The following is a 72,089-nucleotide window of genomic DNA, read 5'->3' as shown; positions in this document are numbered from 1 at the left end:
CGGTCCTCCCGGTCGAATTTCAATGATCCGCGATCTGTTATCGGCAGTTGCGTGCAACCTTGAGTCGTGTCCCGTATTCTAGAGTCGGCTCAACCCGAGACTTGTACCCTAGCGACCGCGCCGTTGCCGCAGTTCCGATGCCACGTATTACGCACCGAGGCGATACCCAGGCCAAGAGATGTGGGCCTATGTTCATGTTCGAGGAAAATACCCCAGGTCGCAATCCCCAAGAGAATCTCTACCCTAAACATCACATCAATCCATCAATGAAAGTCAAGTACACAACCTTACCTATCCATCCCTTTTTCACCAACAAGGAATGACACCCATTCCTCTTTCCATCCAAAAGTCAACAAAAACCATCACCTATCACTCTCTCACCCATCCCTCTCTCTCTCTCTCTACATCACATCTCTCATTTATCTCTCATTTTCCTCCTAAGCTCCATGAGAGCAACCCACGTCCAAGTTCCATGGGAGAGAGAGCTAGTGTGGCCCACCTTTCTACCACCCGATCCCACCATCCTAAGCCCATCTTAACCGTTGAAATTGTCTCTTTGGGATTTTATCATGCATTGGCGAAAGAAGGAAGAAGAAATCTCGAGGTGGGTGATTTTTATTTGGATTTAATGAATTGAGGGCCCATTTATGATGGGACCCATTTTGATGTATGTGTATGATCAAGGAGGGGCCCACAGTGACGGGGTCTCTCCGCTAAATCTCTCTCTCTATCTCCCCCTAGAATGAAGTGGGCCCCACCTATTTGTGTTAAACCTACTCCATCCATCAGACGGTGTGGCCCACCACATTTCAGGCGAGATCCACCGTCCATTGTTGGGACGGTGGGAGCTCCCACTTGCTGGACTAAATATCATATAATATATTGATATTTTATTAATATATATATATACATGGTGGGCCACGTTCATGTGGGACTCACCTTGATGAAATGTGGTCCACTTCTGTGTGGGACCCACCACAATGCCCGTGTTTACCCATGCCGTCCAGCTAGCTAACAAGGAGTGCGTGTACAAACATGGGTGTGTACTAATAGCTAACAAAATGTGTATATATATATAGCCTTTTAAAGTTTTGGGGTGGGCCACTCATGCAAGCCCCACTTTGATGTATAGAACTAATCCACACCGTCCATCCCATTCCTTAGCCCATTTTAGGCGTTGAGCCGAAAAATGATACTAATCTGAATCTCTGATGAGCCACATCATGAAAAGAAGCGGTTTTGGTGATATAAACTATTGGGGGCCGCTGTGATGTTTATATGCATCAAATACACTTAAGATTAAGCTTGTTAGGCCTGTCTCGAGCCTGGGAACCCAACTGATGGGGTGGATTCTACTAATGTGGGCCCCACTTATGATAACCTGCAAAAAAGGGGTGGTTAACGCTGCTGTTGTTAGCGTCCAGAGGACGCTACAGCAAGCAGCGTCCTTTGCTTGGAACGATAGGGTAGGCCCCACCACTGGTCCCACATTGATGTATGTGGAACATCTACACCGTGCATTTGATGGGTCCCCTTAAAAAATGGGATGTACCCAAAGGTCAGCCATACATGGAACTCAGGTGGCCCACATTGTCCAAAATCATGCCTAAAACATATATATACACTTGTTGGGGCCCATATGAAATTTGGATGCTTCTGAAATTTGGTCTGACCCCTTAACTAGGTGGACACACTTATTGAATGGGTTGGATTTGTGAACCACGGCTTGCTGGGCCCTACCCTGATGATGTATTGTATCCACCGTCCATTGCTTGGATGGTGGGTCACTTTACAGATGCATTTCAGTCAATCGTCCATTCCTCTAGACGTTGGATGTTGAGTTTAAAATAATAATAATAATCATAATAATATATGTATATATATATATATATATTTATACCATATGTATATATATATATATGGTGGGCCCCACGTGAGACCCACCTGCTTGCAACGGATTGGCTGGTGCGTTTCACACCAGCTATGTATAGTTACTGTATTTACGTTAGCTAGTGTGGGTCCCACTTGGGATATGTGTTATACCCCAACTGTGCATATGTGGGATCCCCTTCGCGATATATACATACATACATATATATATGTGTGTGTGTGTGTGTGTGTGTGTGTGTGTGTGTGTGTGTTTTATCCCTGCCGTTCAGATGGGTTAAACGGTGGGGCCCACCAGATATATGTATAATATATCTACACCGTCCATCTATCAAGTGGACCACACTGCATAAACAGTGGGAGATTGAACATCTATCATTGAACTCATTTGGGTTTTCAGAAGTTCAGGATCACTATGAAATTGGTTTTTTTCTAATTCAGGTCTATGTAACCTTATGATCAGATTGGACGAAAAATAACATAATGGTGGCCCTGTAGATTTTAAACGGTGAAAATCATTATCTCCACTGTTATTTATGGTATGGTCCATATGATTTTCCAATCATCATCTCCACCGCTATTTGGGGTGTGATCTAGCTGATCTTTTGATATGATTCATTTTTGGGTAATATTCTAAAATGATCTCTTAAAATAGATGAATGACGTAGATGGCGTGGCCCACTTGATGTTTAAGAGGCCAATTGGCGTGACCCGTTGATGCAGACCACTCGATGTTTGAGAGGCCAATTGGCGCGACCCGTTGATGCGACCCACTTGACGTTTATGAGGGCCATTGGTGTGACCCATTGGTGCGGCCCACTTGTTGTATATGAGGCCCAATGGTGCTGCCCAATGACGCAACTCACCGTGATGTGTATGTTATCTAGGTTGTTCTTTGGCTGGGTCGCTAGTGGGACCAGCTGTGATGAGTAGGCCCACTTGCTGCTTATACAGGGCCCACTTGTGTTGTGTCTGTAGCCCTTGTATGAGGCCCATTGTGATGTATTCGAGGCCTATAGGCAACACCCATTGTGATGTATTCGTGGCCTAAGGGCAAGACCCATCGTGATATGTATTAGGCCCATGGTAATGTATTTGGAACCCGTGAGCAGAGCCCACCTCATATGTTCCACCCTAACTATCCAGGTCATATAGGGCCAGCCTTGATGTATGTTTTACTCACACCGTCTGTGGGATGTGTGACCCACTAGATGTATGCATTCTATATCCACACTAACCATCTGGTGGGGCCCATTTGCTGCATGTGTAGGGCCTACCTATTGTGCATTTGTGTGGCCCATTGATGCAACCCACTTGATGTGCATGAGCCCCATTAGTGCGGCTCATTGATGCAAGGCTCGTTATGATATGTTAGAGGCCTATGGTTGATGCCCATTAGGATGTGTTTATGGCCCATTTGGTAAGGCCGACAGAGATGTATTTTCGGCCCATGGGTCGAGGCCCATTGTGACGTATTTTCAGCCCGTATGTCGTGTCCTATTATGACATGTTTCTAGCCCGATTATTGAGGCGCAACTTGATGTGTATAAGGCCCATTAGTGTGGCTCATTGATGCGGCCCACTTGTTGGATTGATGCCCATTGATGCGGCCCAATAATGCGACCCAACGTGATGTGCATATTAGGCTAATGGTGCGGCCCAATGTATCGACCCACCGTGATGTGTAGGTCCACGTGGTGCATGTGTAATGCCCACCTGTGATGACTATTTGAGGCCACCTGTTGGATATTTGGGCCCACCTTATGTTTGACTCTACATGTGCCACTACTTGGGAGCAATGTTCGTTGAATATCTACATTGATGGGCAATGACGGTTAGATGTCCTCATTATAACCTTCCCTTAGGCCTTGTTAGGCTCATTCTCTTCGTGGATTAACTCAAATAAGTGAGCCCCATTCACCATAGACAGATGGCTTCGTGTTATCGGATTGATATAACCACGGCCGAGAGCCAATCTTTACATTATTGTTGATTAGTTGTCCATCTATGGACCCCGCCTTGTTTATACATGTTGATTATCGGTACCGATTATCGAGGCCGATCCTGAGTGTCAATTTCGAGTATTGAGGCCGAATATCGAGGCCGATTGTTGAGGCCCAATGTGATGTATATGCGGCCCGTATTTGAGGACCGTTGTCATGTGCATTTAGGCCGTGTTAAGGCCTAATATGATGTATATGAGGCCTATACGATGAGGCCCATTGGGATGCATTTGAGGACCAGGCTATGGAGCCCATTATGATGTATGTTAGGCCCATGAGAAAGGCTTATTGTGATGTATTCATGGCCCATGATGCATGGCCCATTTGATGTATTCGAGACCCATGTGTAGGGTCGACATGTCATGTATTTGAGGCCCATGAGCAGGGCCCGCCTGTTGTGTATATGTGTCCCTTGAGTAAGGCCCACTGTGTTGTATATCAGGCCTTTGTGTGAGGCCATCGACCCATTATATGTTTGGCTTTATGTGGGTCATTCCTTGGGAGCAAAGTTGGTTAAACGTCCACATTGTCGAGGTCGATTTTCGATGCCTGTTGTTGATACCAATTATGAGTATGTGACAACATAGCATCATGATACATGCCCATACGCATCATCTGCATGTTTGTCATGAGATGTGGTTGATCATTGTATATGTCATTGAGCATGTTGTTATGAGACTCCCTGATAAGCAGAGGTTTTCTCACATGAGCACTCGGTATGCGTAGGATTGATGCATGACTGGATTGTATGACTCATGCACCTCGCATTATGATTACTATACGCTCTAGAAAAACCAAGGCCGTAGCCTCCACATGCATATCGTAGATGGCTAAATGGGACACCAAAAATGTTTAGTTCTAGCATATGGGCGCCATAAATGCCCTGGGTGAAAATCTCTAAACCTCTGTTGCCAGGAGACACCCCAACGTCGAGACCGAGTGGATACATGAGCGCCCGAGTGCCGAATACTAGGAGGTCGCGTCTCCCACTGTGTCATGGTCGGTTGGGAGGGAGTGTGGCCTTACCTGCTCAAGGGTAGGAGGCAATACTAGGCTGAGTTTGACTAGCTCGTGAATGGGTCCACTATCGACGTGCCGAATAGGTATTAACAGACTATTAGCCAAGCGGATAGTGAGGTTTCTTACGCTCACTTGGACTGTGCGGCTAGGAGAGCGGCAATGCCATTTGGAGTGTATTAAACCCCAGTGATGATCCCAGAGACGAACTGTACTGATATGTGGATTTAGTGAGCAGGAGTTGTATACTCATTCATGTATTCATTCATTCACTATCCACTCGGGTTGGTGGTGCGCACCTATTTGTTACGTGTGCCTTCGCAATGGCCATGATTTCGGTTGGGGCGCGTGACTAACCTGAGATCAGGAGTTTACTACATTGAGTCTGACTATCCAAATTTAGGTATGGGACTGGTTCAGATAGAAGTCCCTTGTGATAGATTCCAAAGCCTGTGATACTACGTACTATCATCCTGACTTCACACTCCAGCATGATCATTCCATTCGCACCGCATATTGCATTACATCCACGGCATATGACATTTTAGGTTACTGTGTTTTTACATTTATATGGTCTAGATGCGACTGACGCTATTCGTGAACTCATCAGGAATTGCATATTGAATCGTACCCTCGACATCTGATATTTGGCTCTTTATGACTCCTCATTTGCATAGCTGTTTTATATTGCGTATTTTGATATTGATTGACTCGTGGACTTGTCCGTATTTCTGCTTACTCTGTTAGCGTATGATTTATGATCTTGTCAGTATTTCTGCTTACTTTGATAATTCATGATCTTGTCAGCATTTCTACTTATTCCGATATTGTACGATTTATGAAATTACCAGTGTTTCCAGTATTGTATAATGATAGCATTGTATTGAATACTTGGCACTTACCTTGTGCACACACTTACACCACCCTCTAAGCTTTCTATAAGCTTATGCATGATAGATGCATGCAGGTGATGTTTAGGTTGCTGTAGTGTTGAGCTTGGAGCGTGCAGCGATCTTCCGGAGCTTGATTTTCAATTTATATATTTCCCTTTCAGCATTGTACTCAAATGATTATATTAGTGGATATGTGTTGATGATGTTGCCCTTGTGAATTGGGTAATCTTGTGGTTATGCTTATTACGAGTTAAATGTATATTAAAAAAAAGTCCTCCTTGTAGGATCATAGGATCGAAATCTGACATATGAATTCTAAGTGCCGAGAATGGGTACTACGGAGGCTGTCGGCACCGGATTCGGCGATCGAAATTCCCGTGAATCTGATTTCCTGGTTTGGGGCATGACAGAAGTTGGTATCAGAGCATAACTTGGGAATACCTGAAGATAACATCACATATCTGTTGATAGTTACCCTTCACTGTATGATTGTTGAGAACTTAGTATGGTTAGATCCCCAAGTTCAAATAACTTAGAGATTTTCTGACATAGCCACCTTTCGTTGAGATTGCAGGACTGCATAATCCGAAGATTAGTAAGGTCACCATAGGGTCGATGATGCATCTTAGGGGTGCGAGGTTGAGATTAGAGACCGCAATCTTTATCCCTTTGTAGATTGATTATGCCTTCACATATATACTTGATGATGTTTCCTCTTTCCTTGTCTTTTCTATAAATTTCGAGGATAAAATTTTTATTTGGTGGGGAGAGCTGTAAGACCCGTATCTTAACCCATACTGTTCCATAGGCTTCTGCGGTCCTCCCGGTCGAATTCCAACGACCCTCGATCTATTATCGGCAGTTGCATGCAACCTTAAGTCGTGTCTCGTATTCCAGAGTCAGCTCAACCCGAGACTTGTACCTTAGCGACCGCGCTGTCGCTACGGTTCCGATGCCACATATTACGTGTCGAGGCGATACCCAGGCCAAGAGATGTGAGCCTGCGTTCAGTTCGAGGAAAACACCGCACGTCGCAATCCCCAAGAGAATCTCTACCCTAAACATCACATCAATCCATCAATGAAAGTCAAGTACATAACCTTACTTATCCATCCCTTTTTCACCAACAAGGAATAACACCCATTCCTCTTTCCACCCAAAAGTCAACAAAAACCATCACCTATCACTCTCTCACTCATCCCTCTCTCTCTCTCTCTCTTTACATCACATCTCTCATTTATCTCTCATTTTCCTCCTAAGCTCCATGAGAGCAACCCACGTCCAAGCTCCATGGGAGAGAGAGCTAGTGTGGCCCACCTTTTACCACCCGATCCCACCATCCTAAGCCCATCTTAACCGTTGAAATTGTCTCTTTGGGATTTTATCATGCATTGACGGAAGAAGGAAGAAGAAATCTCGAGGTGGGTGATTTTTATTTGGATTTGATGAATTGAGGGCCCATTTATGAAGGGACCCATTTTGATGTATGTTATGATCAAGGAGGGGCCCATAGTGGTGGGGTCCCTCTGCTACATCTCTCTCTCTCTCTATCCTCCCCCTAGAATGAAGTGGGCCCCACCTATTTGTGTTAAACCTACTCCATCCATCAGACGGTGTGGCCCACCGCATTTCAAGCGAGATTCGCCGTCCATTGTTGGGACGGTGGGAGCTCCCACTTGCTGGACTAAATATCATATAATATATTGATATTATATTAATATATATATACATGGTGGGCCACGTTCATGTGGGACTCACCTTGATGAAATGTGGTCCACTTCCGTGTGGGACCCACCACAATTCCTGTGTTTACCCATGCCGTCCAGCGTCCAGGGACGTTGGACGTGTTGATAGCTAACATGGAGTGCGTGTACTGACATGGGCGTGTACTAACAACTAACAAAATGTGTATAAATATATATATATATAGCCTTTTAAAGTTTTGCGGTGGGCCACTCATGCAAGCCCCACCTTGATGTAGAGAACTAATCCACACCGTTCATCCCATTCCTTAGCTCATTTTAGGCGTTGAGCCGAAAAATGATGCTAATCCGAATCTCTGATGAGCCACATCATGAAAAGAAGCGGTTTTGGTGATATAAACTATTGGGGGCCGCTGTGATGTTTATATGCATCAAATACTTGAGCCTGGGAACCCAACCGACGGGGTGGATTCTACTAATGTGGGCCCCACTTATGATAACCTGCAAAAAAAAAGGGTGGTTAACGCTGTTGCTGTCAGCGTCCAGAGGACGCTACAGCAAGCAGCGTCTTTGCTTGGAACGACAGGGTAGGACCCACCACTGGTCCCACATTGATGTATGTGGAACATCTACACTGTCCAAAATCATGTGGAAACATGCCTAAAACATATATATACACTTGCTGGGGCCCATCTAAAATTTGGATGCTTCTGAAATTCGGTCTGACCCCTTAACTAGGTGGGACACACTTATTGAATGGGCTGGATTTGTGAACCACGGCTTGGTGGGCCCTACCCTGATGATGTGTTGTATTCACCGTCCATTGCTTGGACGGTGGGTCACTTTACAAATGCATTTCAGCCAATCGTCCATTCCTCTGGACGTTGGATGTTGAGTTTAAAATAATAATAATAATCATAATAATAATATATATATATATTTATACCATATGTATATATATGGTGGGCCCCACGTGAGACCCACCTGCTTGCAACGGATTGGCCGATGCGTTTCACACCAGCTATGTATAGCTGCTGCATTTACGTTAGCTAGTGTGGGTCCCACTTGGGATGTGTTATACCCCAACTGTGCATATGTGGGGTCCCCTTCGTGATATATATATATATATATATATATATATATATATATATATATATAGATATAGATCTATATCTATATATATATATACGTTTTATCCTTGCTGTTCAGATGGGCTGAACGGTGGGGGCCCACCAGATATATGTATTATATATCTACACTGTCCATCTATCAAGTGGACCACACTGCATAAACAGTGGGAGATTGAACGTCTATCATTGAACTCGTTTGGGTTTTCAGAAGTTCAGGATCAATATGAAATTGTTTTTTTTTTTCCAATTCAGGTCTATGTAACCTTATGATCAAATTGGATGGAAAACAACATAATGGTGGCACCGTAGATTTTAAACGGTGAAAATCATTATCTCCACTGTTATTTGTGGTATGGTCCATATGATTTTTCAATCATCATCTCCACCCCTATTTGGGGTGCGATCCAACTGATCTTTTGATATGATTCATTTTTGGGTAATATTCTAAAATGATCTCTTAAAATAGATGAATGACGTAGATGGCGTGGCCTACTCAATGTTTAAGAGGCCAATTGGCGCGACCCGTTGATGCGGCCCACTTAATGTTTAAGAGGCCAATTGGTGTGACCCGTTGATGCGACCCACTTGACGTTTATGAGGGTCAATGGTGTGACCCGTTGGTGCGGCCCACTTGTTGTATATGAGGCCCAATGGTGCAGCCCAATGACGCAACTCACCGTTATGTGTATGTTATCCAAGTTGTTCTTTGCCTGGGCGGCTGGTGGGACTAGCTGTGATGAGTAGGCCCACTTGCTGCTTATGCAAGGCCCACCTGTGTTGTGTCTATAGCCCTTGTATGAGGCCCATTGTGATGTATTCGAGGCCTATAGGCAACACCCATTGTGATGTATTCGTGGCCTAAGGGCAAGACCCATCGTGATATGTATTAGGCCCAAGGTAATGTATTTGGAACCCGTGAGCAGAGCCCACCTCATATGTTCCACCCTAACCGTCCAGGTCATATAGGGCCAACCTTGATGTATGTTTTACTCACACCATCTGTGGGATGTGTGACCCACTAGATGTATGCATTCTATATCCACACTAACCATCTGGTGGGGCCCATCTGCTACATGTGCAGGGCCTACCTATTGTGTATTTGTGCGGCCCATTGATGCAACCCACTTGATGTGCTTGAGCCGCATTAGTGCGGCTCATTGATGCAAGGCTCGTTATAATATGTTAGAGGCCCATGGTTGAGGCCCATTAGGATGTGTTTATGGCCCATTTGGTAAGGCCCACAAAGATGTATTTTCGGCCCATGGGTCGAGGCCCATTGCGACATATTTTCGGCCCGTCTGTCGTATCCCATTATGACATATTTTCAGCCCAATTATCGAGGCCCGACTTGATGTGTATAAGGCCCATTAGTGCAGCTTATTGATGCGGCCCACTTGTTGGATTGATGCCATTGATTGGGCCCAATGATGCGACTCACCGTGATGTGCATATTAGGTTAATGGTGCGGCCCAATGTATCGACCCACCGTGATGTGTAGGTCCACGTGCTGCATGTGTAAGGCCTACTTGTGATGACTATTTGAGGCCACCTGTTGGATATTTGGGCCCACCTTATGTTTGACTCCACATGGGCTACTACTTGGGAGCAATGTTGGTTAAATATCCACATTGATGGGCAATGACGGTTAGATGTCCTCATTGTAACATTCCCTTAGGCCTTGTTAGGCCCATTCTCTTCGTGGGTTAACCCAAATAAGTGGGCCCCATTCGCCATAGACAGATGGCTCCGTGTTATCGGATTGATATAACCACGGCCGAGAGGTGATCTTTACATTATTGTTGATTAGTTATCCATCTATAGACCCCGCCTTATTTATACATGTTCCTTATCGGTACCGATTATCGAGGCCAATCCTGAGTGTCGATTCCGAGTATTGAGGCCGAATATCGAGGCTGATTGTTGAGGCCCAATGCGATGTATATGCGGCCCATATTTGAGGACCGTTGTGATATGCATTTAGGCCGTGTTAAGGCCTAATATGATGTATATGAGGCCTATGTGATGAGGCTCATTGGGATGCATTTGAGGACCAGGCTATGGAGCCCATTATGATGTATGTTAGGCCCATGAGAAAGGCCCGTTATGATGTATTCATGGCCCATGATGCATGGCCCATTCGATGTATTCGAGACTCATGTGTAGGGCCCACATGTCATGTATTTGAGGCCCATGAGCAAGGCCCGCCTGTTGTGTATATGTGTCCCTTGAGTAAGGCCCACTGTGTTGTATATCAGGCCTTTGTGTGAGGTCGTGGGCCCATTATATGTTTGGCTCTATGTAGGCCATTCTTTGGGGGCAATGCTGGTTAAATGTCCACATTGTCAAGGTCAATTGTCGATGCCGGTTGTTGATACCGGTTATGAGTATGTGACAGCATATCACCATGATACATACCTATATGCATCATCTGCATGTTTGTTATGAGATGTGGTTGATCATTGCATATGTCATTGAGCATGTTGTTATGAGATTCCCTGATAGGCAGAGGTTATCTCACATGAGCACGCGGTATGCGAAGGATTGATGTATGAATGGATTGTATGACTCATGCATCTCGCATTATGATTACTGTACGCCCTAGCGACACTAGGGCTGTAGCCTCCACAGGCATATCGTGGATGTCAAATGGGACATCGAAAATGTTTGGTTCTAGCATACGGGTGCCATAGATGTCTCTGTGTGAAAATTCTTAAACCTTCGTGGCCAGGAGACGCCCCAACGTCAAGACCGAGTGGATACATGAGCGCCCGAGTGCCGAATACTAGGAGGCCGCGTCTCCCACTGTGTCGTGGTCAGTTGGGAGGGGGTGTGGCATTACCCGCCCAAGGGTAGGGGACAATACTAGGCTGAGTTTGACTAGCTCGTGAATGGGTCCGTTATCGACGTGCCGGATAGGTATTGGCAAACTATTGGCCAAGCAGATAGTGAGGTTTCTTACGCTCACTTGGACTGTGCGGCTAGGAGAGCGAAAATGCCATTTGGAGTGTACTAAACCCTAGTGATGATCCCAGAGATGAACTGTACTGATATGTGGATTTAGTGAGCAGGAGTTGCATACTCATTCATGCATTCATTCATTCACTATCCACTCGGGTTAGTGGTGCGCACCTATTTGTTACGTGTGCCTTCGCAATGGCCATGATTTTGGTTGGGGCGTGTGACGAACCTGAGATCAGGAGTTTACCAAATTGAGTCTAACTATCTAAATTTAGGAATGGGACTGGTTTGGATAGAAGTCCCTTGTGATGGATTCCATAGCCTGCGATACTACGTACTATCATCCCGACTTCACACTCCAGCATGATCATTCCATTCGCACCGCATATTGCATTACATCCGCGGCATATGACATTTTGGGTTACTGTGTTTCTGCATTTATATGGTCTAGATGCGACTGACGCTATTCGTGAACTCATCAGGAATTGCATATTGCATCGCATCCTCGGCAGCTGGTATTTGGCTCTTTATGACTCCTCATTTGCATAGCTGTTCTATATTGCGTATTCTGATATTGATTGACTCGTGGACTTGTCCGTATTTCCACTTACTCTGTTAGCATATGATTTATGATCTTGTCAGTATTTCTGCTTACTCTGATAATTCATGATCTTGTCAGCATTTCTACTTATTCCGATATTGTACGATTTATGGAATTACCAGTGTTTCCAGTATTGTATAATGATGGCATTGTATTGAATACTTGGCACTTACCTTGTGCACACACTTACACCACCCTCTAAGCTTTCTATAAGCTTATGCACGATAGATGCGTGCAGGTGATGTTTAGATTGCAGCAGTGTTGAGCTTGGAGTGTGCAGCGGTCTTCCGGAGCTTGATTTTCAATTTATGTATTTCCCTTTCAGCATTGTACTCAAATGATTATATTAGTGGATATGTGCTGATGATGTTGCCCTTGTGAATTGGGTAATCTTGTGGTTATGCTTATTACAAGTTAAATGTATATAAAAAAAAATCTTCCTTGTAGGATCCCAGGATCGGAATCTGACATATGAATGCTAAGAGCCGAGAATGGGGTACTACGGAGGCTGTCGGCACCGAATTCGGCGATCAGGATTCCTGTGAATCCGATTTTCGGGTTTAGAGCGTAACATTGTATATTGTTTTTAAGGTGAATTTTGATGTCGCTTTGTGCCATGATTTTTTCTTGTGAGGGTTTTCCACATAAAATTCATGTGTACTTGTGAGTGCTTTATTGCGTTTGTCTTTCACGTGTTTGATTAAATTCAAGTTTGCTTCCACGATATTCCCAACAAGTGGTATCAAAGCTAATGTTGGATTTTGATTCCAAATCTAAAACATGTCGTCTAAGTGATCAAATGTGATATATGAAATGGAGAAATTCACCGATAGAAATAACTTTGAATTATGGAATGTGAAGATAAGAGGTCTTCTACTTCAACAAGGATTGCAACACTCTCTCCTTGGCAAGGTGAAGTATCTTGCGTCTATGAGCAATAAAGAGTGGAATGAACTTAATAAGAGGGTTACTACCTCGATCCAATTGTGTTTAACGGACAATGTTCTCGATAATGTCCTAGATTAAAAGACCACCGCAGGGATATGGACGAAACTTAATAGTTTATACATGAAGAAATCCATGGGCAATTGTCTATCTCTTAAGAAACAGTTCCACAATCTTAAGATGACAGAATGATCTGATATTAATGAACACATCAGCACATTCAGTGAATTGCTTTATAAAATAACGAATACTGAGGTGAAGACCGAAGACGAAGATCAAGTCCTAATTCTGCTGACTTATCGTCCACTATCTTATGAAAATCTCATAGACACTATATATGTCATAACAGAGAGACTATAAACGTTGACATTATCATTTTAGTCCTTCATGTGAAGTAATTGAGAAAGAAGGACAGTGGTGAATGGTCTTTTATGAATATGTTGGTCACTGGGGGAATGAATTCTGATCGTGAAAATGGTAACGCTCGATCGAGGTCTAAGTCGAAAAGAAAAGACAAGATGAAGTATTAGAATTATGGGATGGTAGGTCACATGAAGAATGATTGTCAGAATCCTAAAGCTAAAATGTAAAAGAAATCTGATAATATGATGAAGTAAGCCAACACGGTGGAATCTAGGGACGAAGTTGATTGTGGTGATGTTATGACCATATTCAAATCTAAATATCTCAGCAACGAGTGGGTTTTGGATATGGGGGCCTCATACCACATGACTTTTCAACGAGATTAGTTTACCAATTATGGCGAGTGTGATGATGAATAGGTATTTATGGGTAATGACATTACTTGTAAGGTTGTTAGTGTCAGTTTGGTGCATATCATGATGTTTGAATGGGTAGAGCGTATCCTAACAGATGTGAGAAATGTTCCTAACCTCAGGAAGAATTTGATCTCACTTGGGGCACTTGGGTACAAGTTCATTGAGTTTGAGTGTGTCCTTAAAGTATCGAAGGGGCACTTGTAGTTATAAAGGCACAACAAAGTGGTAACCTTTATAATTTGATCGAGAATACCATATCGGGTGGAGTTACAGTGTCTATAACAGTGTCAACGTCGGCACATTTATGGCATGTTCATCTAGGCCACATGAGTGAGCATGGTATGAAGGTACTTTCTTATTGTTCTCTAATTCCTATATTTAAAAGCATTGATTTTAACATTATATATATATATATATATATATATATATATATATATATATATATATATATATATATATATATATATATATATATATATATGTATGTATGTATGTATGTATTGTATATATGGTAAACAATCACGATTAACTTTTAGGACTGGAAAACATATTCGTAAGGGTGTACTTGAGTATATGCATTCAAATGTATGGGGCTCATTGCATGTTGTTTCTGTCAAGGGTCATTATTTTTTATCTCATTCATAGATGACTACTTTAAGAAAGTATGGGTTTATTTTCTAAAAAATATATCAAAGGTATTCGTCACATTCAAAGTGTCGAAGGCAGTGGTTTAGAAGTAGGTAGGGCAGAAACTAAAAGTTTTAAGGACAAACATTGGTGGTGAATTTACTTGAAAATAATTCAACTAGTCTTATAAAGATGAGAGGATTATAAGGCACACATCGGAGTAAAATGGTGTGGCAGAGTAAATGAATCGGACTCTCTTGAAGAGAGCCCAAAGTATGTTGAGTAATGCTACATTGGGCAAAGAATTATGGACTAAAGCTATTAACACGGCTTATTATATTGTCAATCGGTCCCTATCTATGATGATAGACTGTAAGATTTCATAAGAAGTGTGGAGTGGTCATGATGTAGACTTCTCATAATTGTGTGTTTTTGGTCGTGATGCGTGCCTACTCTCCTATACCGTCAATTGAGAGATATAAGCTAGACCAAATAGCAAAAAAATGTACTTTTTTAGACTATGGTGATGGTGTGAAGGGATCTAGGATGTATGGCCGGGTCATACAGACGATCACAATTATTCGTGATGTCATGTTTGATGAAAATTTCTTATTTTGGAAGGATGAACAAAAGGAACTAGAAAAATCAGCGGTCATTAATGTCGAGATTAAAAACGTTGATATATAGGCAGAGCCTGAGCCGTAGACAAAGATATAAGAGTAGGTGGAACAGCCGCCTCTCTGAAAAAATTCGCTGAGAGATCGCAAATTACTGGTTAGATACAAAGATAACTCGAATATTGCGTTGGCCCTCATTACGGATGATGATCCATCTACTTTTCAAGAAGCACTAGACGATCTAGATGCTGAGAAGTGGATGGCCGGTTATGCATGACGATTTAAATTTTTATATAAAAATGAGACTTGAGAGTTGGCGGAGCTTCTCGTTAGGTGCTAAGCGATTGGATCCAAGTGGATTTATAGGAAAAAACATGATAAGTACAAGGCAAGATTAGTTGCAAAGGGATATGGTTAGAAAAAAGGTGTCGACTTTAATGAGATATTTGCACCGGTTGTCAAGCAACTATGTATCAAGTTTGTGTTGATGTTGGTTACCTAATACAACCATGAATTAGAACCAATGGATGTGAAGATTGGTTTCCTACATGGGGAGCTGGAAGAGCATATTTATATGAAGCAACTAGAAGAATTCGAAGAAAATGTGTTAGATAATAAGGTTTGTAAGTTGAGGAGGTCATTATACATCTCAAAATTGTCGCCTAGGCATTGGTATAATAGGTTTGATACTTTCATGATCGGTTAACAATTTACCAGAAGTGAATATGATCATTGTGTCTATTTCAGGATTCCGATTGATGGACAATTCACTGTCCTGGTGTTGTATGTTGATGACATGCTTATTGCCAATTATAGCATATCTAAGATCGTTACATTGAGACTCAGTTATCAGGGACTTTTGAAATGAAAGATCTAGGATTGTAAAGAGGATTCTCAGCATTGATATACACATATATAGGGAGAGGATTTTGCTACAATTATCTAAGGTAGAGTATCTTGAGAAGGTATTGGTGAAGTTTGGGATGTAAAAAACTAAGTCAATTAGCACACCACATGCTGCTCACTTTAAGCTTTTCTTATAGTAATGTCTTATTACATATGAAGAAAAGCAAGTTATGTCTCATGTGCCCTATTCAAGTGCAGTTGGAAGTTTAATGTATGACATGGTCTCTATAAGATTGGAAATTTTACATGCAGCCGGTGTTGTGAGCAGATACATGACAAACCCTAGCAAGTAACATTATGAGGTAATGAAATAGCTACTTCATTATCTATGAGATATAATAGACTATATTTTAATATTTAAGAAATCAAAAGAGAAATTGGTAGGATATGAGGATTCAAACTATGCAGGGAATGTAGATAATAGAAAGTCTACTTTCGGTTACTCATTTGTAGTAGAGGATGGAGCAATCAGTTGGATGTCGAAGCTTCAATCTGTGCTTGTTCTTTCTACAACGGAAGTTGACAGTGATATATGCTTTCAAGAAAGATGTTTGGTTGAGAGGAATCATAAATCAACCTTGGCTTTAAAAGGAGTTCGTGCCCATTAATTGTGACAACGAAAGTGTGATTAATTTGGCAAAGAACTCGTTTTACTACTCTCATACTAAACATATTGATGTTCATCATCAATTTATCCAATAGCAACTTGAGGAAGGCAGTGATACTTTTGACAAGATCCACACAAGTGTGAACCCGGTCGACATGCTTATGAACGTGGTTCCCACTGCGAAGTTCAGATTTTGTTTGAGTTCTCTAAGTCTGGCAAAAGGTTGATGAAGACAAAGTGTGTACGAAAAACGACAGTAATTGTGAATATATGATGGAGGTGATTAGAGATGGTGATGGCAGTGTGAAGATGCATCTCATGATAATTAAAGCGATGGTGGAGATTGTTATGAGATGTCTTAAATTTATATATGGAATAGGGGTTTGATCGATCGACCACCATGGTGGATCAATCGATTGAACTCCAAATTATACAGATTGGTCTCTAGACAATTTTGGACAACCTTGATTGATTAAACCATCCAGTCAATTGATGACAGAATTTGAAAAATCCCAATTAACTCTTTGGACAATTTTGCACATGTTCGATTGATCGAAGACGCTGGCTCGATCGATCGATGATGACTTAATCGATGCTGATAGATCGATGGTCCGATCAATAGAGTACGCAATTTTTGCATAATTGTACAATTTGTTTTCTATTTTAATTTTTTAACACTATATATATCAGGTGTAATCGGGATTAGGGCATAGGAGGGTATTATTAAGGGTTCTAGAGAGGAAAAGCTTTGGTTTTGGGGAGATTCGAAGGGGTTTTCATCAGTGTAAGAGCATCTATTTATTGTATATCACTTTAATAATGGATTTTCTTGTCACTTTATGCCGTGATTTTTTCCCCGCGAGGGTTTTCCATGTAAAATTCATGTGTACTTATGCGTACTTCATTGTGTTTGTCTTTTGCGTGTTTAATTGAATTCAGGTTTCTTAATTTTCGCATTATCCATAACAGGCCACAATGAAAAGGATCAGATATATGGCTTCATCAATCAGTCCCACTCAGATACCAAGCTAAATGGTTACATTGTATCGATCTTAAAGGTCTATGAGGTGCAGCATGTAGAGAATACACCATCAAAGATTCTGTACAGCACAGCAAATCAGTCCAACACTACAAATCAGTCCAGCTAGCAACAAATCTCTTCCATGCTTATCTATAACTATATTTAGTTAGGATAATATTTGATTGATTCTGTAAAATCTCTTCCATGCTTATCTGTAACTATATTTAGTTAGGATAATATTTGATTGATTCTGGAAAATCTGTAAACATGTGTGTATAAATATATCACAAAGAGTAATGAAATAATTCATTTAGCCAAACAATATTTTGTCTTTTTTATGGTATCGTAGCCTTCATCTCCAACAAGAAACCTTGATCCTTCATCAATGGCTGCACAAGAATCAATCACCACAACTCTCATGGTTATATCCACTGTAGTTTCCTTTGATTCAAATGCATTGTTAATCGCCATTGTTAATGCACAACTCCCTCTCAAACTCACGCCCTTAAACTATCCAACATGGCGTGCCCAATTTGATTCTCTCTTGATTGGTTATGACCTAATAGGCTACATAGATGGCTCAAAACCATGTCCTTCTGACAACTCAATCACATCAATTCTTTGGAAGCGCCAAGATCAACTTCTGTTACATGTTATCCGTATCTCAGTCTCTGACTCAATTGTGACCCTCATTGCATCTAGCAAATCCTCCAAAGAAGCGTGAAGGCCTCTATGCGAATCGCTCTCGCTTATGTGTTATGAGTCTCAAGGAACGACTCACTCGACCCCGTGATGGTAAGTCTATTACTAAATACCTGCAAACTCTCAAGGTCATCTTTGATGAGTTAGCTCTCATTGATATTCCTCTACTTGATGATGATCTTGTTATGCACATCCTCAATAGAGTTGGTAATGAATTCAAAGAAATCACTGCCGGCATTCGTGCTCGGGAAAATCCCATCTCCTTTAAAGATTTACATGATAAACTTGTTGATTATGAAGCCTATCTCAAACAACAAGAAGCCTGCATGAATCCCCAATGCTTTCCCCCAATGCAACTAACCGTACAAGCAACAATTCTCCTCGCCATTTTCCTGCCAATCGTGGTGGTACTCGTGGTCGATCCCAACAATTTCAATTCTCTGCTAATTAAGGCTCTCCATACAACTCCAATCGTTCCAATCACTTCTCGAATCATACGAATCAAGGGAACTCATACAATCCAAATTAGCGGACCAACCTCTCTCAAGGCCGTGGCTACAAAGGGTTCTATCAACTATGTGATCAACAAGGCCACACTGCCAAACGATGCCCTCAGGCTTGTCATTTCTCCCATTCGGAACCAACAGCCAACTACACAGCTACCGGATTTTCTGCTTCTCAACCTTGGCTTGTCGACTCTACTGCAACAAACCATGTCACCTCTCACTTGCAAAATTTATCCCTTCACTCCCCCTATGATGGACCCGACAATATTGTTATTGGTGATGGCTCAGGTTTACGTATTACTCACTCTGGATCTACATCTTTCTCTAGTCCTTCCAAATCCTTTACTTTATCCAATACCTTATGTGTTCCTTCCATGCAAAAAATAAAAAATAAAAAATCTTATCTTTGTCTCTCAATTTTATAAAACTAATCTTACATCTATTGAATTTTTTCCCTCTCATTTTTTTGTCAAGGACCTGTGCATGGGGGAGATTCTCATCCGTGGCCTAAATTGATAAAAACGATGTGTATGAATGGCCTATGAGTGTTCACATTTTTGCTGTTTAGCCCTTCGCCATGATTGGTGTCAAGGCTCCCATGCAAGACTGGCACAAACGACTTGGTCATCCGTCATCTCGCACCCTTCAATATCTTATCAAGCAGTTTTCTTTATCCTTGTCATCTTCGTCTACTATCTCTACCTTGTGTTCCCCTTGTCAATGTTCTAAGAACCATAAACTTCCATTTCATGCATCTTCTCTTAAAAGTCGTGGTCCACTTGATCTCATTTACACTGATGTATGGGGACCGACTCCGGTTGAATCAATAGATAATTTTAAATATTATATTATTTTTGTTGATCATTTTACCAAATATGTGTGGCTGTATCCTCTCAAGAATAAATCGGATGTTTATTCTCTTTTTTCCAACATTTAAAGATATAGTTGAAAATTATTTTAACACTAAAATTGTCTCCATTTACTCGGATGGAGGGGGCAAGTATAAAAAACTTGGCTCTCTTCTCTCTAGTTATGGCATCATGCACTTAACTACTCCACCCCATACCCCTCAACACAATGGCCCTGCTGAGCGTCGACACCGCCATCTTGTTGAAACCAGCCTCTCCCTACTTCATCATTCCTCCCTACTACTATCATTTTAGTCTTATGCTTTTCAAGCTACAGCCTACCTAATAAATTGCCTTCCCACACCTATTCTTGATAATAACTCCCCCTTCACTGCTCTCTTTGGTGACACCCCCAATTATTGCAAGTTGCCTGTGTTTGGTTGTCTATGTTATCCATGGCTCCACCCCTACTCTCGCCATAAACTTGACCCTCGTTCTCGCCCATGTGTGTTCCTTGGGTATTCTCTCACTCAAAGTGCATATAAATGTTTTGATCCTTCCACCAACCGCCTATTTATCTCACGTCATGTCATCTTTGATGAATCTATTTTTTCATATCCTTCATTTTCTTCCTCTGATCCATCTTCATCAACTCATCCACTACTTGGTTTCCTCATCACGATACGACATCAACGCCTATTATCCATGTACCAGTCTTGCATGGTTCCTCAACTCATGGGCCGCCTATCCCTAATACATCTATGCCTTCATACCCCACATCTCCACTTATTAGTGCTGCGGACTTATCTCCTCCATGTGTTGCTCCTACATCTCCCTCAATGCCTCTTGCTTCACCTAACCCAACCCCTCTCAACCACCCTAAATCTGAGTCTACCCTATTTCGACCCATATCTCAATCCGTGGTTGAGCCTTATCTCTCCCCACCTCGCACTCATTCCATGACCACTCGTGCCCAACACAATATTTTCAAACCCAATCCCAAGTTTTTTAATGTCACCACCAAGCATAGCCTGCCAGATTCACTTGAGCCCACTCGCGTCACACAGGAAGGTGAGAAAGAGATGTGAAGAAGAGAGGAAGCAAAACTGGAATGCCAGGGTGTTTAAGCTCTAGCACCCTCTCCTTGTATTTATATTATTAAAATAGTAAGTAGGCCTTATGTACTATATTATATGGGCTTGGGCCCAATGAGCCTAAGTCCTTTCAACACATTACATTCATTCTCATTTAAATTTTTACTGGTTTTCTTCAAGGTGTTTCTCTCTTTTTCCAAGTTTTGTGGTAAGGCTGCGTAGTGGTTCTAGCCCGTGTACAATAGGTGCACCTTGTGACCAGGCAGCAATCGTTGTATTCTGGAGGTTGACAATACGAGAATCAGTTTATACCAGGGACATCGTCTAAGGAACACAAATTCAGTTTTAACCAGAGTAATTCCAAATCACACATCCAGTGATTTCAACAAGTTTCTCTCTCTCTCTCTCTCTCTCTCTCTCTCTCTCTCTACCAAATCGTATTGTATTCTAAATAGGTTTTCAAATTTAAAATCCAACAAATGTACGCTAACTTGAACACACGTTGCTTGCAAACTAGGGAAGCAGGAATTTCCTGGCAACCATGATGTGGCCTAATGAACACCGTACACGTCTCCCAGATGCAAAAGGCTAAAAGCATCATTTCACTCAGTAGAATATTTGCTGCAGCCCTCGGTTGAAAACGAATACGATCTTTTCCCTAGACTTAAAGCCAAGGCAAGGCATTGAATCTTTCATGCCGTGCATCCCTAACGAAAGTATACTGCCGTGTCACTAATGTCTAATGTCTATTTTAATGGCACACAAGCATGAGGTCCTGATCATTCATTAGATGGGCCTACCATGGATGGAACTTGCCACAAAAGTCAAATCGGTTGTCTGAAGGATTTTTTTGCTGATTAGAAATTGATATTTTGATTTAAAAGAATAAGAATAAAAAAAAGTCTTCGAATAATCAGTGACTAGGATTATCCTACCGATGTATTTTTGGAAGACGACCATCCATGGTAGGGCACCCCACATGAACAGTCCGCATTTGGTACTTTTACATAAGTGTAAAATGTGTTTGAACCGATCATACTGGACAAACTCAAATACGTAAGCGTTTAGCTGCGGATCATTTACCATGCAACTGATACGACATTATTTTGAGAGAAAAACTCACATATTCTGGATGTATGTGAACTTCCACATAAGTCGTTTCTTCCCCCCAACTTGTTACATGTGCAGAATACCTGACTTGTTAAAATGGTGACCCATGCCATGATGCCACCTGATCATGAAATCAATCTGACACAGGCATTGAACACAGCTAGATGTCAAAATAATTGGACAGCCAATGGTATGACTCATTGCATTGGTGTGTCCCACCCAATGCATGGATCAGATTGATTTTCATACCAAGTAATGATCATGGTCATGGCCCACCTTTTGCATCCACTGGATATTCTACATATATGAGATGTTGGAAGGAAAGAAATTGCTGTATGTGAAAGTTCAGGTACATCCCGATGTAAAAAATGATTTGTCTAGCTATCTTCAAATCTCCTGTATTCACAAAAACATAACACAAGGAAAGAACACGAGACATGAAATATTCTGTCCATTAAATCAATGTAGGATATTAATATACATAATTACATATATATACACCATCATCAAAATCCCAAGAATTTTCCTACATTTTCCGAAGAATGATTTTACCCTCGGCATCTTCATGGACAAATCTCGAAACTTCAGGTGGAGGATTGTCCCGCCAAACGTGGAGCTTATCCAGTTCATGTCCCATATTAGCAAGCTTATCAGCAGGTCTATTGCCTTCTCTGTAGATATGTGTCATCATGCATCCGTTCAATTCTGGTATCATCATGTTTATATCCTCCACTAATCTTAATATTTCTTTCGATTTGACTCGCTTCCTACTCGAAAGAATTTGGACCAATGTCATTGCGTCTCCTTCGAGCCAAACATTCCCCCAACCGTTTTCTAATACGAATTCGAGACCACGCTTGAGAGAGGTGAACTCCGCAACCAATCCTGTAGTTCTGCCGATGGGTTCTGCATAGCCTAGTAAGAACTCGGCTTTGTGATTTCGGACAAGCCCGCCGATGCTTGCATTTCCATTTTTACCTTTGGAAGATCCATCATAATTCAACTTAAGGTAGCCCAAATCGGGTCTTGGCCACGTCACTGGAATGACATTGCGGTGCAACCTCCTTAACATCAACACAACTGGGGCCCGAATAACACCTTGACCCCCTAAAATCGATGAAATATTAAAAACCATTTTGAATTGGTTTGTTTAAGGATCTCTCTCTCTCTCTCTCTCTCTCTCTCTCTCTCTCTCTCTCTCTTCCAACCTTTATATGAAGAAGAAGGCAAGAGAAACATGCAACCTTGCTTGCACTAGACGTATAAAACTCAAATGAAATGGAATTGAAAATTCATTACCCACAAAATAGAAATTACTAAAATAAATAAATAAATAAAATAAAATAAAATAAAATAAAAACACTACAGAAATGTAGAAAAGATGAACTGAATTGAGATAGAATTTAGGAGTTCTATTCTAATCCATGCGAAAGAGTGGAAGAAGTTGGCATAAATGGGGTCTCTATGAATGAATTTGTAAGGATAAAATAACCGTAATTTTCTAAACGTGCAAGTAACTACCTTATCCGCAGAAAGGTAACTAACTACCTTGGTCAAAAGTCAAACAAAGATGGACTGTTGTTTTAAAACCCAGACCAGACTGATTTCGGCTCAATCAGTGGCATATATGGACTGGGTCTCTAGAAGTACTGTTTCAGGATCTGAACCACCCGGGTCAGTTCAATTTCTGCCACCAAGAGTCAAAGGTAGGCTTATCAATGGGTCTAGCTGGCCCCTCAGGCTTCGGGCCTGACCTGCCTGGGCCGGGCTCGGGCTGTAGTATCAGGCTCGAGGGCGAGGCCCGGGCTTAAAACTCAGGTCTGTTTGTCAGTTGGCCGGGTTTGGACTGTGTACAACAGCCCATGTCTGGCCATTAGGGTTTGCAATGGCAATAATGTATCATACACAACATATAAAAATCCTAATTTACTCTACTCCGCAACTCATATTTGTTTTATAGCCTGTGATCTACATAAGAAACACTCAGGCCCAAGATAAACATTTAGGGCATGGCTCAGGCTGGATTATTGTCATGGGCCCAAGTAGGGCTCGGGCCTATGTTGAACAGGAGGTGGCGAGGAGCTAACCACCCTCAGCGGTAGTGTAATGACATGGCCAGATTTTATTGGTGGGGCTGCACTCTGTTGGAAATGGGCTTGGGCCCTTTTTTAGGTTTTTCGGCTTAGTATGTACTTGGCCTATCTCTGACAGCACACTGCCCACCAATCAAATCTCGCCATGTGCCCACACCACCGCTGGGGGCGGTTAGGGCCTCAATACCTAATCCACTTCCAGTTGAATAATGCAGGCCGAGCTTGCATAAATCATGGCCCGGCGGTAACATAATCAAAGCATTGGGGCTGGGTAGCCCACCTGACCCAGCTTTTGGCCGGGCTTACATCTAATAGCTTGGCCCACAAGCAGGGCATATATAGACCTATATGTATGGCCCAATAAATTTTTGGATCAGGCTTGGGCACAAGTAATTTTAGCTTGATACAACTTTATATGTCCATATGTTATATATCTCAAATATATCATTTCACGAAAATATATATTTCTTTGCGCATGTGTACCCCAGTCAATAGACTTGGAACATTCGAATGGGAAACAGGGATTTAACCAATTTTTGGGGCTGGGCCAGGTTAGTTCAGGGCCCATTCATATTTTGACCTAGGCTTGGGCCCATACTGGGCTCAGAACTCAGAGCTTAAGTTCTGCATTGGGCCCAGGCCTGGCAAGTCCCACCCATCCTCAGCTCATTGCCACCCCCAGGACTTTGATCAGAGCAAGTAGACTTTATTTTTCTGATATTTTACATAATTTTAATTAATTTATTATAACATCAAGTGATGTGGCACAAGGAGGGACGTGATGAGGTCGATCATCGTCTTCCTCAGGAATAACTACGCTGAATCCATGGAACTCTCTAGACTCCTCACAAAGCTTCCTCAAATCCACGAGAGATAAAAGCAAGAATAAATCTTAATAAATTCGAAATAACTTTATTGATTGATAATTTTTTTAAAAAAATAATAAAATAAAATTGAAATTACAACTCTTTAAATAATGAGCTCAACCTTAAGACGGAGTTTTAGACTTGACTCCAACTCAAACACCCTAAAAACGTGACTTACCATTTATAGACCGCCTCTATTCCTACTTAGACTTTGTGGTTTTCGTCCAAAAATATTACTCCTAACTTTTCTAAGCCCTTTTCATATTGGCCAAGACTTCTACAACTCAAAGGATCAAAAGTTGTACTTGAACTAAAACTTACTATATTAAAAACAAAATTAAACAAGACTTTTGACCGTCGATTTGATGGAATCTCGCAAATTCGGTGTGTGCAACCCAGCTGGCAGGGTTGGTTGGCTTAAGTAGGTCCTCCCGCCCAAAATCATATATAACAAGCATAGTTCAAAAACCCAAAAGGTCGACTCCACTTGGTTTCCAACTTGTTGGGTCAACTACGGTCAATTGTATATTTAATTATTAAATTAATAAGAATAATGAAGTAATAATAGCTATTTATTTATTTACGTATGAATATAGAAGTTGATCATAGATGAAGTGCATTGGTTGTTGGTAGAAGCATCCGACTATCCAGTTAAGAGAGTGGGTTCTTAACACTTCCCCATGGAGGCCCAATTCTTGGGTGGTGATGATTGGGTTATTTCAAAGAAGATGGTTAAAGGGTAAAAATTCACTGATTTAAGGAGTTTGTTTAGCAGGCGTGTGGGGCCCACCGTTATGTATAAATTGCGTAAGCGGATTGCGTGGTGTGCCACACACCATGCACGGACCTCTGTAGTGTGTTGATGTCACCAAGTTCTGTGGGCCCCACCATGATGTATGTGTTATATTCTCCCTTTCACAGACTCCATTCATTCAGACAACAAAACAAAAAGAAATAAAAACAATTAAAAAGTTCCTATTTTTCAAAAAATAAAAATAAAAGAATATTCAACAAAACTTATCTTTAGGCTCCATCATCACTAGATAATTTAAAAAATAAAAATAAAAATAAAAATAAAAATAAAAAACCTCTCTTTTTCGGCTAGAACTTCGCCGGAACTTGACCAGAGTAACGTCTCAGATTTCAGATGGAAATATGAAAAACTCCATTTTCTTTTAGTTCAAAACTTCGTCGGAGCTTGCCGAAGTTTGTCATCATCGCTGGGGAGTCGAATGTCTGATCATACAACTACTAACCATCAAAGATGCTTGGTGTGGTCCTCTTCTCTTGGTGTGGTCCTCTCTGAAAATAAGGAAGAAAGAGAGAAAACAATGCGAAATGGCCTTCTCGACATGGACCAACATATTGAACCCCACATAAGACCCTACATAGGGCCCATCAGATAGTCCTGTATCAAATCTAAGCTATCCACATGAAATGACTTTAAATTTCAAGCCATCGAACGAAGTTTGAGGGCAAAATTCATCACGAGTGGACCACAACAGTGGAAGAAGTCCGGAATTAACGCACATCGCTCATGCAGTTGTGTGCCATAAACAACTTAAATTGTTTTTTTTAAATGACCTTATTATGTGTTCATGATTGTGAGATGCAAGTGAACAGATCAAATTAGTCGAATGGTGGCCCCAATCGTTGACTTAATGGAGCCTACAACCTATTCTCAAAAGGCCTTCTCGACTTCCATAACATGCTACCACCGTACGAGGAAAAGGCTTGCAGATGAGCATTTTTATCCTTCGAAAAATGCCCAAGAGGCTAATAAATAATGACTTCAGATGCTAAGGCCAATGTTTTTATTATATCATAATTAAGGGTTATTTTAATTAATTTTCTCATATAGGGAAGAGAATTAGGTAAGACCCTGCCTCACCCAAGACTATTCAACCCTTACCATGGGGCCCGTCTTGATGTATGTATTCTATATCCATGCCTCCATCCATTTTTCAGATCATTTTAAGCTATTGTCTCAAAAATGAAGTAGATCCATTTATCAGATCGACAATATCTTAGGAAACAATGGTGATTGAATGCCCTACCATTAAAAACTTCTTAGGACACACCTTAATGTTTTCATATTGTTTATTTGCTATCCAATATGTTAATAAGATCACATAAGCCTAGATGAATGGAAAAAAACAAATGTCATCTTGATCCAAAACTTTTATTGTCCATTAATGGCTAATCACTACAATTTCATATGGTATGGTCAATCGAATAATTGGATATATTTTATTTTTTTAGATAATTCCCTAAAATGATTTGGAAAGATGGGTGAACGGCATGGATACATAATACATACATCAAGTTGGGCTCCACAGCAAGGGTCGCACCATCCTGGCTAGTACGAGATCTCACATAATCCATTTCATGAACTTTAAGTAAAGTTGTACACGAGTCGAGTTAGCTTGATCATCTCGCTCGACTCGACCCGCCTCGGCTCGAAATTGGATTCGGATCGAGTTGAGCTGGTTTTAGAGCTCGAAAAAACTTCAAGCCGAGTTCGAGCTTGCCCAAGCTTGACTCGACTCGGCACATACCTCAACTCAAATCGACTCGAATCAAATCAATTCGATGACTCGGTTATTTTATCTTGATGCTACTCGCCAAGTGTTTGATTAAATGACTCAACGAAGTGTTGTTATAGATGTGTACATTCTCCATAGAATCGGCTCATGGCAAGGAAGGAATGGATACGAAATAAATTACTATTTAAAAAAAAAAAAAAACACCTTTACACTATAGAACTGCTCTCGTATCTTATTTTTTATTCTGCTCGTTGAGTGTTTGATGAAATACCTATAAGGTGTTGTTACTGTTTCGCATTCTGTGAGTGATTGAAGATGCATTATGTATTTGAGAAAATGTCTCACAGGCTTGAACTTGGCTCGAACTGGCCCAAGATGCTGATTGAACCGAGCCAAGCTGGCCAGTCAAGCTCGAGGACCGAGCCAAGCCGAGTTGGGGCTAGGGTTAGCTGCTGGCGGAGCCGAACCAAGCTGTGCTAAGCTCAACTTGGTTTGACTTGTGTACATCTCTAGTTTTATGGGACTTCAGCTTTTCCTTATTTTTTTTTCCACGCACACACCCTGACACCAACAAACACCACAATGGATACTCGAACCCATGATGTGTATGTGAAATCCACTCCAACCATTAGATGCATAATCCCACGTTAGGCCCAAGGCCAAAAAAGTAAGTTGATATCTGAATTACAAGGGCGACAACCAAAGAAAGAGTTATGAGAGAAGTCCACTCTTGGTTTTTATAGGGACCACCATAATTATTATAAGAAATCCATTCCAACCATTAGATTCCAAAAAAATACATTTAGGGTTAGGTCATAAAAATCAGAAAAATCTTTCATTCAACTGGATCTCACCAAGGGAAAATATTTGAAGGGCGGGCATCGCCATGTACAATATATTCAATCTTATGATCCACCTGAATAACAGATGGGGTTGGATTTCGATACCTATATTCAAAATTAGGCCACTCGACTTATGATCAAATTTGATTTCTTACACAATAAATTAGAGCTCATAAAGTTTATAGTTTTTCATAAATGGCAACTCCATTCCCCACTGACTTGCCATTTATTGGAAGATCACATGCTATGAGGAATTTTCAGATAAAAGTCCCAATTTAAAAACGAAGTTTTGGGAAACTAATTAGTCTTTGAAATTATTTTTCTTGGAAATGATGTTTAAATAAGAGAGTATGTTTTCATTTCCTTAAAATGCAATTAGATGGCAATGCTGAAAAATCATTTTTATAAAAACATTTGATGAAAAGAATCATATGCAATTGATAGCTAACAAACTCAATGATCCATATTGAGCATTCTAGAAAGGTCCGTACGTTGATATGGTCTGCATGTGCATGTGGGGATCACCTTTGATTCCCAATTCATCTCAAAAGTTAACTTGGTTGGCTGATACAAGAATTCAATCAACGTTTAGGAAAACTGGATTTCTCATATTGATATTAATCTAAAAAAGCTCCAAACATTGATCTGGACCATCTATCGTATAATCAAATTTTCCTTTTAACAGTTGATCTAGCCATCTTGCTTGGAAAATGGATAATTCATGATGATTGTACTATAAAAGGTTTGACCAACAGTCTATAATTTCCATCAAAAACAATTTGGTCAGATGACAAGATAATTCAATTAATGTGCGAGAAAAAGGCAGTCATGTATAATCTACTTTCTTTTTTTCATTGATAAGGAAACCTACTAGGGATTGAACCCTGGATCACTCACACTGCACTGTCTTCACCAGCTCATTTAACACTTCGGGTGTCATGTACAATCCACCTTGCATTGTTAATCTCTCAAAATTGCTTTTGAGTAGATGATTTAGCCATCCTATCAGCAACATGGAAAATGGACAATCCATATTTGATTATTCTAGAAAAGGTTTGGTTGGTGATCTACACCGTCCATCATTCAGGGCCCACTTTTTGAACGCCCATCACTCCATCAACTCACTTTATTTGGATGATTGTAATTATTCAATTAATTGCTAGAAAAATGGATAGTCTATATTGACTTTACTATAAAGGATCCAACAAGAGAAGCGAAACTTCTATCTTGTGAGGGCCATCTTCCCCAGCATGGTAACAATCCAATGAATAGCTATCGAACTTGATGGTCCATACAGTAAATATTAGAAAAGGTCCAAGCATTGATATGGTACGCATTTGATCCCATCTCTGTCGCCCTGACAATATGATCAATGCTAGGAAAATGGACAGTTCATATTAAAAATCAATATGGTTAGAAAATCCTAGACATCGTCCCAACATTCGCTTGGGATATGGAGGTCCCCATTAATTAAACCAGAAGAGGCCGAACCATTTATCTGGATCATCCATCATATGGGGCCTACCTTTGGTGTTTCGAGACCCACACGGAGAGAGAGAGATTGTTCGCTTAAAAAACTTCAGCTTCTGGTTTAATCATGGAGCGAGCGAGCGAGAGAGAGAGAGAGAGAGAGAGAGAGAGAGAGAGAGAGAGAGAGAGAGAGAGAGAGAGAGAGAGAGATTCTCCAATCAAAGTGATGATCACGGAGGAAGAGGAAACCAAAGGTGGGCCCCACTTCATGGGTGGTTAAATAAGTAACTGGACCTTTACTATTATATAAAATATGGAACATAGATTATCCTAGTAATTGATTGGACAGTCCAGATCAATGATTGGATCTCTGTCATAATCAATATGTATCATCAACGTCCTAACTACTGTGGGATGTTTAAGATCATCTGATCAAACTTACTTTCTATGAATGACAGACAATCAAATTGGGACCCACATGGTGGACAATTCAGGTAACTGGCCGTAGTTTCTCTCATATAATAAACATAAATTGTCTGTTTTTGTAGCCATTGATCAAATAGTTCATATCATCTAACCAAAGCAAACTTTAGGAGGATTTCACAGCCAAAAGTGGGAACCACACAATGGACGATCAAGATCGTTGATAAGGCTTTCAATATTAACATAAATATGGACCATCCATAGTCATTGATCGAATGGTTATACTCGTCCTATTGAAGTGATCTTTAGAGGACAATTAAGGATGGGATGATTAAGATAATCAGATCAAATTGAAATTTCAGGAGGGCATGCCATCAAAGGTGGGATCCAGATGGTGGACGCTCCGATCACTAATTGGACCATTATTATAACAAATATGGACCAGATTTTACAAGTCATTGATCGAATGGTTAGAATCATCTGATCAAATTGATTATTTGGGAGGTATCAACAACCAAAAGCGGACCGCATATAATCAAAATATCCATACTATAACAAATATGCATCATCCATTTTCTTAGCTACTGATCTTATGGTTAGATCATCCGATCAGAATAAGCTTTTTGGGAGGGAAGAAACATATAAATTTCTATAGAAAACATTGTTAGAAAAACAAGCAGAAAATAACATCTTTCCTTCTACACATGTCCAGGAAAAGCACATTTCCATTTTCACGAGTACAACAGTTCTTTTCCTAGTTCCCAGGCATCCCTAAGATATCATTTATATGAGTGGCAAAGATGTGTGAGAGATACAAGCCATTCATCAACTGTGGCACATGATGCATGGACGAACCTGAATTTTGGGCTACACAAGCAAAACCATCAATAAATAGCCAAAGAAGTTGTCGGCCTTGATCGATGATGCTGAAACAGACCATCCATTACAGGTCCAATGTTTGATTCCCAAATCTCAAAAAAATCATTTCGATGGGATGACTCTAAACATCTGATCAATTGCCAAAAATGGATGGTCCACATTGATTATACTAGAGAAGTTGCAATCATTGATCTGGACCTATTTGTGGGGCCCACCTTTCATTAGACAATCATAACCAACTAGCCAGTGGCTATGAAAATGGACAGCCCATAATCCATAATGATTATGCTAGAAAATTTTGAACTTTGATTATGAAAATGATTATGATAATCAAAACCATGAAGGGCATTCCCTATATGAAGGTAACAATGAGCGTGCATATTTTTCTACATGTAGAAAATGAATTCTCACCAGCCTCTGCCTATGAGCCACAGCCAATCAAGTGAAACCCCAAAAAAGAGACCCCCCAAGAGGAACAATACAAGCAAGTTTCCCAAGGCATTTTGCTCAGGTCCCTGCAAAACAAAATCCCACCACTCATCCTCCATCAACCTACCCCCAATTTTTAACTCTGGCCCAACCTTAATGATGTACGGGATATCCTGGCCATGCATGGCATGGGCGTCACTGTGTTGATGACCGGGAATAAAAATCAAATCAGCCAACCCACTCATCAGGCCACAAGTTAGTGTTCAATGTTTACCTTTGGAAAAAAAAAAAATCAGCCATCTGTATTTGTACATGTGTGCCCCGCTCGCACCTGAGGAGTAGACCTGGCTAACTTTTGCTCCAGTTCATTTACAAAGTGGATCCCACCTGATGAATGGTTTGGAAGTCCTAGTCACCATAGGTAGAGCGGCATGTGGACCTAGCAAAGTTCTTAAAGAGGAACTTTGTATTATGCCCCATCCAATGTGGGGCCAATAAATTGGATGGTTTGGATTGATCTAAATACATGTCACATGTACGCTGCGAGTGCATACACATAATGGATCCATACTCTGGCAGAGAATGTTATAATCCACCATAATGAATGATTAAACACTAATCAGTATGTAATTAACTAACCTTGTAACCTTTGGGTGCTGCCATAAGAACACAAACTGTAAGATAACCGTTGGATAGTCCAAGGAATGATGTCAGGACAATCATCCAGCCCTGATCTCCATGCTGGGCCGTAAAGTAGAATGCTGGAATGAATAAGAAGCGAGAAAGAGTGGCTAACATGAGGCCGCTTCTGGACACAATTCGCAGGCTCTCTACAAGGGAGAATGTACCTTGAGATCAGGTCCCAGACATTATATGATGCAATCAAAACAAGCACATACCTGAAATACAAGCAACAAATCAGAAATAGGATGGTGGGACACACAAAATGCGACGGTGGCAAGCCTGTTAGTAGCAGATAGTTGAATATTTGTATTTGCAAATGAGCTGGAAAATCTGAGGATTGGTTTTCTGTACAAGAGTGATAGGAAGGCTCCCTGTATAGAGTAAACATACTTCCATTTGGATACAACGACAACCAATTGATCTGGACCATCCAATCACTTCGGCCCAATATTCTTGGGCAACCATGCAAAAATTACATTACACTAATTGGACAGTATCCATCTGATCGGGGTCATTTTTAAGAAAATGAGTCCAATCATTAATCTGAACCATTAAGGAGTATCCACCTTGGATTGCTTACAGTTATAAAGAATCACTGAAATGAGATGATCCTAATCACCCCATTTGTGGCTCAAAATTAAAAGCAATAAAAGATGAGGCTAACATTCAAATCGATAGGATCAACCATCTGCGTGATCTCTGCATGGTGGCCCTTGAAGAGTGGACTGGACTGAATGAATAGTCAAATTCAATAATAAAAAGTTTAATATTGCAATTCAATTCAAAAATGCAGCCAAACACAGCCTGTGAACGTGGTCGAAAAATCATCAAAAGAAACACAATGACGATCAATGTTCAGATGAAAATGGAGATCTCAGATAGACACTTGAATACCACCTTACCATGAACCCAAGCTATGTGATCCTGTATCCTCCATTAAAAACCCGGGAAAAATTGATAATGTCAGCACATATATCAGAAACATATCAGCTGCATAATCCATGTTTTGTAGTAACAACTGCTTGATGCTAAGGCGCTCAACTTCAACCTACAATGGATTCATATAGGCCTTCAAACACTAGTATAAAAGGTAGTGGATGCAACTACCAAGTACACATCTGCAAAAGCTGAACACAAGCGCCCCATGCACATGCCAGTGCAGCACACAATTGACATATCTACAGCTTTCACCAGGAAGGTCTCATGAAGAATGGGATGGAGGCCAAAAATGGCTGGCGCACTCATCAGGTGGACCAAATATGCGATTCAATGTGAACCAGTTACTATTTTGTTAAGCATCCATTTTTCATGCACATCTTGGCCAACCAATGAGTGGATCAACCTAACTTGTAGGCCATCTGATTTATCTGATGAACAGCCCGCATCTTGCATGCTTGCTTGTGAATGGAGTTTGCAGAGGGGTGATTGAAACTAACATTCATTGAAATGGTATGCCCTTTCGTTAAGTTGCATTTGGATGCCACCAGCAGCAAGGTCAGCTGAAACTGTTGCAGATCCTTCAGAAGCTGCCTTTGAACGATAATAATTCACGACCGGCAGTTTGGGGAAGACGTATGCATATAGTAGTACACATAGTAGCTCAAAAGATGCCGCTAGTGCTACGAACAGCACTGCGATATGCAATTAAATGGACCCATCAATAGGGAGACTGAGGAAGATCGTATGGCTAAAAATACAAGGTAAAACAAAGAGGATATTACTAGCTCCTTTGCGAAGACCATCTTTGGTATTTTCAAATGCGACCTTCGTAATAAACCTTAGAGAAGATGTTACAGTCCCAGAAGCAGCCACACCAGCCAAAAAGGACTGCAGTTAAACAAGAACTAGCAAATTCAAATGTTACAAAATAAGGAAAATAAGAAGGAAAAGAAATACTAGGGGTCATTTGGTTGCACTATCGATTTGAATTGCATTTATTAGCGAATGACTAGTTCTAATATTAAGATTAAATAGAAAAGAGTGGAAAAATGGAAACAAAACAGAGTTGTCATTTCATAAGTAGAAAACTGACTAGTTCCTGTATTAAGGTTTGATTCTCCATTTCACCCCAAACACAAATTAGGTTCAAAACTAGGTCACACCTGTTAGACTTCGTTTGGCCCATCAAACAGATTTTGACACATTTACATATTCATTTGTTTACATTGAGATTTTCCAATGTTTGTATGTGATCGTTTCATGATAATTTATGCACACAAATGCTCATAACGGCCATCATAATGAGATGTTACCAATATTTGTCAATTAAAGGCTTGGTCCATTTCTTGCACAACATAGACCATTGTGAAGGTATGCACAACAGGAGTAATACATATTGAGATGTATAAACATACAATATGTAACTCCGCCCTGATGTATGAGGTGATCGGGTTAATATCTCACACAGATTGGCATGATTGGCTCTGTACTCAGATTGTGTAAGCTTATATATTGCAACGAGGATGAATCATTGTTTGGTCAAATGGAACATGATAATCGCATAGACGATGAATGCTTGATCATTAAATATGTATGAATTGAGCTACACGTGTTGCCTGACCAAATACCTACAAGTGATGGATTGATTCTAGCCCATTTGTTGTGTGAGTATGCTAGTCCCATAGGTATGTCTAGTGTCCTTACTATTGTACACAACGTGGCAAAGTTGCAACAAGGGATGTTACTTTGATGTGCATTCTCAAGGACATCCACACATATTCGGCTGAGCTAGAAGCGCACTATGAAAGTAAATGAATCAACATCTAACCACACAGATGGGTTACAAGAAGATCATAAATGATCGCTTCATGGTGATGATCACCAGGAGACTTATCTAAGCAGCCGGATCAAATGGACAGTAGAATATTATTGTGAATTATTTTAGACACATTTATATATTATTATATTAATATTTTCAATGAATTTTAATTAATCATATTTAGAAGATAAAATCCGTTCTATCCAAGAAGTAGATAAGTTTGTGTTATGATATGAGCATTGGGATTTGTACGCATACACGTATGGAATTAAAGATGTCCAATTGAGCATAATTAAAGCAACAGTCTGTTGTGAGTGAACTGGCTTTAATCCCAAGCCAACAACAAACCCATATAAAATCCTATGTGTTAGAAATTTGGATCCAATACCACTATCAATCTGTGTGCTTTATAAAAGCATGATAAATGAAAATAGAACATTATAATAAAGAAGATAACCAAAATAAAAACAAACAACCATAAACACATGATATTTTACGTGGAAAAACCCTTATGGGGAAAAAACTACGGCATAAAGCGACAGAAATCCCCAATAATCAAAACCTTAGAGTTGTACAAACTCACCTTCTTTGATTACAGAATCACCCAATCTCTCCTTATGATGCACAACTCTAGGAAGCACTAGATCCCTTGAGAAAATCGCTTTCCCAAGCCCTTACAAGTGTAGAAAGCATCTCCCTTAGAAAAACCCTTTGTCCCTTGAGAGAAAACACTCATATCATCTTAGGCCTAAGCTTAAAACAAACTTAAATACCCTTCTGCTAGTCCACACAAAATCGACGGTCACGCCTTGGTCGACCAAGGGTCGATCGAGCTTTCAACAGAGAGTCTTGGTTGATTGAAAAATTCACAGCAAGGTTCGGTCGACCGAAAGATTCTTCAGCTGACCGAACTGCCCCTGTAGGCAGAATGCAAGGCATCCTACACAACAATCTCTACCTTGACTTGTATTATGCAAAGTCACCTTGAATATCTCTCGTGCAACCTCCACCTTGAGCATTGACCGCTCCCTATATCCCTCCACCTAGAACATAGCTTCATCCGCACCCTTGTGCAAGAGTGCCCAATCTCATTAATGACTAGTGAGATTGATCAAGCCCAAGCAGTACTTAACCTTGTCCATGGTCACCGACTTTTTCAACATATTTGTGGCATTCTCATCCATATGAATCTTTTGAAATTAAATCTCCCTTGAAGTAATGAGCTCTCGTATCTTGTGGAACATCACGTCGATGTGCTTACATCTCGCATGATACACCTGATTCATTGCTAGATGGATTGTACTCTAATTTTCACAATGCAACCAAATTACCTCTTAAAAGGTGGAAGGATCCCCACTTCTTATGAACAATGTAAAAGAGACCATGTCCTCAAACCCATACTGAATTGGGGCTCTAATGGTTCTTTTCTCCCTATTCCTAGTTATACTTTCCTGGGCGTACTGCTGATTATTTTGCTCAGTTTCTTGCACCCGTTGAATATCCCATTCAATAGCAGGCACAACTGTTGAGGGTCAAATATTACATATTAGACCCCAGTTATTGCCTGATTTTACGTACATGATAATGCTTAATGTCATATTTTAATTGTGTTTTTATTGCAGGATGCAATCAGGAGTGTGGACTGAAAAATAGCACTAAAAGCGTGGATTTGACACTCCAAAGTTACCAGAGCAAAGGACGCACTCCAGAGAACCAAGAATGAAGAATTTACATGCCAAGGATCCGAGGAAATCAAGCCATTCACGTTAAAGAGGTCCGAAATTGGTGAAGAATGCAAGATCACATAGTTTCCGCCATCTGATTGGCTCAAAACTTCATAGATGGCCTGAGGGCCATAAATTAACCGTACATATAAAATTTCAGCCCTCGGATCACTATGAAAGTACCCCAACTGACAGATCAGCCCATAAACCATTGATTCTGGCCCGCCTGATATCTGGATATACTCCAATTTTGGTCTCAACCCATTAAATTAGATGGAAAACCAGATGGACGATGTGGATTTACCAAAAGAAGCAAGGTGGGTCCCATTTTACGCGCGTGCGTGTGCACAGCACACGTACACTCACGGTGCATCGAACCAACTAAAGCGGGTCAGCGCCTGCTGACCCGCGTCTTCTTCCCGAAACGGCAATTGCCGTTTTGGCACAGCGTAACAGACGGACGGCGACTGTTTTACGGACGCTAGTGGGCCCCACAGATCGTACATACTGATAATCTAAACCGTCCATCTTGTAGAGGGCCATGAATTCTTCAAACCTATGCTGAACTTTTGGACCCATGCACACACACGTGCGCGATAAAGAGGTCATAAGTGGACTGCCCTGCAACGTTCAATTTGATTTTTGAATGATTTCTTCTCTGATTCTGAGTCAATGGACATTAAAAACCATCCGTTTCTGACCGAAATTTCGAGGGCAATCTAATGGATGGGGTGAATTTCCTCGAAAACACCTCTGTGGAGCCCACCGATCACATCAGCGCCGGACGTGCGAAAGGCTACGCACGTCCGCGAGATCTGATTTTCCAGGCAGTTGTGACCCACCATCTTTGATCATATGGTAGATCTGAACCGTCCATCATGTAGGCCAGCCAAAATACTTCCAAGAGACGTTGATTTTATAGAAATAATGCAAGGAACGCGAGAGTTATGAAGCCCCGAACTTGGCTGCGAAAAGGCTTTCGCTGCGCGTGCGATAGCTTCCCAAATCCGATTTCCACCAATTCAAAAGCTACAAAAAGAGTTCCAAATGTGGAGAAGAGGGTGTGCTTGAACAGGGGACGTCAGATAGAGAAAGAGAGGTGGAGAGAGAAGTGTTTGGAATTTTTATAGATTTTTTCTTTATTTTTCTTCTTTTTCCTATGAATTATGTTAAGACTTAGTCTAATTATGTCAGGCTAAACCTCTTAGCTAGGGCTAAGAGGTGAAGCTTGTGGCATGATGGGAGCTTCTACAGGTTTGATTTGAACTGAACTGATTGACTCTGGTTTTGATTTGAGAAATTCTTTTAGTCATTAATGGTTTGTTGTGATTTAAATTACAGTAGATCTGTGATGGCTTGAATAATTCCTTTCCTTTTATTTTGATGTTCGGAAACCCTGTTGTTCGCCATCGTCTCATAAACATAGTTGGATGATGGAATCCTTCCTAACACTCATACATCTTTTAGTTGGTTATGGATTGGTTTAAGTTCTATTGTTTACCTTGTCTCTTAGGTATGGATTTGTGATGGAATTATACCTAATTCTTATACCTTTCATCTCTTGAAAACTATATCGAGTAAGTTCAGTATAATATCCATGAAGCAGGTATAAGATCTCCCTGATCTCTACAAGTGGATCCTCTGAATCCCTAGTTCCCTTTCTCTGAATTCTTTAAGTTTAGATTAATATTTCACCATTATTCCTCAAATCACAATTGGTTTAGATTTCATCTTAGCCTAGTTCTAGATCTGGTTATTTTCAGATAACGTACAGGTTTCAGTCCCTGTGGATTCGACCTCGGTCTTACCGAGTTTATTACTACATCACAACCCTGCACTTGGGGTGTGAACACATCCATTAAGGAAAATGCAGGAGAAGACATTCACAATTTAACTGGTTTTAGGATTAGTTTAAGATTAGGACTTTTCTGATTTTTAGGATTTATTTTAGAATTTTCTAATTCCAGGTTTTTCTTTAATTTTTAGAAATTTTCTATTTAAATAACTTTCTATTTTTAGATAGTTTTCCTTTTTTTAGAAACTAACCTAACTTTCTTATTTTGTAGGATTCTGAGATAGGTTTCTAGATTGGTAATTTCTCTCTTCCTTACTATTTCTAGATTAGGATTCCTTTTTAGTAAGTTTCTAATTCTAACTCTTTTAGAATCTAATTTTGTTTCCTATTTTACTTTTAGAAATTTTCTATTTTAAGACTTTCTGTTTAAAAACTAACTTTCCTGTTTTGTAGGCTTATTAGAAATTTCTAATTCGGTACGCTCTTTCTAAAATTCTACTTTCTAATTTAGGAATTCTTCCTTGTTTCTTTTTATTTCTATATTTCTCTTCTTAGGAATTTTATAGGCTTGCTATTCTTAGAAACTAACTTGTTTTGTTCTATTTTGCAGGTTTCAATTTAGGGACTCCAATTTGGTAACTTCCTTCCAACCCTCTTTCTCTTTTTAGATTTTTATTTCCCTTATTAGGATTAGGTTTAGAATTTGATTAAGGGCTGCGAGTGTTTCATGCCCAAGTGGGCTCCTGACAACACTCGACGTCTCTTGACTGAAGGAGGATTAATTGAGGGGTTAACTGTCCATCGTAGGACTAGACACCGCTCGAAATCCCCTGAGTTAATTGAGGATATGGCTGGAAATCAACCTCTTCTACCCCAACCTAGGGTAGAAGATCTCCAGGATGAGAATGAGGTGCATCAAGCACCCCCGCCTCGTACCTTACGAGATTACTTACAACCGGCGGGGGTGAGTACGCCCTCATGCATGGTTTTTCCTGAGAATGCAGGACACATGGATATCAAGCCAGGGGTGAACCAACTCCTCCTTAAATTTCATGGGCTTGAGTCAGAGAATCCTTACTTACATTTAAAAGAATTTGATGAGATCATAGCTACCTTATACTTTCCTAACGTGTCTGATGACACGGTCAGGTTGAAACTCTTTCCCTTTTCTTTGAAAGAGAAAGCCAAGACGTGGTTACATTCACTACGTCCTCGATCAATTGGCAGATGGAATGACATGACAAGGGAGTTCATTAAGAAGTTTTTCCCATACCATAAGACGAACACCCTAAGAAAGTCGATCATGAACTTCGCCTAAAGGGAAGATGAAACATTCTTCCAATGTTGGGAGCGGTTCAAGGATCTTGTCAGTTCATGCCCACAACATAGTTTTGAAACATGGTGCATCACGAACTTTTTCTATGATGGACTGACATCTCTCATGCGCCAATTAGTCGAGACGATGTGTAATGTGGAGTTTATGAATAAAGGAGTCGATGAAGTGTGGGATTACTTTAATAAACTTGCTGAGAACACACAAACATGGGACATCTCCCCTAGACCTAGTACTACGTCTAGGCCGACTCATTCCAAGGAAAGGGGTGGAATGTATCTCCTAAGAGAAGACGATGATATTAATGCTAAGGTAGCTAATCTCACTAGGAAACTTGAGGCCATGGAATTTAAAAAGGATAAGGCTAAGGAAATTGTTTGTAGCATCTGTGGTTGCAACATTCATACTACTGAAAACTGTCCAACTATCTCTGCCTTTCAAGAGGTATTAAATGAGCAATCCAATGCTGTAAGCAATTACCAAAGACCTTTCAGTGGGCCCACCTTTAACACATACAATCCTGGCTGGAGAAATCATCCCAACTTCAGTTGGAGGAATGGACAAACCGCTACACCTCAAGGTTACCTAAATCAAAATCCAACTCAAGAGAAACCTCAAGAGGATTCGGTTCTGAAACATTTTCAAAAGCAAGAGCTTTTCAATCAGGGTATGCTATAGGCCTTCCAAGACCTAACAAAAGCAATACAAGGACTTAAGGCTGAAAATACGATTGGGAACAAGGGGAACTTCCCAGCTCAACCTCTTCCCAATCCTAAACCGCAATATGAAGTTAACGACCCAAGCTCTTCAAATCAGATGGAGCAAGCTAAATCCATCACCACTCTTAGGAGTGGAAAGATCATTGATAAAACCATTCCGGTTAGGGCTGAAAAGCCTAAGGACCCGGAAGTGGATAAAGAAGATGGATCTAGCCATGCCCCACCAGAGTTAGAACCGAAACCTCAAGGAAAGCCGGTTGCTCCATTTCCTCAACGGTTGGTTGCACCAAAAGCGCTCTCTAACTCTCAGGATATTCTAGAGGTGTTGAAACAAGTGAAGGTCAACATTCCACTACTTGATGCCGTGAAACAAATACCTTCATATGCCAAATTCCTGAAAGACTTATGTACGACCAAAAGACGACAAAATATTCAAAAGAAAATCTTCCTGACTGAGAAAGTGAGTGCCATCCTAAAGCAAGATGTGCCGCAAAAATTCAAAGACCCCGGTAGCCCAACCATATCCTGTGTAATTGGGGACTATCGAATTGATTACGCACTTCTTGACTTAGGAGCGAGCGTTAATCTTATCCCCTACTCGGTATATAAACAGTTAGGCTTAGGTGAATTAAAACCCACCTTAACCACACTACAACTTGCTGATCGCTCTGTTCGTATACTAAGAGGGATAATTGAGGATGTGTTGGTACAGGTTGATCGATTTTACTACCCAGTTGATTTCATCATCCTGGATACCGAACCCATCGGTAACACAAGCACTCAAATTCCCGTCATTCTTGGTCACCCATTCCTTGCCACTTCAAACGCAATTATCAATTGCAGGAATGGTGTCATGAGTATGTCTTTCGGGAATATGACATTAGAAATGAATATCTTTTTCAACACGGCCAGACGGATAGAGGAAGATGACGATATCTACGATATTAACATGATCGATACTTTCGTGGATGACAGGACACCCCTTACCTTATCCTCTGATCCTCTAGAGACGTGCCTGGCCCACTCCCATGAGTTTGATGATGACATAATTAGGGAGACGTGTGCTATGCTTGATGCGGTACTGGTACTTGAAGTTAACCGGTGGAGGCCACAATTTGAAGAGTTACCCCAAACTGATGAAGTGCCTCTACCGTCTAACCTCAAGCCACCGAAGCTTGACCTAAAACCTTTACCCTCTGATTTAAAATATGCATACTTCGGTTAAGATGAGACATACCTGGTGGTGATTTCTTCCCACCTTAAGAAAGAACAAGAGAGTATGCTCATATCTACTATCCTGGAGCATAAGGGAGCCCTTGGATGGACAATCGCGGACCTCAAGGGAATCGACCCCTCGATTTGTACTCACCGCATATATCTTGAGAATAATGCGAAGACCGCTCGGCAACCACAACGTAGACTAAATCCAAACATGAAGGAAGTGGTTAAGGCCGAGGTTCTTAAACTATTGGATGTGGGTATCATATACCCTATATCTGATAGTCAATGGGTGAGTCCAACTCAGGTGGTTCCTAAGAAGTCCGGGATCACCTAGCCAATGCCAATAATGAACTCGTGCCGACTAGAGTCACTACTAGTTGGAGGATGTGCATTGACTACAGAAAATTAAATACCTTCACGAGGAAAGACCACTTTCCTTTGCCCTTCATTGATTAGATCTTGGAAAGGTTAGCTGGTCATTCCTATTACAGTTTCCTTGACGGGTATTCGGGCCACAACCAGATAGAGATCGCCCCTGAAGATAAAGAAAAGACTACGTTTACATGTCCCTACGGCACCTTTGTTTACCAAAGGATGCCATTTGGACTATGCAATGCTCCTGCCACCTTCCAACGATGTATGATGAGCATATTTTCTGACATGGTGGGGCAATATTTAGAGGTCTTCATGGACGATTTCTCTATCTTCGGTCCATCTTTCAGCGAGTGCTTGGAAAGTCTTAAATGTGTGCTGAAAAGATGTCAAGAAAAGAACTTGGTACTTAATTGGGAGAAGTATCATTTCATGGTTCAGAAGGGAATTATCCTTAGACACATTATTTCATCCAAAGGAATCGAGGTGGATAAGGCAAAGATCGATCTTATCTCTAACCTACTTCCACCCAAAAACATAAGGGACGTGCGATCCTTCCTAGGACACGCCGGGTTTTACAGAAGATTCATAAAGGACTTTAGTCTCATCTCTCGTCATCTATGTAATCTACTTCAAAAGGATGCACCATACGAGTGGACTAAACCATGTCAGGAAGCTTTCACTAAGCTTAAGGGCATATTGACTAGTGCACCCATCATACAGCCACCTGACTGGAGCATTCCTTTGGAACTTATGTGTGACGCGTCTGATTATGCTCTTGGGGCAGTTCTAAGCCAGAGAAAAGATAAGAAACCCTACGTTATTCATTACACAAGTAAGACTCTAAATCCTGCCCAAGTGAACTACTCGACTACGGAAAAGGAACTCTTAGCCGTAGTGTTCGCCTTGGACAAATTGAGGTCCTACTTGATTGGATCCAAGATCATTATTTACACTGATCACGCAGCGCTTAAGTATCTTCTGTCTAAGAATGATGCTAAGCCCCGCCTGATACGATGGATCCTCCTACTCCAGGAATTTGACCTAGAGACAAAAGATAAAAAGGGAGTAGAGAACGTATTGGCTGACCATCTTTCTCGCCTTAATCCCTCTGATTCCCTTGAAACAACACATATCAATGACATGTTCCCCGATGAACAATTGTTCAGAGTCTCCCATTCACCTTGGTTAGTGGATATTGCTAATTATCTTGCCACAGGTTCCATACCGACACATTGGACTGCGCAAGATAAGAAGAAATTTTTCACCAAGGTAGTAACTTTTTCTGGGATGATCCGTATTTGTTTAAATATTGCCCAGACCAAATCCTGAGGAGATGTGTGCCAGACGATGAGCATCAAAGTATCATCTCCTTTTGTCACTCACAGGCCTGTGGTGGTCACTTTTCAGCTAAAAAGACCATTGCCAAGATTTTACAGTGTGGGTTTTACTGGCCCACTATGTTCAGGGACACTCACGAGTTTTGCAAAGCTTGTGAGCGTTGTCAAAAATTGTTGTCCCGTCGAAATATGATGCCTTTAAATCCCATTCTTATCATCAAGGCATTTGATTGCTGGGGCATCGATTTCATGGGACCATTTCCCCAATCTTTTGAAAATCTATATATTTTACTCACTGCAGACTATGTCACTAAGTGGGTTGAAGCGATTCCGTGTCGGAATAATGACCATCGCACGGTCATTAAATTCTTAAAAGAGAACATCCTTTCCCGATTCGGAACGCCTCGAGCTATCATTAGTGATGGGGGCTCACACTTTTGTAATAGACCATTTGAGAGTTTAATGAAGAAATATGGTATCTCTCATAAGGTGAACATCCCATACCACCCACAGACAAGCCGGCAAGTTGAGATTTCCAATAGGGAGATCAAACACATTTTGAAAAAAATGGTTAACCCTGACCGTAAGGATTGGTCAATTCGATTGACCGATGCCTTATGGGCATACCGTACTGCTTTTAAAATCCCTATTGGAATGTCTCCCTTTAGACTTGTCTATGGGAAAGCTTGCCACTTGCCTGTGGAGTTGGAACATAGAGCCTACTGGGCGATCAAAAGTTTGAATTTTAATTTGGACAACGCTGGCTCGCTACGCAAACTTCAGTTAAATGAACTCGAAGAAATCCGGAACGACGCTTATAAGAACTCGAGAATTTACAAGGACAGGATGAAGGCGTTTCATGACCAACTTATTTTACGAAAATTATTCACGCCAGGCCAGAAAGTCCTCTTGTATAACTCTCAATTACATCTCTTTCCGAATAAGCTTCGATCTCGTTGGACCGGCCCTTTAACTGTTATCACTGCTTACTCTCATGGGGCCGTCGAGATAAGAGACCCCGACAATGGTAAGGAGTTTAAAGTAAATGGACATTGCTTAAAGCCATTTGTCGAGAAATTTGATTCAGAGGACATGTCCATGCCTTTGACTAATCCTGTTTACCAGGAATGATCTCCTAGTTTGATGGAGGTATAGGTAGGTTTCCTGTTTTCATAGGAATAGGATAGTTTTCTTTATTCTGTTTTAGGATAGACGGTAAACTTAGCGCTCCTGGGAGCCAACCCAGCTTTTCTTTCTGTTTCATTTTCCTAGTTAGTTAGTTCAATGTTTGTGGGTAACATTGCTGCAAACCCTCACGAGACTACAACTCGTCCACTAGGAGCAACCTAGGGGTTTAAAGGCTTGTTGCATACACTAAATGCAATCGAGAGTACCTGTGAAAGTGGTGTAGGTAGGATTTCATTTTTGTTATTTTTATTTTACTTTTGTTGGTTTCTCTCTTGTGCTGACCCGATCTTACGTAGATATCTTTGGAAAGCCTTTTTGATTCTTTCATCCAGGTACTATCTTTCCATCACTCCTCTTATATTTTTGTTGTCCCATGTGCATTGCATGCTTATTTCTTTTACATTGAGGACAATGTAGATTTTAGGTTGGGGGTGGGAGATTAGGTTTCCTAATCAGCTTTTTCTTGGTCTTGAGCAAAAATTGTGAAATTTTTTTTAATTTTTCTGGACTTTCTTGTGAATTCGAAGGGATTTTGACGGCCATCTAGGGCACTTGGAATTTCAAGATACGTGATGTTGGTAATTTAAGACTCTTGGATTCAGTATCTGTTGGATTTCATAGTTAAGTTTGAATTGTTAATCCAAAATTAGAAGTTGTAAACATTGATTGAGTTATGATCTCACATGTCACATCTCGCCTTCACATTAAGGTTCCATTCGTTATTGAAGGATTAATTTGGCGATCACTAAGCTTAAAAGAAACCAATCTGAGAAATTGAAAGGATTGGGTGAATGGTCTACACCATAGGTTTGCTCCCTATAGGTGTAGATTTAATTTCCTATGAATGATATGTGAAAAAAATTTGGGTGTACAGTCTTCATCATAGGTTTGCTCCCTGTATGTGAGGATTTGATTCCCCTTCTTGGCGTTACTTTTAATGGAAAAATCAAAAGCTGAAGGAATGAAAAGATGATCTGTGAGGCAAGTTTTGGTTATCATGAATCTTCTTATTGGTTACCAATGATATCCTGAAATAGAGAAGTGAATTTTAATGATGATAAGCTGAGATTACACTGTACACCCATGGAACTCAATGTTTAGAATTTTTCTAATTATGGATTAATACTTTGATTTTAACTATGAAATTTACCATGCGCGTGAGGCCAGGAGAGAGTAATGCCCAGCACTCATGAATCTTAAAATTCTAGTATTTGATTTGTTTCACTCGAGTTCATATAAATTGTCCTGTAATTCTCAATTTATTTTTCGCATACTTTGCTTGGGACTAGCAAAATGTTGGTTGAGGGTTGTGTTGAGGGTCAAATATTACATATCAGACCCTAGTTATTGCCTGATTTTACGTACATGATAATGCTTAATGTCATATTTTAATTGTGTTTTTATTGCAGGATGCAATCAAGAGCGTGGACTGAAAAATAGCACTAAAAGCGTAGATTTGACACTCCAAAGTTACCAGAGCAAGGGACGCACTCCAGAGAACCAAGACTAAAGAATTTATATGCTAGGGATCCGAGGAAATCAAGTCATTCACGTTAAAGAGGCCTGAAATTGGTGAAGAATGCAAGATCACATAGTTTCCGCTATCTGATTGGCTCAAAACTTCATAGATGGCCTGAGGGCCATAAATTAACCGTACATATAAAATTTCAGCCCTCGGATCACTATGAAAGTACCCCAACTGACAGATCAGCCCATAAACCATTGATTCTGGCCCGCCTGATATCTGGATATACTCCAATTTTGGTCTTAACCCATTAAATTAGATGGGAAACCAGATGGACGATGTGGATTTACCAAAAGAAGCAAGGTGGGTCCCATTTTACGCGCGTGCGTGTGCACAGCACACGTACGCTCACGGTGCATCGAACCAAACCCGCGTCTTCTTCCCGAAACGGCAATTGCCGTTTTGGCGCAGCGTAACGGACGGACGGCGACCGTTTTACGGACGCTAGTGGGCCCCATAGATCGTACATACTGATAATCTAAGCCGTCCATCTTGTAGAGGGCCATGAATTCTTCAAACCTATGCTGAACTTTTGGACCCATGCAAGCACACGTGCGCGATACAGAGGCTATTAGTGGACTGCCCTGCAATGTTCAATTTGATTTTTAAATGATTTCTTCTCTGATTCTGAGTCAATGGACATTAAAAACCATCCGTTTCTGATCGAAATTTCGAGGGCAATCTAATGGACGGGGTGGATTTCCTCGAAAACACCTCTGTGGAGCCCACCGATCATGTCAGTGCCGGACGTGCGAAAGGCTACGCACGTCCGCGAGATCTAATTTTTCAGGCAGTTGTGGCCCACCATCTTTGATCAAATGGCAGATTTGAACCGTCCATCGTGTAGGCCAGCCAAAATACTTCCAAGAGACGTTGATTTTATAGAAATAATGCAAGGAATGCGAGAGTTATGAAGCCCCGAACTTGGCTGCGAAAAGGCTTTCGCTGCGCGTGCGATAGCTTCCCAAATCCGATTTCCACCACTCCAAAAGCTACAAAAAGAGTTCCAAACATGGAGAAGAGGGTGTGCTTGAACAGGGGACGTCAGATAGAGAAAGAGAGGTGGAGAGAGAAGTGTTTGGAATTTTTATAGATTTTTTCTTTATTTTTCTTCTTTTTCCTATGAATTATGTTGAGACTTAGTCTAATTATGTTAGGCTAAACCTCTTAGCTAGGGCTAAGAGGTGAAGCTTGTGGCATGATGGAAGCTTCTACAGGTTTGATTTGAACTGAACTGATTGACTCTGGTTTTGATTTGAGAAATTCTTTTAGTCATTAATGGTTTGTTGTAATTTAAATTACAATAGATCTGTGACGGCTTGAATAATTCCTTTACTTTTATTTTGATGTTCGGAAACCCTGTTGTTCGCCATCGTCTCATAGACATGGTTGGATGATGGAATCCTTCCTAACACTCATACATCTTTTAGTTAGTTATGGATTAGTCTAAGTTTTGTTGTTTACCTTGTCTCTTAAATATGGATTTGTGATGGAATTATACCTAATTCTTATACCTTTCATCTCTTGAAAACTATATCGAGTAAGTTCAGTATAATATCCATGAAGCAGGTATAAGATCTCCCTGATCTTTACAAGTGGATCCTCTGAATCCCTAGTTCCCTTTCTCTGAATTCTTCAAGTTTAGATTAATATTTCACCATTATTCCTCAAATCACAATTGGTTTAGATTTCATCTTAGCCTAGTTCTAGATCTAGTTATTTTCAGATAACGTACAGGTTTTAGTCCCTGTGGATTCGACCTCGGTCTTACCGAGTTTATTACTACATCACAACCCTGCACTCGGGGTGTGAACAACAACTGGCTCCAAATGCACCGACAATCTCTCGATCTCACCATGTATATCTGACTGCCCTACTGCAACATCCTTGTTGGTCTTCAGCATTGACGACTCATTGAAAATGACATCTTTGCTAATAACCATATTCTGTGAAACCGGATCCCAAAGCTTGTCACCCTTGACACCTATTTTATACCCAATAAAGATGAACTTCCTAGACTTTGGATCCAACTTTGACCTTTGTCTACTTTACGCGTGACATATGCTGGACACCTAAAGATTCTTAATCTTGAGTAATCAACGTCCTTACCTATCCAGACTTTCTCTGCAATCTTGGAGTCCAGCACTATAGATGGTGAACAATTTACTATGTAGCATGCCATATTCACCACTTCAGCCCAGAAGCTTTTAAGCAACCCTGCATGCAATTGCATACTTCTTGCTCTCTCCAATAGAGTTTTGTTCATCCTCTCTAGCACCTCATTCTATTGTGGGGTTCTTGGAGTTGAGAAGTACTTTTTGATGCCTTGATCTTTACAAATTTCCATGAATTCTACTTCTCTGTACTCCATACCATTGTCTAAGTTGAGACACTTAACTTGTCTCCCGATTTGCTTCTCCACTTTTGCCTTCCATTGCTTGAACATAACGAACACCTCAAACTTGTGCTTCATGAAGTAGACTCAAACCTTCCTCGAGTAGTCATCTATGAAGGTCATAAAGTATTATGTCCTCCCTTAGAAGGGACTGTCACTAGCCCCCAGACATCAGAATATATATAATCGAGCACCCTGCTAGTATGTGTAGTAATCTTGAACCCTACCCTACACTACTTGTTTAGGATGTAATGTTAACAAAATAACTCTCATTAACAATTTTCGTTTGTGGAGTTCCATCATGTCCCTCTTCTCATATGCCGTAATTACATATGTCATGGATTTGTATCATATATGCCAGATTATGCATGTAAGGTGGTAACAACCTCACCCATAACTTTGCTCCTGACCAACTTTTACAGATTTCCAACCTTATGTACATTCATCAACACCATTGCACATCTGGTGACCTTTAATACATAATCAGATGTGGTGAATGTATAACCATTTGTATCTAAAACCCCTAATGATATTAAGTTTTTCTTTAAATCTAGGATATGCCTGACATCACCTAAAGTCTAAATGACTCCATCAAACATCCTTACGTTAATGGTTCCTATTCTGATGGCCTTGTATGTTGCATCATTCCACAGCAGAACACTTTCATCATCATAGGACTTGTATGAATCGAACCAAGTCCTATCAGGGCACATGTGATATAAACATCTTAAGTCTAGAATCCAAGTGTCTAAGAGATCTAGTACCTAAAAAGATGGAAAAGATGTCTCCTTCTGAATTCTCTTCTGTTATACTCGTTGATTTACCTGTGTTCCATTTTCATTTGCTTTAAATTTACATGCCATCCTTCTTTTTCTGGCAGTCTCTCTTGAAGTACCATTTTCTGCCATAATAGAAGCATCCATCATTTGCCTTCTGTTTCAATCTAGAATTTTTCTTCTTGTCAAACCAAGATCGCTCAATGGATCACACCCATCCCTAACCCGTTTCGCAACTAGCCCTTCCTCCTGAGATTCCTCATCACTCGACTTCTTTCTCATCTCATTGGAAACAAGTGTCACAGTGATTTCTTCCAGCTTCACTGTATTCTTCTCATACAGCAGAGTAGTGACGAGATGGTCGTATGATGAGGGAAGCAATGCTAGAAGTAACACTACTTTGTCTTCTACCTTTACTGTCTCTCTGAGCCTTACCAACTCACTACATAGCTTTGTAAACAAGTTCATGTGCTTTAAGATATCCAATCCTTCAATTTCAGTCCAAAAAGTTATTTCTTTGCAAACAACTTATTTATGAAGGACTTCAACATATACAGGTCTTCTAGCTTTTTTCACATCTCCAGGGGAGATTCCTCATCCAAGACGTTGTATATAACCTCATCCAATAGGCATAAATGGTTGTGCTCATAGCTTTCTCCCTGAGATAACTTTAGTTGTTCACACCCCAAGTATAGGGTTGTGATGTAGTACTAATCTCGGTAAGATTGAGGTCGAATCCACAGGTACTGAACCTTGTACGTAATCGGAAAGTAACCAGAACTAAAACTAGAATAAGATGAAATCTAAATCAGGTGAATATGAGTGAATAATGGTGAAATAGTAATCTAAAACTTGTAGAATTCAAAGGTGAGAAACTAGGGATTCAGAGGATCCACTTGTAGAGATCAAGGAGATCTACGCTTGATTTATGAACTCAACTGGACTTCGATTGCCATCTTCATCCAGTTGAAAGATATATCACTAAAGATCAAATCTGAACTTCTTTTAATCTAGTTTTCAAGAAATAAGATTGATGTAAATTAGAATGGATTCCATCACAAAACCATGCCCATGAGACAAAGTAAACAATAGAATTAAACTAATCTACAACCAATCAGAGACATGTATGAATGTCAGGAAGAATTCCATCATCCAACCATGTCCAAGGGGCGATGGTAAACAACAGGGCTTCCTAACTGCATAATCACAACAATGAAAAGGAAATACTCAAAGCCATCACAGATCTATTGTAATTTCAATCACAACAAACCATTAAAAACTAGAGGCATTCCTTAAATTCAAACCAAGGTCAAGATCAGTTGAACATGAATCAAACCAGCAGAGATCCTCCCATCACGCACAAGCTTCACCTCTTAGCCCTAGCTAAGAGGGTTAGTCGACCATGATTGAGCTTGAATTCTCCAAGGTTAAGAAAAAAATAAAAAGAAGAAAAAAAATCTAAACTTCCTATCTCTCTCTTGTGCTCATGTCCCCCACCATGTCCCTTCTCTCTCTTTCTTCTCTCTTTATAGATGGAAAGGATAGTAGGAAGGTCGGTTGCAAGGAACCGACCTTGCCTACGCAGCAACACCGGTCGGCTGGAGGCATGTATAAACCTTACGCAGCCCGATTTGGAATTAAACTTGCGCACAGATGGAAGACTCGTCTTGGTCATCGGACGCGTTGATGCGGTCCGACTTCTTGGGTATGGTCAGCCCCACCTTGGGCTTCATTTTAACGGTCCAGATCGAAGATCCGACCGCGATCGTGTGCATACAATGGCTCACCATGGCCGGACTTCTCAGACAATCGCAAGCAGAGCCTGCGTAATCTTTTACACTGTGAAGCTCGGTGGGCCCATGATTGGTGTCTTTATGAAAATCCACTCCGTCCATTAGTTTTCCTTCGAAAAATTATTCAGGAAGGTAAGTTTTGGATTGGTTTCGGTGTGGCCTACTGAATCTGATACTCCACCGTCCGTCTTGCGTTTGAATCCCCATATACATGCAATGTCCGATAAATCAGGCCTCCAATCAAGGTACAGTTATTTTGGCATCCTGAGTGTAATGAACGGTTTGGATCATCAACCTGGATGATGATTGTGGCCCACCTGCACCCGACCGCAAGTCCCTACTCGCTATTACGCGGGCAGGGATTTCGGATTTCAAATAGTCGGGTCAGCGCACGCTGACTGACTTAATGTGTTTGGTGCACCGCGCGGGGTGAGGTCCAAAGTGATTTTGGTCCGTCCCTTGCCTTGGTGATTTGTGAGCATTAAATCCATGCTTTTAGTATCCTTTTCCAAGCCAAGCTCCTAAACTAACCTTGCATCACAAACACGATTAAAGCAGGGCGTTAAACGGTATCATGCTTATAAAATCAGGTAATAACTGAGGTTTAATATGAAATATTTGACCCTCAACACCAGTTATCATCTGACATCTTCTCCAGTTTTGTTTCCAACAACGCCTTGCTCAACCCTTGTGAAATTGGAATATCCTTGACCTTCCACTAGCACAAACTAATTAAATTGTTCTTCTCATCAAATTTTTGTATATCAAATTTTAATAATGACATCTTCACTGAATCTCAAACATCCAACCCGATGCTTTGATACTACTTTGTTGTGAGTGAACCGGCTCTAATCCCGAGCCAACAACAAACCTGGATCAAACCCTAGGTGTTAGAAATTCATATCTAACACCACCGTTATTCCATGCACTTTTCAGAAGCACAATAGATGAAAATAGAACAATTTAATAAATCAGATAACCAAACCAAAAACAAACAACTACAAACACACTATTTTAGATGGAAAAACCTTTATAGGAAAAAATCATGGCACAAAGCGACAGAGATCTAATATAATCAAAACCTTAGAGTTGTATAGACTAACCTTCTTCTATTAAGGAATTGCTCGATCTCCCCTTGTGATGCACACCTCTAGAAAACCCTAGATACCTTGAGAAAATCCATTTCCCAAGCCGTTATAAGTATAAAAATCCTCTCCCTTAGCAAAACCCTTACCCCTTAATTAGATAAAACACTCGTATTATCTTAGCCCTAACCTTAAAACAGACTTAAATACCCTTACTTGTGTTAATTCATGCAAAACCGACGGTCCCACCTCGATTGACCGAGGGTCAACCAAGCTTTCAATAAAGAGTCTCGGTCAACCGAACCATACCTCGGTCAACTGGGAAACTCACAGCAAGGTTCGGTCGACCGAAGGATTCTTCGGTTGACTAGGAAACTCATGGCAAGGTTCGGTCGATTGAAGGATTCCTCGGTCGACTGAACTACCCTTGCATGCATAATGCAAGGCATCTTACACACCATAGTCTACGATAAATAATTGAAGATTAGAATGAATCATTTCTAGTCACTTGTGGATTTGGTGCAATGACATCCTCTAAGAAGGATATAGTTTTAGAGGTCTCAAATTGATTTACCTGATTGGAGGGTGTAGATTGGGTTTTCGTTTTAGGAAGGAGTGTGATGATTCAATTCACCTCATTACCACCATAACATAAGAGATATTAGAGTTTTGTCTCTAATTATGATTTCTCCAAGTCCTATAAATACTCATATAAGATTTTAGTTGGAGACATTTCTCTCTCCTCTCAAATCCTAACCCTAATGTGACCCCTTCCCTCTAGTAAACCCTAGTTCATCAAATCTAGAGATATCATAGTGTGTATAGTACTATCTTCCCTCTTGTGGTTGAGAATAAAAAACTCCGGTGGGTTTTCCTTCATCTCCATGCTTGTTCCTATGTGCTAAAAGAAGACAATCATTCAAGTTAATTTCATTCCTTAAAAATAAAAAATAAAAAATAAAAAATGACATACTTTTCAGCGATTTTGCTTTCACCACCACCATCATACTAAAAAAATTTCGACTTGGAGTACTTTCTAATTCTTCCTAAGAGGATATGAAGAATCTATAAAATCAAAGACCTTACTTGCATAAGTTCAGGGCTCATGAAAGACAAATCACCAACCATTCCCCCCTGCACATGAGCATCGGCAAGTCCAAAAGCTCCACTAATGGCACACATGCCAATATATGTTCCTAGCCCTCCCTTGCCGGATGTTGCCAAATCCAACTATAGGAGAAAAAGAAACGTTGAATCAATTTAATTTTCCACAATGATGCCTAAACCAATAACGTCCTTAAATGCAAATTGTGTACACATGGGCAAAAATGCAAAGACAGCATGTTTGCAACATCCAATCCAAGCACCAGGCATGTCACTATATAGATGTCTACCTCAAAACTCTGACCGCCCAATCATCAAAGAGAAACACTACTACATTTAATGTGGAGCTTGCACAAGTTTTGGTTTTTAACTATCCATTGCTTTCATAAGCGTGTGGCCCCACCTGAACTTTGGGCCAGTTCATCTGCATAGTGGAATCTACCCGATGCATGTCTCAAATGTCGCATACATGCATATAAGAAATTGTGAGACGATGAAATAAACAATTGAAGTGAGCTTCAATGAAAATAGTACTTACAATGAGAACTAGCAGTGAGCATATGAAGAAAATTGTAAATCCTGCTAAATTTCTCCGTCTTGTATTGATCTTGGCCTCATTGTATATTAGTATTGTGAGTGTTCCAAGCGCAAAAGGTTGGTATGCAAGAGTAAGTACTCTTGTCGGGTGATATTTCTGCAAAAGGAAACAGAAAGCCTGGTCGTAAATTCACTGTGCATATCCTTCAATAGTCTATCCTAATTTAAAATGTCCATCTATCCTAATGGGATGCTTAGAATCAGTCTACAAGCTAGAAATTTTGGGTGCATCATATCCACCATGGCGCCCACCATATGAACAACTCATGTCACCAAAACATAGGCCCCACATGTACAATTTATTAGGCTGTGCAAATGCTCCATCGAGTACTATATTTACTGATCATCATACTTATCAATGGTATACATGGTCCTTGTGTATGGTTCTAACGACTGCTGATTTGGTCTGGGCAATCATATAGACTGGCCATGGTGATCAATCCAAGGTTATTGGATTTTGGCTGGCATCCAAATATTGACCAGAACAAGGAAAGATCCATAGTCAATGAGAAAATCCTAGAATGATGGGTGGGTTAGGAAACCCAATCAACTATAGTACAAGGACGATGGCACATCCACATAGCTGTGCACTTGACAAACAGTCTTGATAACCTGTTATATTTTCCCTGTACATTGCAAGGACCACACTTGATAGAACTTCTACAGAATGTGAATTATAAAAACAGCGTAATTAATATCTCAAAATCAAAACCATGAAAATGGCAACATACTGGAAACAATTTAATATAGTAATCTTGGCTCGTCAGCATGCTATTCCATGCAAAGAGACTCCCATTTCCTAAAATCCAGCATACGAACATTGTGGTATAATTTCCCTGCTAATCACATCATACAAATATCAAAATTTCTCACGAACACATTCGAATATCAGCACAACTGAGTTCATTTCATTTCCCTCTATATAACGTAACTACGACGTTCAGATTGCATACCTTAAGTTTGATGGTCGCTGTGTTTTCAACATCCAATGTCATGGCTGCTCCCCACCAATGCAAATAAAACAGAATTAGAAACTACATAGCATTACAAGAGTCTGTTTGGATGCTCAGTTGAATTGGATTGTAATAGTTCAATTAGTATGAAGAAATTATCAAAATAAAGTTCGGATCATTTTAATTCATAATGATTGAGTAACCCTTAATTTCAATTCCAAGTGTTTCATGTCGGACTGAAATCATTGGAATTCTTATTTTGGGGCTAGCCCCAATTTGGTCATCTTGACTTTTGTGTATTGAATTACCGCAATTCATTTCAATTCAACATCCAAATGTTATTGAAATCTCAACAGGCTTTGTAAACATAGGGGAATGGATGAAAACACTAACTAATGCTCGAAAAGCCATTAGTTCTGCAACAAATCTAAGCCAATAGAGATATTGTTAAGTCTATAACATGATTTCAATATCATATTAATGATTCAATCCAGTAGCCCCAAGACATAAAACTGTATTCTAAATAAAGTCTGATATATGTATGTAGCATCAACAATGTAAATTGCCAACACATTCAATAGCATCAGATCACAACATAATGTCTTTATTATGTTAAATAGATTCTATTAACCACACATCCTGTTGGTATCGATTCCCTAGTGGGGGTGGCTAACAGTGAAGTGTGAACTGACAGTGGGGTGTACTAACAAGCTAACCAAAAAGAAAAAAAAAAACAACCATACATCCTGTTATCAAATCACAACATAATGTCTTTATCATGTTAAATAGATTCTATTAAACATACAACCTCTTTTATAGGCTGCTTTATAATTCATGTTTCCATGAAAAAAGACGGATTCCAAACAAAAGCTAAGTCAATTAAACGCATCATAATCCCCATTGGCCATTTCGACAAAACATATTTCCAACAAGGAAAAGATCAAAACAAAACATATCTATAAACTTCTAGTCCTATTTCTATAAAATTTTGCCATTCAAGCAATGCCATTGTACTCATGTTCTGTTGATGTAAGAAAGACAAAAAATTCTAGGAATTATATATACCTAATCTGTCATCAATACCCATCTTTCCAACTTCCAAGACACAAACTACAATGGCGCGTTTGGATACACTAACAAATTGAATTGCAATTAACAATCCAATAAAGTGGAAACAGACAGCTTGTAATTTCCTCAGCATTTGTATGGACACTCTGCTCGAAATTGTGAAAACATTACATTCAAGTTGAATGTGAAAGAAATGCAATTGCAATTCAATTCACTTGTGCTTTAAAGTGAACTGAATATACTATCTTCCAATCAATAGACTGAGTTGAGTTGACAGAGTCAATAGCGAGTCAACTGAGTCCAGGCCGAGTTGATCGACGAGTCTTGTAGATTCCAAAGCTAAAAGACAACTTGGCCAAGACCCAGCCGAGTTGAGTTGACTAGGCCATGTTCCGAGTTGAGTTTCCCAGTTTTACAACTATGCGAGTCATGAATATTACAACCATGTATACAACTAAACTACCATGTAATATATGTATATGCATATACCTAACAGAAGCCATTCAAAAAGCAATCATCTTTCAACAACAGAGGGGGGGGGGGGGGGGGATTTTACCAGAAAATTTATCAAGATTTCTGATTTTACCAAACAATGCCTTAACTAATTTAAGGCCCCAAAACATGCACTCTGCACTCTTGAGAATGACCAAGAGAACTCGTCTATTTTCCTAAGAAGTGGAATCAAGCATTGTACGAACCACGTGGTGTGTGTATCATCCAAACGGCCCAACAGGTGCACCGGACCATGATGTTTAGGTCAACCAAGAGTCAAGCCAATCCAGTCATCATGTGGGCCACAGCATAAAAAACAATTTACACAACCCAAAGGGTTCCAAATATGTGTGTGGTCCACCTGATGACTGGATGAACTTGAACTTTGATTGGTTTAAACATCATGGTACGGTGTACTTTTTGAATGGCTTAGATGTCATACATACACCATGGTACCAGCACAACACCATGGGACCCACACAATGCGTGATTCCACTTCAATAAAAATAATTAGGCAAGGGCATTTTGATGATTTTACCCTCCGAAAAGCATGCATATTGACTTTATATTTGCCGAGGAAGTTCGGTAGATTCAGAAATCTTGGGAATTTCTGTAATAATCAGAAAACGAAAAATAAAAAATAAAAAAGGAACAGACACTTCACACTGTTACGGGGGGGCGGATTAGGTAAGACCCCGGACTCACCCAATGTTAGGAAGCGCGGAAGGTGAGCCCTCAAGATCTGACGGTCTACACGATGTTGGGAACCTTTACAAAGCAGAAGATTGACGTTCCAACGGCACGCCTATCTACTACTGGAGCAGATGAAACTATTCGCACCTCTGATCCTACGGTATATAGTGGCCCCGGATTGCGATCTATGGATCAGATCGTCCCAAGGACAAGCTAAGATGGACAGACTACCGTGCACACTATATCTCTCTGTATACTCTCGGTATTTCGTATAATTGTTTAATGCGAGAGAGAGAACGCATCCCTTTTTATAGGAAAGGAGTCAAATCCCTATCTCTTATCATATTTCAAATTCAAAGTTGAATTTGAAATCTCAACCGAATGGAAAAGAAGGCCGGAGAAAGCCTTAACATGTGGGACCCACCCACTAGTGATTGCTCACCAGTGGGCCCCACTGGCCTACGTCCAACATCTCCCACTCAATCACATTGTGGGATATGCACAAAAAAATTTGTCCATCTAACTTGCCTAATAACAATCAAAAAATCAAATATCGCAATCAAAAGAATCAAAGGCGTGGGACCAGCTGGATCACCATAATCTTCTCACAGGTGCTTAAGTACTAAGTGACCACCTGACTAGTACTCAATAACCCAAGCTTTGCAATGCCTGTCCTAGTCCGCATGACCACACCGGATAGAGTTAACTCCCGACCTGGAGTGATCGGCCAACATGCGCACTTATCCAACTTATCGAGTTATTATGAAAACTTGATTTTTCACAAACTTCGAATAAAACCAATTCAAAGCAATACTTATATATATATGCTTTTTAAGAAAAATACTGTTTGCAAAAGTCTAATAAAAACAACTCGATACTGCCGGCGGATAAGTCTTCAAGTGCGTATTTATAGTTCTAGAAACTTGGTGTAGCTGTCACGGGATCTTCCCCACGCAGATGTGTAATTTGAAATTAATCAAGCTACTTTCCTAGCGTAACTAAGTCTGGCCAATCAAGGACCTTTCGTCATAGTACACTAAAGTAGCAACACTCAATCTCATCCTCATATACACAAGAGGAGGGTAGCTAAGGACACAAAGAGTCACCTACAGGACTGGCTACTCGCACGTTGCAATGATTAGATCGAATCAAAGCAATCTATAGGTAATAGGTCCCAACACGTGGCTACAATCCACGTCGTAAAGTAGACAATACTAGGTGAATGTCGGGTCTACAATACGCAAGTCATTCTACATAAGGTACGACTCATCTCATAACCTCATAACCTGGCTTTAATTTTAGGCCATAACATTGATTGCATGTAACGGAATGGTGCGATTATATTATTCGACTTTATCAGTCTCATCTTCAATCTTTATAAGATTGTAGGCGGATACGACTCACTCATATCCTCATCCTTTATTATTCACAATAAAGGGAAGTTCATACCTCAATGTATAAACATAGCTCCAAATGTACCTCTCTTGTACATTCAAGGTTGGTCAACCCGTGCGAGTGGGTGACCGGCCTGCCGACAAAAATAGAAATCCTACATGATTTCAAGGTAAATGCTGATGATCTTCATACCTAGTTATATTAGTGTTCAATACTGAATAAAAGGAATATAATATTCATTAATGAAAGATCAAAGGTACTACAAAACAAGTACATCAGTCAAGCTTTCCTCAATCCCATCTGCCTGACGTGAACCTGAAATAGATCTCTAGCTATAGGTTTCGTCATGGGATCAGCCATCATCTCCTTAGTAGGAATGTAGCTGAGGGCGACCTTCTTATCTCTCACTTGATCACGGACGTAATGATACTTGATCTCAATGTGCTTAGATTTCTAGTGGTGTTTAGGGTCCTTTGCCAAGTCAATGGCAGAAGTATTGTCTATCTTCAGCGATATAGGCTGACGAACACTCGGTACAACACCCAGACTCATTAGAAATCTGCGAACCCATACACACTCCTGAACTGCAACACAACATGCAATGTACTCGGCCTCCATAGATGAAAGAGCTGTGGATGTCTGTTTCTTACTCGACCATGAGATAGCTCCTCCTCCGAGTAAGAATACATATCCTGAAGTAGACTTTTCCTCGTCGGCGTCATTACCCCAAGCAGCATCTGAATATCCATTGAGCTCGAGGCTTGTTCCTTCATAACATAACATTAGGTCTTTTGTTTCTCTGAGATAGCGGAATATACGTTTGACGGCTTGCCAATGAGACTGTCCCGGGTTACTCTGATAACGGCTGACTATGCCAACTGCATAGCTAATATCCGGTCTGGTGCAAAGCATAGCATACATTAAGCTCCCTACTGCACTTGCATAAGGTACTGAGGACATAGCCAATTTCTCGGCTTCAGTCTGGGGACACGATTTCCTGTCTAGCTTGGTAGCTTTATCCATAGGGGTTTCAACAGCTTTTGAATTTTCCATCCTGAACCGCTCTAAGATCTTTTGTATATAGGTTGCTTGAGACAAGCCTAAAAATTTCTTAGGGCGATCCCTGATGATTTTTACCCCAAGAATAAAGTTGGCTTCACCGAGGTCTTTCATCTCAAAGTTCGAGAATAGCCAATCTTTAGTCAATATTAACAATTACATGTCATTACCAGCTAACAGGATATCGTCTATATATAGAGATAGTATTAGAAAAGATCTTCCAGACCGTTTTATGTATACACAATGATCTTCTTCACTCATCGTGAATCCAAAAGTGGTGATGGCCAAGTGGAACCTCATGTACCACTGTCTTGAAGATTGCTTTAGCCCATAGATAGATTTTAACAACTTGCAGACTTTCTTTGGATGCTTTTTGTCCACATAACCCATGGGCTGTTGCATGTATATCTCTTCATCCAAGTCACCATTTAAGAATGCGGTCTTTACATCCATCTGATATAACTCTAAGTTTAAACTTGCGACAATGGACAAGATCATGCGGATTGAGGAGAACTTTGCAACAGGTGAAAAGGTCTCCTCGTAATCAATGCCTTCTTGCTGTGTAAAACCTTTAGCAACTAATCGTGCTTTATACTTGTCCACTGTACCATCTGCCTTTCTTTTGATCTTAAGTACCCATTTATTACCTATCGCTTTGCGATTGGAAGGCAGATCAACAAGTTCCCAGACTTTATTCTTCTCTATGAAGGCGATCTCTTCGTCCATAGCATTTACCCAATCGGCCGAATTAGAAGATAATAATGCATCCTGATATGAATCAGGTTCATCATCATCAACTGCAACGCAAGAGAATGTTTGTCCCTCAATATTGAAGTATATTCGGGGAATCAATCCTCTTTCGCTTCGACGTAACTCAGGAGCCTGCTGAGATGTCCTCCCACTGTCCTGGTGAACTATAGGAGCATCTTCATCTTGAGGAGCAGAACTCCTACTCTCCTAAGATACATCGGGTATTTCAAAAAATTCTATTGGAACCTTTTGCTTCATTCAGCTTGAATATCTATCTTCAACGAAGGTCACGTCTCGGGATTCTATCTCAATTCATCGTCCATGGTTCTCATAAATTAGAACGTATCCCTTTGAATGCATAGGGTACCTAATGAACCGCATTCAATGGTTTTACTATCAAGTTTACCTCTATGTTGAGTAGGTAGCAAAACATATGCCAATGATCCCCAAGGGCGTATGTGGGCTAAAGAAGGAGGCCTCCTAGACCACATCTCATATGGAGTCTTAGGAATGGATTTGGATGGGACTCTATTAAGGACGTAGACGGCTATTAACAGTGCGTCTTCCCAGAATATGGTAGAGAGATTGGCTTGTGCCATTATCAATCTAACCATGTCCAATAGTGTCCTATTCCTTCTCTCTGCAACACCGTTTTGTTGTGGAGTGTAAGCCATTGTGTACTGCCGAACAATTCTAACGTTTTCATAATATGATTTAAACGTTTCAGATGTATACTCGCCACCTCTATCAGATCGAAGGGTTTTAATCTTTTTCTCAAGCTGATTTTCTACCTCAGCTTTATATTTAAGAAAATAATCAAAAACCTTAGATTTGTGTGAGATGAGATACACATATCCATAGCGCGAGTAATCGTCAATGAAAGTGACAAAGTATTGACATCCGTTTCTGGCATGTACATTAAAGGGTCCACAGATATCTGAATGGATTATCTCTAGTGTGCCCTTAGACTTAGCCGCTTTGGGAAATGGTTTCTTCGATGTCTTCCCGGACACACAATGTTCACAAAATGGCAAATCAACTTTAGATAAGGAGTCTAACAGACCAAAACGTACTAGTCTTGTCATACGATCTTTTCCGATGTGACCTAACCTCGCGTGCCATTTTTGAGATTCAGATACTACATTTTTATTCGACATAGTAGATAAAGCAAGATGGGCATTATCACAATCTACGTCTAGAATAAATAAATCTGAAATTAAATTTCTCCATGCAAAGATGAGGTTATTCTGTCTCAAAGAAACTCTAGTCCCAGAAAATCGAATATCAAAACCATCAAATAATAACCTAGAAATAGAAATTAAATTCCGACGCATCCCCGGTGCAAAAAGAGTATCATGAAGGATTATTGTTTGCCCTATGCGCGTACGGAGATGGAGAACGCCAATCCCTAGTATGTCTTCAACAGCGTTATTGCCCATGTACAGCTTGTAACTTCCTTTGGCTACAGGCTGAAATTCCTCGAGTCCTCGATGACTCTGTGTCACGTGCTTTGTTGCGCCTGAATCCAAAATCCACTCGTTAGATATAGAATCAACGGAAAGGATTTCAGAACAAACGCCTACATACAAAGTATCTTATGACTAAGAAATTACCGTCTTTTTGTGGGCACACTGCCGAGCATAATGGCCGGAATTTCCACAAACAAAGCAGATTATTTTTGTCTTTTTCTGCTTCTTCTTTCCATTCCCCTTCTTGAGATTTGGAGCAGGTGTTGTGGTCTTCTGTTCTTGATTATTCTTCTTCGCCTTCTTATGAGCTTTGAACCGTTTATTATTAGCTTTTCGCTTATGGGACTCTGCTACAAAGGCCTTGGCCGAACCTGGCTAAATTGCATTCATATCAACCTCACATACCAAGTGGCCACAAAAGTCTCTGAACGTAGTAATTGAATCAGTATGGTTCAGAATTCTTTTAATTTGGGCCCAAGATTCAGGCAAGGAACGGTGCATGGCTATAATCTTCTGATTTTCAGTCAATTTGCACCCAACATTCCTAAGGGCACCTATCATTTGCTCCATCTTATGAATATGATCTTTGATGGGATAGCCGACAGGCATCCTTACTCCTGGAATTCCAATTCCATTGCCCTAACTCTCGCATCTGACTTCTGCGCATAGGCATCTGTCAGTGCTTCCCAGATTCCCTTAGCGGTTTCATGCACTTCATACGTAGGTATGAGTTCTTTGTGCATAGTGCTAAGAAGAACATTACGGGCTGAACGATTTTATTTTCGCCACTTATTATAGCGAGTCATCGCAACCCTATGTTCTTGTAAATTTCCGTTTTCAGCCAGGATGGGTTCCTCTTGAACTACATCGAGTGTGTGAGATATGTCGTCTTCGTCCAGAAGGCATCGCACTGCTCGGGATCAGTCTTCATAGTTGTTGCCGTCGAAATGTTATCATTTTAGTTGTTCAGCGATTAACGCTATGGTGGTCATCTCTACATTGCATGAGTATCACTACTTAGCTATGATCTAAGGTATTGACACTAATCATCAGCATTTCTACGTATTATATAAAATTTCAAAGTATAAAAGCAGTTAACACATCTTAATGAGATCTGAAAGTCCATATACCCGAATGGGCGGTGTAGAACAATCAAGTTCTCTAATTAAAATGAGATTTAATGCTTTTATAAGAATAAATTTATATAACGTGCAACCTTCCATTACATGGTTACATGCATCATTTGGTGTAGGAGAATAAACTCCCACTCAGGTTATGCACAACCTTTATTTGTGTATAGGGAGTACCTAAGTACTAAGTTTTTCTATATTTTCCAATGAAAAATAAGGGGGCTTTGATCTAAACACATCAAGCCGAATACTTTCATGCATATTAACATCATCATCAGAAAGGAAAAATTAAGTGCTTAGATATAAAGAGAGTACAATCTTCACCTGTGATCATGACTATTAGTGATGGATCCGATCATTACCGATAATGATCATTGTTGATGATGGATCCTTTCATCAACATTGATCATCATGGTTGATGATCGTTTCGTTCACTAATGAGCAATAGATCAACAATGAAGAAGATATTATAAAGGAAACTATATTTTTGATATGAGTCCATCATCCTTCAACAGATCTACTCATGAAGAATTAGAAAAACACAAAAAAAAAAAAAATTGCTACGAATTAGCTGATATGTGTATATGTGCTAACATGTGTACAAAAGCCATGTGTACATAAGCCAACACGTGTACATCAGTTAACACGTGTACAACACGTGTACACATGTGTATAGCAGAAGCTATTACACATGTATGCCCACATTAACTGGTATATAGTATGTGTACAGTAGCTAACTTGTATAGTGTAAGCCAACACGTGTACATCAGTTAACACGTGTACAACACGTGTACACATGTGTATAGCAGATTCTATTAGACATGTATGCAGTAGCTAACTTGTACGTGGAAGCCAACACGTAAGCCAACACGTGTAAATGCAGATTAGAACGGTTCTCATGTACAGCACGTACAGCAGCTAATGCAGATTACAACATGTGTATACATGTATACAATAGCTAATGCAGATTACAACTTGTATAGTTAACTTGTACGTGTATATTGTATACATTAGCTAATGCAGATTACAACACATGTACAGTAGCTAACACATGTATGGTAGGCAACACGTGTACACATGTACAGCAGCTAATGCACGTACCGTAGCTAACACATGTACGGTGGCTAACACATGTATGATAGCCAACACGTGTACACATGTACAGCAGCTAATGCACGTACAGCAGCTAACACATGTACAGTGGCTAACACATGTATGGTAGCCAACACGTGTACACATGTACAGCAGCTAATGCACGTACAGCAGCTAACACATGTACAGTGGCTAACACATGTATGGTAGCCAACACGTGTACACATGTACAGCAGCTAATGCACGTACAGCAGCTAACACATGTACAGTGGCTAACACATGTATGGTAGCCAACACGTGTACACATGTACAGCAGCTAATGTAGATTAGAATGGTGCTCATGTACAGCACGTGTTAACTTGTATGTGTACAACACGTGTACAACATGTATACAGTAGCTAACTTGTACAACATGTATACAGTAGCTAACTTGTATAACACGTGTACAACATATATAATTTGTTAAATAACGCGTGTACAACAGTAATTTGCTCTGATATAACATCCATATAGTAGCTAAATAACACGTGTACAACACGTGTACAACATTAGCTATTGCAGATAAGCTATTTTTTTTAATTTTTTTTTAATTTTTTTTAATAACTCATCACATCTGATGAGTCTTATAAATCTGAACGTTCCACATGAAGCAGAACCTCATGAAATCCCCTGGTACCAATTTTTACTTTGAACCAAAACTTTGGTGGGCCATTACAAATTCAAACATTTTCTTCCCTCAATTTGAATTTCTCTTTGCTATGGCCCACTAGAATCTTAGATCAGTGTGAAAATTCACCTCCTGAGGTTTCATGGGATTCCGCATCTTATTGACCATTCGGATTCGACACCAATGACACGTGAGTAAAGGTGCGTAGGTGAGCATGCCTTTAAGTGGTGTAGTTCAATACAACAACTATTAGTGGATGTATTTCTATTAAACAACTATTGGTGGATATGATGTACACGCATGGGGTACAATATGTGGACCATTCCATAAACCAATTACATGTTGTACATTAAGATGTATGGAATCATAAAGATCTACATGATCATCTTGGTCCATCATAATCGGGCTTACATGCACATGGCATATGTGTATACAAAAAACTAATCCACCGTACACATGCTGATTTGATACCATTCGTAAAACATGAATTCCAATCCAAAAAAAAAGGATGGGTTACTTACCTTTTTAGATGAATATAATCGGAGATCTACCGTTGAATTTCTCTTTGCTATGGCCTACTAGAATCTTAGATCAGTGTAAAAATTCACCTCCTGAGGTTTCATGGGATTCCGCATCTTATTGACCATTCGGATTCGACACCAATGACACGTGAGTAAAGGTGCGTAGGTGAGCATGCCTTTAAGTGGTGTAGTTCAATATAATAACTATTAGTTGATGTATTTCTATTAAACAACTATTGGTGGATATGATGTACACGCATGGGGTACAATATGTGGACTATTCCATAAACCAATTACATGTTGTACATTAAGATGTGTGGAATCATAAAAATCTACATGATCATCTTGGTCCATCATAATCGGGCTTACATGCACATGGCATATGTGTATACAAAAAACTAATCCACCGTACACATGCTGATTTGATACCATTCGTAAAACATGGATTCCAATCCAAAAAAAAGGATGGGTTACTTACCTTTTTAGATGAATATAATCGGAGATCCGCCGTTAAATATGCTTTGATACCACTGTTAGGAAGCGCGGAAGGTGAGCCCTCAAGATCTGACGGTCTACACGATGTTGGGAACCTTTATAAAGCAGAAGATTGACGTTCCAACGGCCCGCCTATCTACTACTGGAGCAGATGGAACTATTCACACCTCTGATCCTACGGTATATAGTAGTCCCGGATTGCGATCTATGGATCAAATCGTCCCAAGGACAAGCTAAGATGGACAGACTACCATGCACACTATATCTCTCTATATACTCTCGGTATTTCGTATAATTATGTAATGCGAGAGAGAGAACGCATCCCTTTTTATAGGAAATGAGGGAGAGATCGGATGAAATAGGATGAAACCATATTATCCGGTCAAATCTCTATCTCTTATCATATTTCAAATTCAAAGTTGAATTTGAAATCTCAACCGAATGAAAAAGAAAGCCGGAGAAAGCCTTAACACGTGGGACTCACCCACTAGTGATTGCTCACCAGTGGGCCCCACTGGCCTACGTCCAACACTCGAGTAGGTACGACCCTTACCATGACCCCACTTTGATGTGTGTATTCTATATGCACGTAGTCCATCCTTTATTTCAGATCATTTTACGTCGTTATCTCAAAAAATGAAGCAGATCCAATTATCAGATGCACCATGTCATATCGTACAGGGGTGATTGACCATTAATAAGCAACAAAAATTTTGTATCAAGCTGATATTTGTTTGTACTCCAGTTGTAGAGTCTCGGGAGTTTCAACACCTGGTCGAGGGTTCGAGTACCATAGGTGGTGAAATCCCACTACGGCCTGAGTGTGTAGGGGTGTGTGTGCGTGATATTTTTTTTTCCCTTCATCCACGCTTACGTGACCCTATCAACAGATTGGATGGCAAACAAACACTGCAGAAACATTAAAGGTCGTTCCCTTCATCCACGCTTACGTGACCCTGTCAACAGATTGGATGGCAAACAAACACTGCAGAAACATTAAAGGTCGCCCTAAGAAGTTTTTAACGGTAAAGCATTCAATCACCACTCTTTCCTATGGTATGGTCCACCTAACAAATGGATCTTCTTAATTTTTTGGATAAATCCATAAAATGATATGGAAAAACTAATGGACGGTGCGGATAGAGAATACATACATCAAGGTAAGCCCCACGGTAGTGGCCACACCGTCTGAGGGTGAGTCCGGGGTCTCACCCAATCCACCATTATTACCGTCCAAAGGATGCTTTTTGAAGAATGAAATGACCAAAATACCCTTCACCTTTGTTCGAGAATCATGAGAGACCCAAGTGGTGAGCATATGAAATCCAAACCGTCCAAATGAAGCACACTGCCATGGTAATCAGATGACCCAAAAAAAAATTAGGCCGACCAGCCAAATGGGAAATTCATGGCAAGGCGCGACTGTTGGACGGGTTGGATTTCATACACGCACCTTGTGGGCCCCACATTTCTCGCTCCAAATTTTTAGGAAAACAAATTTCCAAAGGGCATTTTCGTCATTTCACCATCCAAATCTATTTCTTTCTCTGATAGGAAAAAATGGAATACTTCCAAAGAAAACACCCAACAACAGAGAAACCATTTTCAGAGAAACAAAATTTAAAAAATAAAAATAAAAATAAAAAGAGAAGAAAATGAGAAATCTCTTCCCCAAACAGAAGAAACCTGAATTAAGAAAATGAGAAATCTCTTCCCCGAACAGAAGAAACCTGAATTTTCATACGGAAAGAATCATTACATAATTCATATGGGATTTGAAGATTGCAGAGAAATGAGAGCGAAAAAGAGAGAAAAAGCTCACTTGGAAGAGTGGTGGAGATTCTTCTGACTTCCAAAGCAAAAAGAAAGAAACAACCAGTTTTTTTTTTTTTTTTTTTACTTGAATTCGTTTCGCCGTTTCTGCACGTCACGACTCCGAACCAGGCGCGCGGTTTGACTAGTGACCCTGCCACTAGCCAGGTGGCTACTGAGTGGTCGGTGCTCTGTGGGCCCCACCATTATTTATTGTTATATCCACGCCGTCCATCCATTTTTAAATATCATTTTAATTCTTAATCCAAAAAATGACCCAGATCTAAATCTCAGGCGAACCACACCGTAGGAAAACAGTGGTGACTGAATGTCCACCATTAAAATCCTTATACTGCCCACTGTAATGTTTATTTCACATCTAACCTAGTGATTATGCCCACTGTAATGTTTATTTCACATCTAACCTGTTGATTAGGTCATAAAGACCAGGATGAAGGGAAAAAAAACAAAAACAAATATCAGCTTGATCCAAAACTTCTATGCCCAAAGAACCTTTTAACGGTGAGCTTTCAATCAACACGTTTTCCTGAGATGTGGTCCACTTGAGATTTCAATATACCTCATTTTTAGGTTCATACCATAAAATGATCTGGAAAAACGGTTGGACCGCATGGATGAAACATATCATGATGGGGCCCACAGAGCACCGACCACTAACCATTGGCTAGTGGCAGGGTCGGTGGTCAATCAGCGTCCCAGAATCAGCACCATGTATTATCACATGAGGCACACATGCAGATATAATTCGATATTTGGAACTGTCCATCTTGTTGGACATAACAATTGAAATCGTAAACATTGGTTTCTGAAGTTTTAAATATGAGCCATTGAAAATTTATTTTTCATCATTCTGCATTATCTACACATGGCAATGGTAGGAGTCACAAGGTCAGTGTAACTTTCATAAATCATAGCCGAGCATCAAGAAGATGGACAGCTGGATCATCAGACGATCTTACCACGTGGGCCCCACAGAGGCGACATATGGTGGACAACCGGAGTCCAATGTAGGAAAAAAAAATAAAAAATTAACTCATTATATTTTTAATGTAGCAACCATGCAAGTGTACTTGATTCGTTGAGATGAACGCTCCCTGGTTTTTTCCTTCGGTCGCCGTACAAGTGGCTGTACAATCAACGAACCAGCTTGTCCATCAAGGTGGGTCCCTATCATGTATGGGCCATTATAAATTGACGGTTATAGCCATGGATGGCCTATGATAGGAAAACTTGCCAATCGGGTAGTGCTAGGTATCGGATCTATCCATTGCAAGATTAGAAATGTTTATTGCTCCTCAGTTAAACGGAAAATCCATAGTTAGAAGTCTAAAATCCTCCAACCAATTCATTCCTTATATTGAATGGTCCGGATTCACTGATGGTACAGCCAAGTTTACAGGGAAGCGTTGCAATTAACCAGGGTCGTATGTAGGCAGCTGTTTGGGAAGAGAATCTGCAGAAATCGAAGCGATTGTTTTTAACGAGGGAAGTTATTTGATTCTCTAAGCAGATTACACGTGTCATTTATTAACTCAAGGAAAGGGGAATCTGGATCCTCTGTTTGGCACAGGGCGCGGATTAGGTACTATCCTTCGCATGTTCCTAGCTCGGGAGAGAAAGGCTGTTAGGGGCCACTGTGATGCTTGGATTTCATCCACACTGTCCATTCATTTTGTTCATATCATTTTAAATCATAATCTAAAAAATAATGAAAATACAAGACTCAAGTGGACCACATAGTGGGGATAAAATTCCTAGCGTTGAAAAACTCTTTTGGACTATAGAAGTTTTGGATCAAGATAATATTTGTTTTTCCACTTCATCGCGTTGGACAGAAAATAAACAACACAGTGGGCCTTAAGAAGGTTTCAATGGTGGATGTCCTCAGTACTCCTGCTTTATGTGGTGTGGACCTTTCGAGACTTTGATGAACTCTTTTTTTCTTTTTTTTCTGGTGGTGAACATGTAAAAATGGATGAACAATGAAGATAAAAGCTATACATAACAGTGGCCCCTCTAAGCCCCTGCTGTCCCCACCTTGAACATGGTTGTGGTACTTAATCTGCGCCTAATACTCCCGGCGTGGATTAGGTACTAACCCGCTGTCCAAGCTTGGGACAGGAGGAGACTCTGAGGGCCACTGAGGAGCCACCGTGATGTTTTATTTTTATTCACACTGTCCGTCCCTTTTTCTATATCATCATCGAGTATTAGACCAAAAATAAGACAGATCCAGTCCGTCCCTTTTTCTATATCATTATAGAGTATTAGACCAAAAATAAGACAGATCCATGGCTCAGATGGACCACACCATAGGAAGCATAGTTGCTAAGGACGCCTACCATTGAAACCTTCTTAGGACTACTATGTCATTTATTTTCCATCCAACCTGTTGACATGGTCATATACACCAGGATGAAGTGAAAAAACAAATACCATCCTGATCCAAAACTTTAGTGGTCCCTAAGAATTTTTCAATGGTAGGAATTTAATTCTGACCGTGTGTCCCATTTGAGACTTGAATCTTCTCTATTTTTGTTATAATAATCTAAAATAACATGAAAAAAATGGATGGACGGTGTGGATAAAGTTCATACATCACAGTGGCAGCTCAGTGGCCCTTGAAACCTCCATGGACCGAGCTCCAAACAGGCAGGGATAGTACCTAATCCGCTCGCATGCGCGGTGGTGCGAGACTCCGGCCCCACTCAAGACAGTGCAGGCTTGCCGTGCGACTCATGCCAATGTATTTATTTTGTATTCACATTGCTCATCTGTTTCTCTGTATGATTTTAGGTTATTATCCCAAAAATGATGCAGATCCAATTCTCAGTTGGACCATACCATATGAAATGGTGGTGATTGAACACCTTATCATTAAAAATTTCTTAGGGCACACCTTAATGTTTTCGTTGTGTTTATTTTGCATCTAATTTGTTGATAAGATCACATAAGCTTGGATGAAGGGAAAAATAAAATATCAATTTGATCCAAAAATTTTGTGGTCCATTAATGGTCAATCACCATTGTTTTCAATGAAATGGTTCACCTGATAATTGGATCTGCTTCAGTTTTGAGATTGTATCCTAAAAAGATCCTAAAAAATGGATGAACAGTGCTGATATAAAATACATACACCAAGGTGGGCCCCACGGTAAGTGCTGCACTGTCCTGAGTGAGGCCAGGGTCTCACTTGATCCACTCTCAAAGGTTACTGCAGGGCTCACGTTGATGTACGTATCATGTATCCACGCAGTTCAACAGTTATCATTTCTGGGCATTTTTCCAAAAATGAAGCAGATCAAATTATTAGGTGGACCTTACCATAAGAAACAGTTGTGATTGACCATCCTACCATTAAAAACTTCTTAGGGCACACTTTAATATTTTAGTACTGTTTATTTATCATCCAATCTATTGATATGGTCAGGTAAGCTTGGATGAAGGGACAAAGAAAATCTGCTTCATCCAAAACTTTTGAAGCTCATTACCAGTCAATCACCATTGTTTCTAATGGTATGGTCGACCTGATAATTTGATATGCTTTATTTTTCTGATAATGCTCTAAAATAATCTGAAAAATACATACATCAAGGTGGGGTCCACCGTAACCCAGCGGTAAGGGCCACACCATCTTGGGCGAGGCCAGTGTCTAATATGCTCTATGAGGGACGTGGATTGCCTATTAAGGCCGTCAGTAATTGGATGGCACGCGATGGGCCCACTATAATGTATGTGTTTTATCTGTACCATCCATTCATTTTGCTATTATTTTAGGTAGAGTCAAAAGCCGAGGGAGATCGAAATTTCAATTGGACACAGGAAGTCGTGGTGATTGATCGGCTTCATTAAAAACTTGTGGGGGCCACAAATTTTTTGGATGAAGTTGATATTTGCGTTTTTCCTTTATCAAGGGATGTGTGACCTAATCAACAACTTGGATGGCTAATAAAAATTCCAGTGGGCCTTAGGTAGTTTTTAATGGTACGTGTTCAATCAACATTGTTTTATGTGATGTGATCTACTTGCGATTACATCGCATAGCCTGGATAGGGCTGATGGTATTGATGGAATTGTTAGGATTTACATATTACATCACATATTTAGTATATGACATTTGACCTAGTGTGTCTTTGCTTCGCATAGCCTGGATAGAGCCGATGGTATTTATGGACTTGTCAGTTATATCATTTCGCTTACTCTTACATTTATATGCTTGACACATGCATTGCGCACACATGTACACACTCTTTAAACTTCATAATAAGCTTATGCACGTTCATTACATGTAGGTCATGTTAGATCGTAGCAGCATTGAGATAGGAGCATGTGCCCGATCTTTTGAAGCTTTGTTATATTATGTATTTTTCTTTCAACACTGTGCTCAAATATTATATTATTGAATATGTAGTGATGATGTTTTGGTGACTTAGGTACATGATGTAGAGTGGGTCACAAACAGTTACATGGCCAAGATGGATCAAAAAAGGCTCGGCCGACGACAGAAGTGATCTACACCATCGGACCTTAAATCGAGCATATCTCGCAATCCGGAATGAGT

At 40.4% G+C, this 72,089-nt stretch overlaps 1 non-coding gene and 1 pseudogene across 1 annotated transcript; both read right to left on the bottom strand.

The window, feature by feature from the left end:
• Window positions 1–30,351: 30,351 nt before the first annotated feature.
• On the bottom strand, window positions 30,352–67,587 carry LOC131221855 (equilibrative nucleotide transporter 3-like; annotated as a pseudogene).
• LOC131222173 (small nucleolar RNA R71) lies at window positions 39,749–39,855 on the bottom strand. Its single transcript, XR_009159881.1, has one exon. It is a non-coding gene; the product is annotated as a small nucleolar RNA R71 (small nucleolar RNA).
• Window positions 67,588–72,089: the final 4,502 nt, after the last annotated feature.

The sequence above is a fragment of the Magnolia sinica genome, chromosome 12 (genome assembly GCF_029962835.1).
Source record: "Magnolia sinica isolate HGM2019 chromosome 12, MsV1, whole genome shotgun sequence".
NCBI classification, from domain to species: Eukaryota; Viridiplantae; Streptophyta; class Magnoliopsida; order Magnoliales; family Magnoliaceae; genus Magnolia; species Magnolia sinica.
This window is presented reverse-complemented; position numbering and strand designations above follow the sequence as displayed.